The 72,089-nt window shown below is 29.3% G+C and overlaps 5 protein-coding genes across 10 annotated transcripts in view; 1 reads left to right on the top strand and 4 right to left on the bottom strand.

Moving 5' to 3' along the window:
* Positions 1 to 17,243: 17,243 nt before the first annotated feature.
* Positions 17,244 to 20,654, bottom strand: LOC119678011 (ATP-dependent RNA helicase DDX54-like; the record flags this gene model as incomplete). The annotated part of the gene is made up of 4 exons (XM_038089623.1): positions 17,244 to 18,010; positions 19,826 to 19,981; positions 20,041 to 20,319; positions 20,385 to 20,654. Coding segments are annotated over 4 exons (1,425 nt in total), but the record flags the coding sequence as incomplete, so codon positions are not given.
* A 747-nt stretch (positions 20,655 to 21,401) lies between these two features.
* Positions 21,402 to 30,237, bottom strand: LOC119678000 (ATP-dependent RNA helicase DDX54). The gene is made up of 13 exons (XM_038089611.1): positions 30,125 to 30,237; positions 29,871 to 30,065; positions 29,464 to 29,812; positions 29,220 to 29,399; positions 28,999 to 29,162; positions 28,534 to 28,944; positions 28,190 to 28,468; positions 27,976 to 28,131; positions 25,541 to 26,254; positions 24,503 to 24,772; positions 24,159 to 24,437; positions 23,944 to 24,099; positions 21,402 to 22,136 (listed from the first exon to the last, which is right to left on the bottom strand). The coding sequence occupies exons 1-13, from the start codon at positions 30,125 to 30,127 to the stop codon at positions 21,417 to 21,419; spliced, it is 3,876 nt and encodes a 1,291-aa protein (XP_037945539.1). The 5' UTR covers positions 30,128 to 30,237; the 3' UTR covers positions 21,402 to 21,416.
* A 1,540-nt stretch (positions 30,238 to 31,777) lies between these two features.
* LOC119672113 (52 kDa repressor of the inhibitor of the protein kinase-like) lies at positions 31,778 to 32,770 on the top strand. Its single transcript, XM_038083080.1, has 3 exons — positions 31,778 to 32,071; positions 32,133 to 32,448; positions 32,520 to 32,770. Exons 1-3 carry the CDS (start codon positions 31,864 to 31,866, stop codon positions 32,647 to 32,649), a joined length of 654 nt encoding a protein of 217 aa, XP_037939008.1. The 5' UTR covers positions 31,778 to 31,863; the 3' UTR covers positions 32,650 to 32,770.
* A 2,071-nt stretch (positions 32,771 to 34,841) lies between these two features.
* LOC119669173 (probable serine/threonine-protein kinase tsuA) lies at positions 34,842 to 41,546 on the bottom strand. 3 transcript variants are annotated; one of them, XM_038078976.1, is made up of 11 exons: positions 41,420 to 41,546; positions 39,927 to 40,082; positions 39,705 to 39,860; positions 39,340 to 39,537; positions 39,066 to 39,278; positions 38,833 to 38,856; positions 37,323 to 37,479; positions 36,931 to 37,250; positions 36,769 to 36,863; positions 36,161 to 36,251; positions 34,842 to 35,934 (listed from the first exon to the last, which is right to left on the bottom strand). In XM_038078976.1, the coding sequence occupies exons 2-11, from the start codon at positions 40,035 to 40,037 to the stop codon at positions 35,461 to 35,463; spliced, it is 1,839 nt and encodes a 612-aa protein (XP_037934904.1). In that variant the 5' UTR covers positions 40,038 to 40,082; positions 41,420 to 41,546; the 3' UTR covers positions 34,842 to 35,460. The 3 variants fall into 3 exon arrangements, with proteins under 3 accessions (XP_037934904.1, XP_037934905.1, XP_037934907.1); XM_038078977.1 differs by lacking the exon at positions 41,420 to 41,546 and having other exon boundaries at positions 39,927 to 40,194; XM_038078979.1 differs by lacking the exon at positions 38,833 to 38,856 and having other exon boundaries at positions 34,843 to 35,934; positions 41,420 to 41,545.
* A 7,557-nt stretch (positions 41,547 to 49,103) lies between these two features.
* The window catches only part of LOC119672468, a 111,823-nt gene continuing 88,837 nt past the window's right edge, over positions 49,104 to 72,089 (bottom strand). For 2 of the 4 annotated variants that reach the window (XM_038083529.1, XM_038083531.1), the window contains exons 3-10: positions 53,994 to 54,614; positions 53,630 to 53,834; positions 53,523 to 53,567; positions 52,670 to 53,273; positions 52,441 to 52,603; positions 52,272 to 52,378; positions 50,478 to 50,734; positions 49,106 to 50,417 (exon numbers count right to left, since the gene is read on the bottom strand). In XM_038083529.1, coding sequence (XP_037939457.1) covers positions 49,516 to 50,417; positions 50,478 to 50,734; positions 52,272 to 52,378; positions 52,441 to 52,603; positions 52,670 to 53,273; positions 53,523 to 53,567; positions 53,630 to 53,834; positions 53,994 to 54,614 — 2,904 coding nt within the window. In that variant the 3' untranslated portion in view covers positions 49,106 to 49,515. Of the gene's footprint in view, positions 50,418 to 50,477; positions 50,735 to 52,271; positions 52,379 to 52,440; positions 52,604 to 52,669; positions 53,274 to 53,522; positions 53,568 to 53,629; positions 53,835 to 53,993; positions 54,615 to 59,899; positions 60,268 to 72,089 lie in introns of those variants that run through there. The other 2 variants (XM_038083530.1, XM_038083528.1) reach the window with 2 other exon arrangements.

The raw sequence follows: 72,089 nt of genomic DNA, 5'->3' as shown, positions 1-72,089 counted from the left end.
ATATATGAGTGAGTGCATCCTAAGAGTGATGTTCTCTGAAAGGCAAGCACCCTCTTTCACTGAATGAAAACAATAATAATTGATTTTTTTTATATATGTGATGAAAATTGTTGGAAACATGTTTTAAATGAATATGCATTTTTTTTATTTTAAATTTTAGGGTTGGAAATGTGTGCTGAACCGAATGGACGCGCTTTTGACTCGTGATATTCGCAGGATTGTATTGATTCAATGATGAACTGCAATAGAATATTTGGGTTTAGCAGATGAAATGAAATATTTTTGGTAACATAACTTATTCATGATATTTATTTTAATAACTTTCAACTTTTCTGAGTTTAAACAAATTTATTTGATGAGTAATTTTATATAGCCATATCATATATTTCATACTTACTTTTGATAAATTATTTTGCTGAAATAAATGTACCAATGCTATTCCAAAAATTCATAATAATTTTTATAATAAGATAGGAATCATACACAAAAAGTATAATAACAAAATAATTATTTATTATTCATTCCAGTATGTTCCCAGGGGAACATTGGGCCATAACGAACTTTTTCCAAATGTCACGATTTTTTGCCAGGATTCTAAATTCTCCAAAGGTTTTTTCGCTTGCTTGGATTTCTTTCTCTAATGTTCACTTCCACGTTTGCTTGGGCCTACCAGGTCTTCTGCTCCTTGAGGATTCCATGTTAATGCTTGTTTGCAGATTTCATTTGGTGCCTTCCTCAAAGTGTGCCCGATCCATCGCCATTTACGCAATGGGTCGGATAATAACAAAATGTATTTGGATAATAACAAAATAATACTCGAATTAAATAAAATTTTTGTCCTTGTCTTCTCTTGGCTATTCGAATTCGTCTAACTTTTAAGTAGTTTTTTTCATCATAAGGACGCGTCACTCTTGGCTAGAAAAAATTAACATTAAATATATTTATGTTCCATAATTCATTTATTCATTAAATTTAATTTTTTCTAATCATAAAGTCTTTCTTTCGAGTGTATTATACAAAATAATTCCACAAAAATGACTTCTGCACTCTTCACAGATGTGGGCATGCGATTGACTTGAAAAAATATTTCATCGTCTCGTGCAGTAGCTCAGCATGCATTTCACTTCTCAATAAAACGGAACGAGGGTAATTTGAAAATGAACACATTTCGTTCCTTTCGGTTCTAATGCTTAAACAAATAAGTGGCCGCACATAATTAGAATTTATCCTGTCAAAGTGCTGTTTACTTAGAACTGTAGATTTTAGGAAATGATTGATTAGCGCAGTTTCTGTACACCAAAAACAAAAACTCGATTGATGTATGTTTCAAGATAAGCGGTCTGCCAAACCCACACTAAAATGAATAGGAATCCAAATCAACATAAATGACGTTTACAATTTTAATCTGTCCGTCCGTCTAGTGAAACCAAAATTTTGGGTGCGTCACTGACAATATAACACTTAGTGTCGCTTTTCTTCCTGTCGACGTAGACGAAGTGCTTGTTGCAACCCTCTTTAATAGCATTGCGTGTCATCCTTTGTCTATGACGCCCTAAATTCCATATGGAATTTCGTTTATTTTTGGTGTTACTACTTGGCTTTGGAGTGCGTTGCTCTCCTGTTGTGCATAGCATTTTGCATGGAATAAATGACGACTATGGAATACAATGCATACTTCCTTCTGTCTGCAATTCAGGTCATGTTTAAGTTGAGCACGCATTTGTGTTACCAGGAAATCTTCTCACCCTAATATTATTCTTTCGCACTCTGTGTGTTTTCTATGCGTATCCATACCGAAATTAATTTAAATAAAACATTTTTGAAATTTAATTGGTTCATGAGCACTGTTGCTGTCGTTATGTTTTGGTTATGTGGTCTATTTATGGTCATTTAGTGAAAAAGTAACAGGGAATTTGGAGTTTTATTGAGGTCAATAGGGCTGTAAAAGAATTCCACAATTTATTTTTTATTTAATTTAACTTTTCTTTAACTTAAAGCTAATAATAAAGCCATTTTAGTAACCAGTAATTAGAGCTATAATTTAATGCATTATGATAATTAAATCATAATGCATTAAACCAAATTACCATATTACCATTAATTTGGTAATGCGAAACATATGTCAATGGACCCGAATAAGGAAGCTTGGCAACCTTATATATATAACTAGGGTGTAGAGAATAATATGTGAAATTGTAAAAAATTTGTAATTATATTTATCCAAAATTAAGTTAAACAATGTAGTTTTATGTTATATGAATACCAATTTTCGAAATCGAATTGGCAAATAAAGAAAAAGAAGGGAATAAAAAATAAAATTAATAATCTTTTTATATAGAAAATGATAATTATGATAAAAATATTATATAAAATAGAGAGTGCTTTCTCTATGGTATATGCAAGAATTTATCGAATTTACCGATGTTTTATTAAATAATATAATATCACTTATTCCCATTTTCAATTATCTATTATTACAATTCTAATCCTTCGAAAATTGATGTTAATACATTACCTGCTTAGCCAAACAAGCGCTCAAAGTTCATAATGCTTTCTAGAAGATTGATAGTAGTTACAAATTAAACTGTGAAATAAGGTACGCTGTAGTACCACATTTTTAAGAAAACGTTGACTGATCTCACGTAAAAATGCTGCTATTTCTGACTGGGAAACTAGATTTTAATATCAATGAACCAGACAATGCTTAATACGGGACAGGAATTTGAGGAGAAAAGACCGTAGAGAAAATATACTTCTGACGATTGTACAAAGTGATTTCTTTCACTTCTTTCTCTAAACTAGGACTGTCAAAGCACGGATTAAGAACTGCATGCGGTATTGATCTGAGCAGCTTTACTCTAAACCATCGTTACGACAGTATCTGTTAAATAGCATTTTGGTTCATTCTTTTTTAATAATTTATTGATTATGTTATCCCTAAATTAAAGATACGACTTTACAAATTATTGACTATTTTATTGATATGATCCTTAAACTATATAAATTGTTGACAATTTTAAATACATTTGAGTTGGTTTGTATTCAATTTCTTTTACCATGTTGAATATTATTCTAAAACTTCTACTATTAGGTATGTTGATGGTAATTAGACACACTACATAGATTCAATCACTTTATTAAAGGCAAATTTTATATGTCCCGTAGGTAGAGTTAACCTACGAAGCAGTCAGCATCACCTTAATTCCTTCGTTCAATAGATATTCGCAACGATGAGCACTCATTACAGTATCTCTAGTAAGGAGATACATTACAGAATGAAAAAGAAATTTTGATTTTGCGCAACATAAAAAGTTGAAAGTAAGAATAATATATGCAGTATTTATTAAGTTAATCTTTTTTTCTGACAAATATAAAACATAATGCTCTGAACTTCTTTAACTTTATTGAATTTTGATTATAACAATAATGTGTATGGAGATAAACCCGTCTTAAATCAGAAAAAATCTAGGAATCTTAATGAGATACCCTATAAAGACATCAATTTCATTAGCAGGTGATTAAATATTCTATCCAATGATTCTAGCCACAGCTTTGAGAAAAGCAAGAATAGTTATTTATTGTCTACTAAATAACTTTACCTACCGAGGACTTACTTACCCAACCGATCTTTTTCTACTAACATTGTGTCCAAAGGAGGAATGTATATCTTAAGACTGTGGTACTGCAATTAATCACTTTATATGATCAAAGTGAGTGACATTACCTATCAGATTAGAAACTGTTAATATTCAGTTTTACTATATATCTACATATAAAGATCTACATCATAAACCCTTATTAAAGTTTATTTTGCAAATTTATATTTCAAATGGATTTCAGTGCTGTAGTCATTTAGATTAAGATTAATATATCCACTTCACTAAACCATTAAAAATATATCAGAATTTAAAATAGGAATATATAAGATATATAAGTTTTTAGATGACTTCATTTTCGATTAATTACTACAATCGGTATATTGTGCTTTACTATGGACTACATTTTCAATTACTTACTGCAGCCGCATAATGTGCTTTACTATGGATTTCAATTTCGATTAATTATTAAAATGAATATATTGTACTTTACTCTGAACTAGATTTTTAGTTACTTACTACAACCGCTATATTGTTATACACCTTGCATAGTGTTCACAAAAATGTTTTTTTCAAAAATCAGTTAAGATAAATAGGACATTCTCAAGTCCGTAGCCAGAAATTGACTTCGGAATGAGTTTTTAGATATTATTCAGAAAACAAACAATTATTTTCATCTTATTAAACAGTCAAACTGTATAACTAAAGAGTATGCATATGTATAAATGTAGCTTTCAATTCATTAAGAATTGAGACCATAGACCATATATGTCTATGATCTCTTCAAGCTAATAAAGAATATAATTTATTATATGATCAATTTGATATAAGTCACTATAGTATTAAAAAGATGACAGATGTCAGAGTATTAATTATAAAGCTTTTTCAACGTCCATTCATCTATGTTATTGCATTACTACTTTCATCCATATCAAGCATATCAACAATATCATCCCTCTTGCCTAACAATAATGTAGTGATCGAGTGGCATATTCAAAATTATGTGGACAATAATTCCACTGCAATTAACAAACTGTTTTGAAAACGATTTCCCAATTCGGACAAATAATCAACAACTATAAAGAGAGTTTCTATATGAAGCGTAACAAAAATTAAATTAAAATTTTTTCACTCGAAAAAAAAAATACAAAATTTAAAGAAAAAATTAAAAAGAATGGAGTCAACAGATGTTGTTGTTGCTTTTGCAGTTTCATTAATTTTGTACTTTAATTTTCATTAAAAAAAAACTCTGTAAGAATTTCTGGCTCCTTTGGCATGGAGTTGCCGGCTTCTTCCCACATATCACAACAGAATTCAAAATAATAAAAACGAAAACAGTGGCACAAGTGTACGCGTCGCTTAGACTTTTGATCTCGTTTCTTCCACTCCAGAGTACTTAAAAGTGCTCCAATGTGGGAAGTGGAAAAATATGCTAAATGTCGTACATCAAAATTGTTTGTTCATCAGAAAACTTTGTGCTGCTTTGAAATACTTCATATGTGTACCGTACCCAGTATGCTAAGTAAATGGAAAATGGGAAATGGGGAAGGAATGAAAATTTTTTGAAAAGATTTGCGGTTTTATGCATAAATTTCTTCAATTTTATACGATGGAGTGGGAGTTTTATTGAACTACATGGGGTGCATGTGCAGCACAGTTTCTGTGAGATTGCATATTTGTTGCATTTTTGGATTTTAAAATATATTTTGCATGGCCTTGTTTATGTCTCCCCCTACTCTCGATATTCCATATTCCAAGAAAAAATAAATAATTTCATATATAAAAGCGTTTTTTGTTCCGAAATATTTTGTGTGAAGTTTTCAATTTGGTGCGGGATATATATTTCCTTTTAGCGCGTCTCCATAATGAGGGCCGCATTCGTACTGAAGCGAAAAATAAAACATTCTTCATGCTTCATTAAATTAGTTTCTTCTTTTATTCTTTATTCCAAAATTCCCTTTCTTGCCTTTTTACACATTATATATTATATTAATGACCAAAGGGTCTAGCGTGGCATTCGCTTTCGGTGGCATGCAATTTTGTTACTCACAATGCCCTGCCACTTTTCTGGGTGGAGCCAACTTAATTTAAGACGTGCTGCATAATTTAAATATTTCGTTAGTATGTAATTTATTTTATTTATTATTATTTACACGTTTTTTTTGTTTTTTGTGTTTTAAATTAAAACAACATTTAACACCAGCACATGTTCGAATTCAATGTGCAACTGGGGAATCTTTAATTTCGAAAATTTATTTGCTGGGCGAAACGAAAAATGGGTTAAGAATTTGCTATCTGTTTCTTAAGAAAATAATATTCTTATAAATATTTTGATATACTAAATCGAGAGCAATTTGATTAAGTAGTGATGTGCCAATTATAATAAAACTACCAAATAGATTATGGAAAAGTATCTATGTTGAGATGATGAGAGGAAGGATTTACTTAAATATTCAATGAATTTAGGAAAAAGCTAACACATTAAATTAAATTTAAAATAAAATGAGAATTTTTTAAACAATATATTAGATTTAATAGGAATTTAACTTAAATCTCAAATGCCGATTCAATTTATTATTTAACTATTGGCCATGTTACGTAGACTGTCAGGGCTCGTCAAAATCAAAATTGTTGTTGTTGAGTGAGAGAGTTAACAATATGTCGATTCAAATTTGGTCATGAGAGCCGAGGATATCTCTGTCCCGCAATTCAGGCAAAGTAGTGTTGTTCATTATTAAATGTCAACATCGGTGTCTTTTAGTAGTGAATTATTACAATTTCTGTGGTACTCTGAATAACATGCGTTTCCTTCATCGCCCAAAAGAGTAAATTTTGACGAGTCCATGACACTCTACATAATATGGTTTATAGAATTAATGCCATTATTGCCATCAGTGGTATATACTGAGAGGGATATACTCGTGCTATAGTTGCTGGGTTGATTGCATTGGCAGATTAGCAGTTATCATTCTACTTCTATTATTCGATATTTTAATAGGAAGATATCTCGATACGTAAAAGTAGATCTATACTATTGAGTTTATGTAAATTTACAAATCTTTTATCAATACTGATAACAACAAGTGTTAAAATGAAAATGTCGTTTTTTTTGCTAATAGGTAGTTTCCTGTACCGCAGTAGTCTGAAAGAACCGTAATTATCCTGGCAGTTCTCCTAATAACTTTTCAGTACCTGTTTTTAGTACAAAGGCAAGGTCAATCAGAATATTACACATGTTGTAAGGTAGTTTCATCCATATTTAGCTGTCTAAAGAAACTGAATATTATTTAAATTATAGTAAGCCGAAGATAAAATAGAACGACAAAATTAGCAACAAATGGTTCATATATAAAAAATGTCGACACGGATAAATAAACTGAAAACGTGGTGTTATCGACGTTTGCTAAATATCAGTTGGAAGGAGCATGTCGAAAATTCGGCAGTACTTTTACGCGTTAACAATGAAACAGAAAACTGGAATACTTGATATACATGTCATAAGGTAAAAATACGGCCCACTTAAGTTGATCTTTAAAGGCATAATTGAAAGAAGATACAAAGGATACCGCGGTTTAAAAATATATAACACTTGTTCAATTGAAGTATAACTCAGTTGTCGACAAAAGAAAAATGTTGACCATGATAGTTAACGTTCGAACCGAGTAAGTATAAGAAGACGAAACTAAAAATAAGAGCCTATCAATCTCTAAGGGGATATAAATCAGGGCTTTTACTGAGATATTCATAAAAGCACATGGTTGGATTAAATTGTCGGTATTTTCATTCCTTTACCTTAGAAACCGTGTTGAGAGTGATGCTAGTGACTCAATTTCCTACTTACATGCATTCGGTAACTAATTTTAATATAATACAGATACTGTTCAGAACTCTGATTGTCGCTTAAGCTTCAAAGATTATCCCTGATATGATTGACAATTTAACGACATATTCCCAGTTTACAAAGAGTTCAACATCATTAAATATCCGATTAGAATAATTTATGTCTGCGAATGTGAGAATATAACTTAACTTACCCTGCCCCATCTTATATATCTTATCGATTATGCAAGGCCCCAATAACACCTCTTAGCGTTATCTGGATTTTCATAGCATTTTTGCCTTAAAAAGCAATGTCTTAACTACACATGATATTTAGAATATTCAAGTCTTTTGAAAATTACAAAAGTAGCGTCACTAAAAATATTAAAATCTGCTAACTAACCGTCAGCTTGTCATGTTATTTTCACTTATAAGGTTAGGAAAATGAGTTTATTAATAGTGATGCCATATGTTTGTCTTCCCATGCATGTCTTGACATCTTAACCATTCTTACAAAATTGCAATGGCTAGCGTAATAGCTTCGGACCAGTCTTATATACTAGGCTGTAATACTTACCCGAGTTAGAATAGTTTACTTAAGATGATTATTTAAATTTATGTTAATAAATAAATCACGTATTCAGAGTTTTTCCAATTATGTTTCAGATGTAATCAAAATTCTATTTATAAAGTACTTCCGTTTCCTGCATGGAATTAATCAAATTATATTAATCATTATATTTAATTAATACGATAATTAATGAAGACATATTTTAATGCAATTTGATTGTTTTTTAAATATAATCCGATTCAGTTATTAGTAATTAAAATTACAATAACAAATTTTCTCATTTGAATTTAAATTAACAAAATTAATTCTTTCCCAATTTTATATGGGCGATCAGCGAAATAAGCGGAGAGAAGTATAAATTTCACACGAACACAACGGGCGGGCGAGATATCTTAAATATCTCAGATATTAATTATTAAGCATACTCCACGCATACGTGTACTGTAGATGCATCTCATATATATAGTTATATTTATATTTATACTTATATTTACATGTAACTGACACACTTCATCAATGATTTTAACAAAAGATATGCAATGAACAAATTTGTTTATGTAAAAAATCCAATTAATCATGAAAAAAATGTTATTAATATTAACAAAAATATTTCCAAAATCTAAACAAATAAAATTTTCTTCAATAAAAGATATTAAAAAGTAAAACTGTAAGGCGAACGTCATCGGAAATGTTCCATAAACGCGGGTTTTTCGACGCGTTCAAGAGGCACTCGTTTCACAACTTTTGGTTTCTGTGGCACATTTCCTCAAGAAATTCTCACACATTATCTTTCATAATTTTGAGGCTGCGTCGACCAAATGTGCAATGAACAAATTACAAATTCGTTCACACATTCCGTAAACACAAGTGCAGCCGAACTTTAAGTACCGGATGTGCCCGTAGTAAGAATCTATTTTGGCTGCTATTTTCGCTCTACTAAAACTAACTGCATGTGGTACATAGTTTCGTTTTCATTGCAGTTAATTATGTTTACTTATTGCCTAAATGAGTTTTTTAAATGAAAATTTTAATCAAATGAAAATATAAACATTTTTTAATACCTTACATACTTTATAATTAAGATATAAATGCTATATATTCAACTAATAATATGAATACGTTTATACACCCAGAAAATATTCAATTCTATTCGTTTAATACAGATATACCTATAGCTTAATTACTTTAATAATAATGATATGTATACTAAATTACCTATATGTACTGTTTGTAGCGTTTCTTGCGCAATTTGAACCAAGTAATTCTTCTGATCTGACACAAATCTTCATCTAACGATGAAGATACTTGCAAATAGTTGCATTTGATTGCCACTTCATCCATTGCAACGAAAAAACCAGTATGTCTGAAAAGCACGTCTATTTTACAGTTGTCTAATATTGTTCTATGTCAAGGTATCGAAAAGAGTTAGAAACTGACAAGCCTATACAAAGCTTTGAGAGGAATCCGGTATACTTGAATCCGAATATAGCTTAAAAGCTTACCAGAGATTACATTGCAGTTTGGCTGTTCTGGACGATTATGATGTTCACATCAGAGATCATGTCGTTCAGAATCCATTTTGCTACAGAGGGAACTGCGACTATTTCCCGCTGAAAGATATTGCAATGGTCTATTCGAAACGGGTTAACAAGACTCAATTGTTTAGAAAACATATCATATTGGCTTTATAGTGTATTTCGGACCCTTATTAGCAGGGACTAATCTATTTTGATAATAGTTGTCGCTACTAGGTATAAGAGACCCTGCACATGATTTAGGTTTGAAAAAATTTAAACAATTGAAATAGGAACTGTCAAATACTGATACAATATAATTGCTTGCCCCATGTTAGTTCTAGACCCGCAACAGAGAACATTCATTTTGGTCACCGCTAATTTAATTTGCTGTTATATCTAAACGTAAAGCATAAAAATGTTAAAAATAAATTTTCGTTCAATAGGAATTGAAAGTTTTAGTGATTTGCAGTGCAATGATTTTAGTGATATGCCATAGTTTTTGTTTTTCTGTAGAATCAAGTAACTAGACTTTTCAGAAGATGACTACCAAAAGACAGTTTAGAAAAAAATTGGTTTAACGTTTATAATACGTTTAGAGGGAAAAACATGGTTAAGAATACTATCTGGAAACAACTGCACTTTTACAGAGAAAAGTATCACTTTAACAAGAATTTTTACTATATCTTTAAGCTAACTTAACCCTTTAGCTGAGTTTAGAGAGCTAAATATTTGATATTCGTACTTAGACTACGCGAGGTATTATTAAAAAGAAATAGATAGAGATTTTATACATTCTAGTCAAGTACTTAATTACTGTTTTTGTAGAGTAAATTCCAAGATTGAATTTCCAATACCTGGGAAAACTATAACGCTATATCTGGAGAACTGGATATTAGACTCAATATAATACATCAGAAGCTATATTTATACCATAATGTAATTGAAATTGATAATTGTAATTGTTAACTTATTTATTTATACATTATTTATACGTTACAATTATATGTCGAAATCCATAGAAGTATTGGGAGTTACGTGATTACCTATAGAATAGTTCCTGGATTTGAGAATAAGTGTATGAATTTCACTTCGACGGAAAATTCAAAATGTTCAACTGCGGTCGCAGACTCATATATGCTACACCGCGATGACATATAATATCAAAAACCGAGTTTAATCTTATAGTACACTAGATGGTTCTCTGATTGAATAAGAAAATAGTGCAGTTACTTTTGTCTTCAAACCAATGTTTTTCAGACAGAGGCTGATGTGTTTGCTGAACAGCACTCACTTGTAGGTTTTAAAGTTTTGAAATATACTTTTAATATTTGTGTACAGATAGTCAGAGATCAAAGCATCCTTTTGAAATTCGTTTTGAAATATGTGGGAGTTTATTTTGAGATGTTCCAACTATTAGCGAGCTGTGTCATAATATATAGGAATTTCCAGATTTACCTTTTTTGAACATTTGAGTAATATAATATCAAAGAATTTAGAATACAAAGACGCACCACGCTTGTATAAATTAAATATCCACTCACTTGTAGGTTTTAAAGATTTGAAATATGTCTTCTTTTATATATATTTACACAGATAGTCAAGTAGAGATCAAAGCATTTTCCTTTTGAAATTCGCTTTGAAACTTGTGGGAGATTACTTTGAATTGTTCCAACTGTTAGCGAGCTGTGCCATACTATATAGGAATTTCCAGATTTACCTTTTTCGATTCTTTTTTCACCAATAAACGTTTTCAGTTTTTGAAAAAAACTTATAGAGATAGTTGTATTATACTACATTTCTAAATCTAAACATTTATTGAGAGGAGCAATATTTGTTTAATATAATATTAAAGAATTTAGAATACAAAAAAGCACCACGCTCATATAATGGAAATACCCACTTTATTCTTTAATGTAATCTAGTCTAGATCTAGTACAAATGTCTGTTTGATATTTGAGATTTAATTTACTTGAATTTTTTTTTTGTCACAATAATCCACGAGGATGCAGTGACGCGGTGACTAGTTCCCAACCCTTTTTGAAAAATAAATAATTGAGTTTTTAGGATAGGATATTCAAAAAAAAAAAATTTAATAAAAGTTCTTTATAATCCTAAAATCTTTTTTGTGATAAAAACAAATATTTATGATTTTATATTAAATTTATATTTTGATTTAATATTTTAAATATATAAATATGACCAAAAGTTAATGAATCATTTGTATGATCGAATCAGATAAGAATGTACTGCTTGAGAAATTTCACTGTAACCAATCGATTCGAAGTTTATATTACATATTTTAATTTTTCTATACTACATTGAATCATTCATTAACTATTTGTAATATATTCCAGGCCTTTTCTTCCTAAGCACGAGGTATGAGCACACTGTAGATTTGTTAATGTAAATAAATACAATAAGTTGAGGAAGCCAACTGAAGCTGTGTTTGTTGTTGCTCCGGCAACTAGTGCCAGTAAACATGAAACTGATAGATACAAAATGTTTATTTACACTGAACAGATAAAAATGCGATTTCAGATTTTTTTATTGTTATAAAAGTATGCACTCTGTGCATTCTGTGCATTCTGTGCAGTAAAGTATTTATAAATTTTCATATTTTCACATGCATGCGATGTAAATGAGCTTAGTCACTCCACGCTCGTAAAATGCATGCAATATAAAATATTAGAGATTGATTCTCAAACAAAAGTGATAATAAATTCCAACCCAATTTCCTATCAACACACTTAACCTTGTTTGTGGCGCTTTATCGGATCTAATGCCATGTTTAATCTGCAAGTAGTCGCATCTCACGCCAAATCCGCATCTGCTGTATTTTCGTTCGCAACTTTCGCTCTCGTTTGCATTGTTTATAGAACCTTGCAGTATCTCGTAGCGGGTCAACAATGCGCTTTCATTATGCGATATTTTTATGGCATAATTTTTGACCCCCTTTTGCCTGTGGTGCGACTTATTAAACTGTCTTAGTGATACCATCGCATGTGTGGTGCATAGTATAGATAGATACGCGGTGTTGAGTGGATTTGCAGTACTTTGATTTGAGCATAATTGCACGTCAATTTGAAGGCAGTGAATCATTTACTTTTTAAATGGAATCATTTATCTTTTTTAATTATTATTAACAGACTCATTATAAAACTATTTTGAACTACATTCCATATCCGAGAGATAATGCAACTCCATTCATATAATTTTTAAGTCTTCATATTTACGCATTCTTGTTGTTGTTTTTTCAATGAAATGCTCATACTTGAGAAAATAAATAAGTCGAAAACATCTTGAATATGAGGCTATGTACCAATCGAGAATTAGTATAAATTATGTAGATATCATTGTATAATTAATATTAGCACATCTGCTTATATCATTGCTTCTATATTACATTTCTTTATAAAAATGTTAATAGAAAGACTTGAATTCAAATAAAATTGTTAAAAAATTAAAAAAAATTTGGGCATTAGTTCTAGATACAAAACTTAAGTAAGTCCAAAAGGGTTTCAATGATCAAGAGCAAAAAAAATGAATATTAGTTTCTGATATCTCAACGAGAATTGTAATCGAATTATATATATACATAGTATCTATATATATATATATATATATATCTATATTAAATGTTGTATATATTTAATCAGTCTCATTTTATAATTCTCATATGCTGCTCTATAGATATACAGGCATTTACAGAATGAGCTGTATTAGTGATTCAATTTTTTAAATTATAAAAATAATATGGGTGAATAAATGAGAGATCTTCAGTGCAGCGCAGGTAACTTTTGGCCACTATTTTAATTTATTTATATTTTGTTTTCAATATTAACATCAAAATAATTCTACTTTTTTACTTTTAAAATATTGATGGACTTATATTAATAACAACGCATCCGATATGGAGGCATCTAATCATATACATCCATTTTAGTAAGAACATCAAACACACCATAATATCATGCATTTTTCAACTTATTTTTCCGTTGCTAATTGATTTTCTTGTGATTATTTTTTTATTGTGGCATTATAATTCTCATCTACTTTAAGTGAGACATTATATATAAGTCTGTAAAAGCTACATGAAATTTGTTGTACAATTGATTAATAGTTTCATACAAAATTATAAAATTATTTTTTTTAATTCTTTCAAAGTTTTTTCACATACTGTTTAGTGGAAGTTTGAATACGATATTTTGATTATTATAATATACAAAAAATTAGATGCGTTTGTAATATACCAAATATTATATATATAAATAAAAAATATTTTTTTGTGAGAAAAAAAAGAAATTGAAACGATTATACTCTTACGGCATCTTGGCATTTTACTAAAACAAAGCATATTATTTTGGAAATTTTTGGATTAGGATTAGTCTTTGCAATATATCTACATAATATCTTAATAAACTTTGCATTTTATGGGATTAGTTCTTCGTCAATTTATTTCCATCCGCGTTGTTTCGCCATCATTATGAACGACACATCTTAAATGGTATTGTTGGATAGCCTTTGTTGTAAATGAATGACTTCGTAACGTACACCCTGTCAGTCCTTGAACTTTATAAATTCTTTCAAGAATTTTAGTACATTCTAATATAACAATGTTAAAAATATTTGTAATTATACAAAATTGAATAAAAAGTTATAGATCAGAAGTCCATATATGTTAGGTTATAGTCCATATTTATTATGCATCGCCCTGTATATTTAGACTGTTTATAAATTATAATACAATTTGAGGTTTGTTGTTACTTTATTTATATGGATGTAATTTATATAACAATACCCCTAACCCCTAACGTAATTGGTGACGCCTTTGTCTGGCAAGAGTTGGACATTCACAAAAAATTTGCTCTGAGCTTTTAGTACCTATTAAATAAAAACGACAAGTAACACCGCAGACAGCCACAACTTCTTTAACTGATGTGGTATCAGGTATCAATTTAGCGAAAGTATCTTACTTGATATTCCCTTCGCTGGGGTAAGAAATAATAAGAAATGGTTTACATACTTTATTAAACCGGTATATAAATTTTTTCTTCGTGATAACCTCAATTAAGGCTATTGTTCAGTGTCAAACAAACAAACTCTTGGCTAAGTAATCATCCATTTCACTATTTTCATTTACCGGAACCGGTTCTAACACTACAGTATTAACTCTATTCAGAAGGTTCTCTAACTATTCAGAAGGTTTAGGCAAACATTTACCATTGTTGAAGTAATCGTTACAGTATGGAGGACTTTCATAGCCGCTTGACTATCTATCATAACATTAAGACATTCTCTCGCACATATTTCAATGATATGTATTTCTGCTGGAAAAAGTGTTGGGTGTAAACCCATTGAAATTGATTTTTTAAATCTAAGGCCTTTTGTTCCTCCAATTTCCTAACGTTTTCTAGCTATGACTCCTCCAAATAATTGAATAATAGAACTTGTTTTCTATATATATATCTCTCTCTCTCTCTCTCTCTTTATTATCTCTCAGTACAATAAGTCTATGAACAAAACTTTTTAAGATTTTGGGATAGCCTTTTATACTTCCGCTTTCAACTTCGTAAATGCCTTGTAGTCATACTTAATACACCTAAAAAAGCTTCTTTCTCGATAAAGATAAAAAGCGGTGAGATATTTAAAAGTATCCCCAAAACGTTGGTTGTGGAGAATTTTATTGCCTTTGTGAAGCTGACACAAGCAAGCTAACACTTGATTAATTTATTCTCTACTTTCCTTTGATTGATCTTGGACCACCATTTCAGCGAGGCATCTATATCGTAATTACTGCTTTTACTACCAATATGATTGCCTAATAATTCGTTTTAGGATCTAGATTCAAAATCTTGCCAATGAATCTTGTACAAGCAAAGAATGCAATATAACAAAAGCATATTTCACAAGATGAGGTTGTAAGCGTTTTATCAAAGATTACTCAATGTGGTCTAATTTAACATACCATGCAAGATTAATGCCGTTTCTTCTAGTGAACGGTATCAGTGTAGTTTTGCATCGATTAATTAAGAGAGCTTCGCCTATACACCATTTGTCAATCAATGGCAAGGCTTGTTGAAAGTGATCCGAAATGGTAAGGCCATGTCAACCAACTCCGGGTACCTCCAGATCATCCGCGTTCCACTAAGTTGCAAAACAAAGATCGTTTAGCTTATGAAGAGGTTTGTCTATAACTTCTGTCCATTGAAATAGAGAAAACATATCGCCTAGTGAGCAATCTCTTGTGGCTATGATAGATTTTAGTGTCTCTCCGAGCACTTTTGCGGCATTCCTTCATATATGCAACTTAATCCCATATATAGACATTAATTTTCTATATGTCTGAAATAAAATTAAAACGCAATAATTAATTGATTAATAATTGAGTTATTACAACGACTATTTCAGGTAATTTATATTGGAAATTCAGCTCATTTCAATAACAAATTTTCCTTATTGATCACTGATAGACAGACTGTCGTGCGGATATCAAAATAAATATATTCCATAGCACAATCGCAGAGCTCATCAGCTCACGAGGCACGTAAGCATCTGTGTGCAAATATAGCACATATTGCACAAACACACCTGCTTATTTATTTATTAACAAATTCATTTACGTATTTGAAAATACTTTGGAATTCAAAAAATGCTGTTTATATTACAAAAACTACAAAAACAACAAAAAATCAAAAAATTAATTCGAATTCTATTAGAATTTTTCGAACGTTTACTTTTCGTGGCTAAAAGTGTTTTCGCCAAGGAAGACTAAACGTAGCATTCCAGTTTTAGTGGAACGCAAACATTTTTATGGCTCGCGAGCCACATTATAAGCAGCATTCATTCATATAAGTTTGCATAAAAGAAATATATATAAATATATTTTTAAACATGTTACTGACGCCTTTTTACAATTTATAAACAATTAAATTCAATCAGCAACAAAAAAGCATGTTCGGAAGTGATTTCCAACTTTGGGGCAGGGCATGAAAGCGAAATTCACACTTTTTAGTTTACATTACAAAAAATCAATCTGTAGAAATTCTTCAAAATATGCTACGATCAGTATTTTCAACTAAGTATGAAAGCTACATTTTAACATTATTATAATTAAATGGAGCAATTGTATAACAACACCTTGATATTCACTCTGATGCCCCGGATCCTAGAGTGATTAATTGATAAGAATAATAATCATCTAACATTGACGATTCAGCAAAATCTATATTCCAGAAACGTTCGTCTCAACAAACCACCAAACGCCAATCGATTTTCTCAACTGGGTTACTACAATATCAAGTGCTGCTTATAATTCCCGTCGCCCATCTGTTCTCTTGTCACTCTACACATTCGAATTTTAGTCCAATTGACATTTGGATTCACCATCTTAAAGTGGCTAGGTTTCTGCGGTTGGACCCGGGTTAATTTAAATTTCCCCCTACCCGTGCAACAAACACCACCCATCCACATCCCAAACCATGCATTTGTCTTGTAATCCTTATGTGTTATCTGCTCTTCAGATCCCGGGAGGCTACAATAACGTCATTCCCGTTGAAGATCCGACAAATAGGTGCCAATATAGTGGCGAGTTATGACAACTCTCTAATAAATACTCAAATTAATGCTATTGTAAAGCTCAATAGTATCTTTTGGTTAAAAAATTCTTTCGTTTCTATGAAAGTCAGACGAATAATTAAAAATTACATATTAATAACTTAAATTAATTTCAATTACAAATAACAATTACTTTATTTATTTACAACTAAAAGAAAAATTAAATAAAAATCCTATTTCTTTTTTCCACGTTTGGACATTGAAGCACGTTGACTTTTACGCATACTCCGCTTACGATTTTCAGCTTTACGTACGGCATTATCAGCATTACGTTTCTTAATGAATTCCAAACGCATCCGTTGCTTGACAATTTGGTCTGGATGTCGTATCTCTTTATCACCACCACTACCCATGCGTTTCTTTGCTTCAAATTTAGCATTATGTCTTGCATGCCTACTAACCGGATATCGTTTTTCGTGGGATAAAGGTTTGAAGGTATCATCATCACTGCCAGCTTCACGTTGTAATTGTTCTTCAATTTTGGATTTTTCTTTCCATTCATTATAGCGACCAGTTTTAAATGATGCTGGTATCCATGCACCTGATTCCGTACGTATTTTATTCGTACGTGGATCCTGTACTGCAACCATTTTCTTCTTTATACGATCCCAACGTTTCATACCTGGCTTGAACTGCGTTTCATTCGTATTACGATCTATAACTGAGAATTCAGCATTCATTGCTTGTCTTTCAAATGAATTTATGGCTAGTCCATCTTCTGTGTGCTTATCAGCAGATTGATAGGGTATAAAGTTTTCCATGTCTTTATTGTTACTTTTCTTCTTTTTCTTTTTTGATTTGTCTTTATAAAGTTCATCCATATTTTTACGCTTTTTGGGTGCTACAATTTTATTAAAGGCACTGCTAATAGCTTCTTCATCCGCTTCATCATCCTAAAAATTAGATATGAATGATAATGAAACATACTATTTTTACAGTTTATTTTTAATTATAAATTAAAATGATTCAGAGTATTAAAAGAAATGATTAATAACCAGTGTACCAGTATACCAGTCATCTGTTACAAATCCAAGTCATTCATTTTAAAATGATTAAATGACGTAACGAGTTATTTTAGTAGAAATTAAATTTTTGCTACTGAAGATTACTTTCCATAAATATACTAGTTATCCATAAATAAATAAGAAATAACATTTTTATATAATCTTTCTAATATCTAATCTTTCTAAATCTACATAAAGACTATGAGTTGAGAACATTAGAAAAAAAAATGGTGAGACGAATTTTATACATAAAGGAGAGAAAGAATGGGTCAAATAATCTACAGAAATACAATCTAAATTAAAATCGAAATGCAGTGCAGGAAATGAGATAATTCAGTATCTGAAGTCTTGGAGATACAGCACTAAGAGAGTTGACCCAAGAAAGGGTTAGGCTAGAAAAGTGAAGAAAAATTGACTACTTCCCAAAACGTTTTCTACGTTTTATTTGCATAATTAAATTAAGAAAAACTAACAACGAAATTTTTACTAAATATAGATCATTCTAATATAAATTAAATAGTGCATTTTAGTAAATAAGGACAGTTCTATTTATTTTTATACTTCGTTATTTGTTTTTATGTTGTGTCCTTCCTAATGAATTGGACTATAATTTCATTACATTATGTAGTTACATATGTGTCATTATAAAAAGTTTTCGCATGAACCTTTTCGGATCTTCCGATTACATAGACAAAACTATATTACGAAACAAATTATTTATTCTATGCAACTGTAATTTTCTAGGGTAGAAATCTCAACGAGTATCTCTACAAGCATTAAGAATCATTTTAAGGTGTTAAAGCCATAAATAAATCTATATATTAACCTGTCTTATCGAGTTAAAAAATCTGAGGATCCAAAAAACTATTCGAACTATATATTAAATTTCGCTTTTTCTCTTAATTATATACTGAAGTCTTAGATTAATGAGTTAAACAACCTCATAACTTATTCCTGAAATAAAAAACGAAAACTCTTCGTTACATCTATACAAATATATAACAGACAAATTACTAATTTCTGAAGTAACAATTTTTTTCATGACTGTACTTCCACTGAAATGCAATTCTAAATAACATAAAATTAAGTACTACTGAATACTAAAATAGAATTTAGTATTTCAAGATACTAACATAGAATATTTAGATACCAGGATTTAAATCTAAAAATACTAGATACTATGATCTATTTAATTAATGAAGTGTGCTCTATTACTGACATCAGAATATAATTAATAACTTATTGGCAGATAAACCTAGATTATAATTTGTTCTATAACTGCAAATTTAGACTACATGAAATCAAGTATATGGTTGTATCTGGCCAGATACATCATGTTGTTCTTGATATAAATATTCAGTTTACATAAAAACTTACTACTACGAGTAGGCTTTCTAATATGCTTTCAATTATCTTATTTTATTTCTTACGTTGTTCATATTTGTTTGTTAAGTTATATCCAGGTACAATGAAAACAAGTGGTTCCAAGAGCTATGGGTCTATCCCCCTAACTATTTGTCTTTAAAGACAAATAAGCACCGTTGTTCCTTCCCAATAGAAACAGAAAAAGCTGGTCTTACTGGGTTACAACAATAATAACGAAGGTACATTATAGATCCATTTTTACATGGATATATAATTTGAAAGTCAAAATAAATTTTCCATATAAATGGATTACTAATCTACTTTCAATATTCGGGTTACCTTTTCTAGTTGCTCTAGAAGTTTGTTTTGTTCTTCTTTTTCTTCCTTCTCTACAGTAGTACGGAATTTCTCAATCGTATCTTCATGCTTAGAACGCTTTTCTTTCATAACCGTATATTGAACAGACTTTTGTGTTCCCTTTAATTCAAAAATAGTCTAAAAACAAATTTTTTTTAATAATTCCTTCCTTACACATATAAATAAAAAAATCTTACAGTGGTTGGTTTAAAATTGCGCATTTTCACTAGTATATCATGTTTTTCTTCCTGCAGCTTTCGCTCATTAGCAGCAATTTGTTCTTTAGATTTAGTTTTCTTTTCACCATTCACTAAACCAGATTGTTCCAAGACAGTTGATGACTTTAAGAAATCCTCTAAAGGTTTCATATTGAAAAATTTTAATTTCTTAACACGCGCATTAGCATCGGTGGAAGCAACTGGACGCGAAGTTATATATTTTTTATAAGCATTTTCGCTAGTGCGTAGTACCCCGCTCTAAGTAAAAATTATATTACAATCAGATCCATTATTTGAAATACATTTAAAAAAATATTACTTACAATATGATGACTATTCTTAATTTCATTTACTGTCAAATATTCCTCTTCTACTATATCTTGTGGTATTGTACCGATAGAATTGTTATCGTTTATGTTAAATGGTCTATTTAAGAATAAGTGTAAGTCTAGTAAATGCGCTGTGTCCTCTGTGGAAAATATTGAATATGCAGTACCAGTTCGTCCAGCACGCGCACAGCGTCCAACGCGATGCACAAATAATTTTGGTTTACCAGGAAAATGTAAATTTACAACATAATCCAAGCTGGGTATAATTCAATCTGTAGAAATTCTTCAAAATATGCTACGATCAGTATTTTCAACTAAGTATGAAAGCTACATTTTAACATTATTATAATTAAATGGAGCAATTGTATAACAACACCTTGATATTCACTCTGATGCCCCGGATCCTAGAGTGATTAATTGATAAGAATAATAATCATCTAACATTGACGATTCAGCAAAATCTATATTCCAGAAACGTTCGTCTCAACAAACCACCAAACGCCAATCGATTTTCTCAACTGGGTTACTACAATATCAAGTGCCGCTTATAATTCCCGTCGCCCATCTGTTCTCTTGTCACTCTACACATTCGAATTTTAGTCCAATTGACATTTGGATTCACCATCTTAAAGTGGCTAGGTTTCTGCGGTTGGACCCGGGTTAATTTAAATTTCCCCCTACCCGTGCAACAAACACCACCCATCCACATCCCAAACCATGCATTTGTCTTGTAATCCTTATGTGTTATCTGCTCTTCAGATCCCGGGAGGCTACAATAACGTCATTCCCGTTGAAGATCCGACAAATAGGTGCCAATATAGTGGCGAGTTATGACAACTCTCTAATAAATACTCAAATTAATGCTATTGTAAAGCTCAATAGTATCTTTTGGTTAAAAAATTCTTTCGTTTCTATGAAAGTCAGACGAATAATTAAAAATTACATATTAATAACTTAAATTAATTTCAATTACAAATAACAATTACTTTATTTATTTACAACTAAAAGAAAAATTAAATAAAAATCCTATTTCTTTTTTCCACGTTTGGACATTGAAGCACGTTGACTTTTACGCATACTCCGCTTACGATTTTCAGCTTTACGTACGGCATTATCAGCATTACGTTTCTTAATGAATTCCAAACGCATCCGTTGCTTGACAATTTGGTCTGGATGTCGTATCTCTTTATCACCACCACTACCCATGCGTTTCTTTGCTTCAAATTTAGCATTATGTCTTGCATGCCTACTAACCGGATATCGTTTTTCGTGGGATAAAGGTTTGAAGGTATCATCATCACTGCCAGCTTCACGTTGTAATTGTTCTTCAATTTTGGATTTTTCTTTCCATTCATTATAGCGACCAGTTTTAAATGATGCTGGTATCCATGCACCTGATTCCGTACGTATTTTATTCGTACGTGGATCCTGTACTGCAACCATTTTCTTCTTTATACGATCCCAACGTTTCATACCTGGCTTGAACTGCATTTCATTCGTATTACGATCTATAACTGAGAATTCAGCGTTCATTGCTTGCCTTTCAAATGAATTTATGGCTAGTCCATCTTCTGTGTGCTTATCAGCAGATTGATAGGGTATAAAGTTTTCCATGTCTTTATTGTTACTTTTCTTCTTTTTCTTTTTTGATTTGTCTTTATAAAGTTCATCCATATTTTTACGCTTTTTGGGTGCTACAATTTTATTAAAGGCACTGCTAATAGCTTCTTCATCCGCTTCATCATCCTAAAAATTAGATATGAATGATAATGAAACATACTATTTTTACAGTTTATTTTTAATTATAAATTAAGTTGGTTCAGGGTATTAAAAGAAATGATTAATAACCATTTTACCAGTATACCAGTCATCTGTTACAAATGCAAGTCATTCATTTTAAAATGATTAAATGACGTTACGAGTTATTTTAGTAGAAATTAAATTTTTGCTACTGAAGATTACTTTCCATAAATATACTAGTTATCCATAAATAAATAAGAAATAACATTTTTATATAATCTTTCTAATATCTAATCTTTCTAATTCTACATAAAGACTATGAGTTGAGAACATTAGAAAAAAAAATGGTGAGACGAATTTTATACATAAAGGAGAGAAAGAATGGGTCAGATAATCTACAGAAATACAATTAAAATCGAAATGCAGTGCAGGAAATGAGATAATTCAGTATCTGAAGTCTTGGAGATACAGCACTAAGAGAGTTGACCCAAGAAAGGGTTAGGCTAGAAAAGTGAAGAAAAATTGACTACTTCCCAAAACGTTTTCTACGTTTTATTTGCATTATTAAATTAAGAAAAACTAACAACGAAATTTTTACTAAATATAGATCATTCTATATTAGAAATTAAATATTAAATAGTACATTTTAATAAATAAAGACAGTTCCATTTATTTTTATACTTCGTTATTTGTATTTATGTTGTATCCTTCCTAATGAATTGGACTATAATTTCATTACATTATGTAGTTACATATGTGTCATTATAAAAAGCTTTCGTATGAACCTTTCCGGCTCTTCCGATTACATAGATAAAACTATATTACGAAACAAATTATTTATTCTATGCTACTGTAGTTTTCTAAGGGAGAAATCTCAACGAGTATCTCTACAAACATTAAGAAACATTTTAAGCATAAATAAATCTATATATTAACCTGTCTAATCGAGTTAAAAAATCTGAGGATCCAAAAAACTATTCGAACTATATTTAAATTTCGCTTTTTCTCTTAATTATATACTGAAGTCTTAGATTAATGAGTTAAACAACCTCATAACTTATTCCTGAAATAAAAAACGAAAACTCTTCGTTACATCTATACAAATATATAACAGACAAATTACTAATTTCTGAAGTAACAATTTTTTTCATGACTGTACTTCCACTGAAATGCAATTCTAAATAACATAAAATTAAGTACTACTGAATACTAAAATAGAATTTAGTATTTCAAGATACTAACATAGAATATTTAGATACCAGGATTTAAATCTAAAAATACTAGATACTATGATCTATTTAATTAATGAAGTGTGCTCTATTACTGACATCAGAATATAATTAATAACTTATTGGCAGATAAACCTAGATTATAATTTGTTCTATAACTGCAAATTTAGACTACATGAAATCAAGTATATGGTTGTATCTGGCCAGATACATCATGTTGTTCTTGATATAAATATTCAGTTTACATAAAAACTTACTACTACGAGTAGGCTTTCTAATATGCTTTCAATTATCTTATTTTATTTCTTACGTTGTTCATATTTGTTTGTTAAGTTATATCCAGGTACAATGAAAACAAGTGGTTCCAAGAGCTATGGGTCTATCCCCCTAACTATTTGTCTTTAAAGACAAATAAGCACCGTTGTTCCTTCCCAATAGAAACAGAAAAAGCTGGTCTTACTGGGTTACAACAATAATAACGAAGGTACATTATAGATCCATTTTTACATGGATATATAATTTGAAAGTCAAAATAAATTTTCCATATAAATGGATTACTAATCTACTTTCAATATTCGGGTTACCTTTTCTAGTTGCTCTAGAAGTTTGTTTTGTTCTTCTTTTTCTTCCTTCTCTACAGTAGTACGGAATTTCTCAATCGTATCTTCATGCTTAGAACGCTTTTCTTTCATAACCGTATATTGAACAGACTTTTGTGTTCCCTTTAATTCAAAAATAGTCTAAAAACAAATTTTTTTTAATAATTCCTTCCTTACACATATAAATAAAAAAATCTTACAGTGGTTGGTTTAAAATTGCGCATTTTCACTAGTATATCATGTTTTTCTTCCTGCAGCTTTCGCTCATTAGCAGCAATTTGTTCTTTAGATTTAGTTTTCTTTTCACCATTCACTAAACCAGATTGTTCCAAGACAGTTGATGACTTTAAGAAATCCTCTAAAGGTTTCATATTGAAAAATTTTAATTTCTTAACACGCGCATTAGCATCGGTGGAAGCAACTGGACGCGAAGTTATATATTTTTTATAAGCATTTTCGCTAGTGCGTAGTACCCCGCTCTAAGTAAAAATTATATTACAATCAGATCCATTATTTGAAATACATTTAAAAAAATATTACTTACAATATGATGACTATTCTTAATTTCATTTACTGTCAAATATTCCTCTTCTACTATATCTTGTGGTATTGTACCGATAGAATTGTTATCGTTTATGTTAAATGGTCTATTTAAGAATAAGTGTAAGTCTAGTAAATGCGCTGTGTCCTCTGTGGAAAATATTGAATATGCAGTACCAGTTCGTCCAGCACGCGCACAGCGTCCAACGCGATGCACAAATAATTTTGGTTTACCAGGAAAATGTAAATTTACAACATAATCCAAGCTGGGTATAATTCAATCTGTAGAAATTCTTCAAAATATGCTACGATCAGTATTTTCAACTAAGTATGAAAGCTACATTTTAACATTATTATAATTAAATGGAGCAATTGTATAACAACACCTTGATATTCACTCTGATGCCCCGGATCCTAGAGTGATTAATTGATAAGAATAATAATCATCTAACATTGACGATTCAGCAAAATCTATATTCCAGAAACGTTCGTCTCAACAAACCACCAAACGCCAATCGATTTTCTCAACTGGGTTACTACAATATCAAGTGCCGCTTATAATTCCCGTCGCCCATCTGTTCTCTTGTCACTCTACACATTCGAATTTTAGTCCAATTGACATTTGGATTCACCATCTTAAAGTGGCTAGGTTTCTGCGGTTGGACCCGGGTTAATTTAAATTTCCCCCTACCCGTGCAACAAACACCACCCATCCACATCCCAAACCATGCATTTGTCTTGTAATCCTTATGTGTTATCTGCTCTTCAGATCCCGGGAGGCTACAATAACGTCATTCCCGTTGAAGATCCGACAAATAGGTGCCAATATAGTGGCGAGTTATGACAACTCTCTAATAAATACTCAAATTAATGCTATTGTAAAGCTCAATAGTATCTTTTGGTTAAAAAATTCTTTCGTTTCTATGAAAGTCAGACGAATAATTAAAAATTACATATTAATAACTTAAATTAATTTCAATTACAAATAACAATTACTTTATTTATTTACAACTAAAAGAAAAATTAAATAAAAATCCTATTTCTTTTTTCCACGTTTGGACATTGAAGCACGTTGACTTTTACGCATACTCCGCTTACGATTTTCAGCTTTACGTACGGCATTATCAGCATTACGTTTCTTAATGAATTCCAAACGCATCCGTTGCTTGACAATTTGGTCTGGATGTCGTATCTCTTTATCACCACCACTACCCATGCGTTTCTTTGCTTCAAATTTAGCATTATGTCTTGCATGCCTACTAACCGGATATCGTTTTTCGTGGGATAAAGGTTTGAAGGTATCATCATCACTGCCAGCTTCACGTTGTAATTGTTCTTCAATTTTGGATTTTTCTTTCCATTCATTATAGCGACCAGTTTTAAATGATGCTGGTATCCATGCACCTGATTCCGTACGTATTTTATTCGTACGTGGATCCTGTACTGCAACCATTTTCTTCTTTATACGATCCCAACGTTTCATACCTGGCTTGAACTGCGTTTCATTCGTATTACGATCAATAACTGAGAATTCAGCGTTCATTGCTTGCCTTTCAAATGAATTTATGGCTAGTCCATCTTCTGTGTGCTTATCAGCAGATTGATAAGGTATAAAGTTTTCCATGTCTTTATTGTTACTTTTCTTCTTTTTCTTTTTTGATTTATCTTTATAAAGTTCATCCATATTTTTACGCTTTTTGGGTGCTACAATTTTATTAAAGGCACTGCTAATAGCTTCTTCATCCGCTTCATCATCCTAAAAATTAGATATGAATGATAATGAAACACACTATTTTTACAGTTTATTTTTAATTACAAATTAAAAAGATTCAAAGTATTAAAAGAAATGATTAATAACCAGTGTACCAGTATACCAGTCATCTATTACAAATCCAAGTCATTCATTTTAAAATGATTAAATGACGTAAAGAGTTATTTTAGTAGAAATTAAATTTTTGCTGCTGAAGATTACTTTCCATAAATATACTAGCTATCCTTAAATAAATAAGAAATAACAAAGTGGTGAGGGGTCTCCTTTATACATAAAGGAGAGAAAGAATGGGTCAGATAATCTACAGAAATACAATCTAAATTAAAATCTAAATGCAGTGCAGGAAATGAGATAATTCAGTATCTGTAGTCTTAGAGATACAGCACTAGGAGACTCGACCCAAGAAAGGATTAGGCTATAAAAGAGAGGAGAAATTGATTACTTCCTAAAACGTTTTCTACGTTTTATTTGCATTATTAAATTAAGAAAAACTAACAACGAAATTTTTACTAAATATAGATCATTCTAATATAAATTAAATAGTGCATTTTATTAAATAAGGACAGTTCCATTTATTTTTATACTTCGTTATTTGTATTTGTGTTGTATCCTTCCTAATGAATTGGACTATAATTTCATTACAGTATTACATATGTGTCATTATAAATAGCTTTCGTATGAACCTTTCCGGATCTTCTGATTACATAGACAAAACTATATTACGAAATAAATTATTTACTCTATGCAACTGTAATGTAATTTATGGTGTTAAAGCCATTAATAAAGCTATATATTCACCTGTCTATTCGAGTTAAAAAATCTGAGGATCCAAAAGACTATTCGAACTATATAATAAATTTCGCTTTTGCTCTTAACTATATACCAAAGTCTTAGATTAATAAGTTAAAAAACCTCATAACTTATTCCTGAAATGAAAAACAAAAACTCTTCGTTACATCTATACAAATATATAACAGACAACTAACTAATTTCTCCAATTTAAAAGCACTTATACACTACAACACTCTGAAGTAACAATTTTTTTCATAACTATACTTCCACTGAATAACATAAAATTAAGTATTACTGAATACTAAAATAGAATTTAGTATTTCAAGATAGTAACATAGAATAACATATTTAGATACCAGGATTTTACTCTAAAAATACTAGATACCATGATCTATTAAATTAATGAAGTGTGCTCTATTACTGACATCAGAATATAAATAACTTATTGGCAGATAAATCTAGATTATAATTTGTTCTATAACTGCAAATTTAGACTACATGGAATCAAGTATATGCTTGTATCTGACCAGATATATCATGTTGTTCTTGATATAAATATTCAGTTTTCTTAAAAACTTACTACTAGGCTTTCTAATATGCTTTCTAATATGCTTCCATTTATCTTATTTTATTTCTTACGTTGTTCATATTTGTTTGAAAATTTATATCTGGGTACAATGAAAACAAGAGGTTCCAAGAACTACAGGTCTATGCCCCGTAACTATTTGTCTTTAAAGAGAAATAAGCACCGTCGTTCCTTCCCAATAGAAACAGAAAAAGCTGGTCTTACTGGGTTACAACAATAATAACGTAGGTACATTATAGATCCATTTTTACATGGATATATAATTTGAAAGTCAAAATAAATTTTTCATATAAATGGATTACTAATCTACTTTCAATATTCAGGTTACCTTTTCTAGTTGTTCTAGAAGTTTGTTTTGTTCTTCTTTTTCTTCCTTCTCTACAGTAGTACGGAATTTCTCAATCGTATTTTCATGCTTAGAACGCTTTTCTTTCATAACCGTATATTGAACAGACTTTTGTGTACCCTTTAATTCAAAAATAGTCTAAAAAAATTTTTTTTTAATAATTTCTTCTTCGCACTTATTAAAAAAAAAAACTTACAGTGGTTGGTTTAAAATTTCGCATTTTCACTAGTATATCATGTTTTTCTTCTTGCAGCTTTCGCTCATTAGCAGCAATTTGTTCCTTAGATTTAGTTTTCTTTTCACCATTTACTAAACCAGATTGTTCCAAGACAGTTGATGACTTTAAGAAATCCTCTAAAGGTTTCATATTGACAAATTTTAATTTTTTAACACGCGCATTAGCATCGGTGGAAGCAACTGGACGTGAAGTTATATATTTTTTATAAGCATTTTCGCTAGTGCGTAGTACGCCGCTCTAAGTAAAAATTATATTACAATCAAATCCATTATTTGAAATACATTTAAAAAAATATTACTTACAATATGATGACTATTCTTAATTTCATTTACTGTCAAATATTCCTCTTCTACTATATCTTGTGGTATTGTACCGATAGAATTGTTATCGTTTATGTTAAATGGTCTATTTAAGAATAAGTGTAAGTCTAGTAAATGCGCTGTGTCCTCTGTGGAAAATATTGAATATGCAGTACCAGTTCGTCCAGCACGCGCACAGCGTCCAACGCGATGCACAAATAATTTTGGTTTACCAGGAAAATGTAAATTTACAACATAATCCAAGCTGGGTATATCAATACCACGTGCTGCCACATCAGTAACTATCAGTACAGACACTTTTTTGCTAACAAATTTGGCTGTGTTAATTTTGCGTGCAGATGGGTCCAAACTGGAGTAGACTGATGTATTTGATACTCCAGATTGTGTTAGAATCTGCAATGTTTATAATTATTTAATCTTCTTAAAGTGCTTAGTTGTTTTACTTACATATGATATAAGTTCCACGTGATGCTGTGTACCAGCAAATACCACTGTTTGAGCATTTTTTGGTATGATGAATTTAAGTAGCACAACTAAAGCTGCATAGCGTTCATCAGGGCGACAGTATAAAAATTTTAACGATAAGCCATCTGGCAGCTTGGATTCGACATCTAATATAAATAAAAAAAAATTAGAAATTGATCAAACTGATTTTCTGATATATTTACCTAAACGTATAAGTATTGGATCACTTAAACCTGCTCTAGCAAAATCAACTAACAGTTTCGGTAACGTAGCTGAAAACATGACCATTTGTCTAGACGCTGGCAGACGATGTAGCGTTTCATTTAACTGTTGTCCAAAACCCATTTCGAATAAACGATCGGCTTCATCGAAGACCACATATTCTGAAATATATAAAATTTTAATTAATAATTTGTATTGGATTATATTTTGATATTGTGAAATTACCTATAGAGCTTAGTTTCAAATCCATTTCAACACATAAATGTAAAAAGCGTCCAGGTGTAGCAACTATAACATCAGGACACGTATGTATAGCGGAGAATTGTGAATCCATTGAATCACCACCTAAAACCAATATAGTTTTCAATTCCATAAAACGACCTAGTTCCTTTATAAATTTAAAGGTTTGCACTGCCAATTCACGAGTGGGCGATAATATCAAGGCACGTGCGCCTTTAGTAGGTTCTCTTTGCTTTAATTTCTCGAACAGAGGGATTAAAAAACAAGCAGTTTTACCAGAGCCAGTTTTTGCCATAGCCACTACATCACGTCCTTCTAATATTAGTGGAATTGTCTACAAATGCAGAAGTTTTAATTTCTTTCGCATTTAATGAATTAAATAAATTATATACTTTGCGCTGTATGGGTGTCGGTACTTTGTAACCGCGCTTTGTAATACCCTTTAATATATCAAATGAAAGTCCCATTGATTGAAAGCCTCCACTTTTTTTGGCTTTTGTCTTTGACGTACCACCCGCTTCCACATCCTTGTTATTTGATGAGTCCAGGGACGGAAAACCGGGAAGTTCGTCTGTTTTGCTTTTTACCTTTAAGTAATGAATTTTTAATTTAACAATAAATATATACATTACATTAATTATCTAACCATTATTGTTCTCTATATAACAACTGATATAAAGTCTATATAATTTTAAAAAACAATAGAAACTAAATAAATTAAAACACACGTGCAACCAATATTCTCTTTAAATAATGAATGAGAACGTATTTTTTGCAATGCAGAATAATAACAGAGAATAAAAAAGTGTTGGACAGTGTTAATTTTTTACTCTCAAATAATTGCAGATGTAGTGTTGCAGGATTGCTTTAGGGCCATGTTATGCAGAGTGTCTCGGGCACGGCAAATTACGCTCTTTCGGGCTATGCCGAAAATGCATGTTATGCAGAGTGTCACATCAGTATTGCCAATTTTGTATTTTTACTACTTCTTGGTTGTGCCTAAATTTAAAAGGAAATTTAGATAGGCTCACTTTCAATTTACCACCAAAAATAACTAGCAAGAAAAACCTCCTAGAGGATGTAATACTATTAATTTATTATTATATTATCTTATAACAATTGTGTACAGTACTTACGCCTTTCATTGAAATCGGAAATTGTAATAATTATATTATTAGCGATTTATAAAAAAAATGCTGTGTTGCTTACTGCCATCTTTTCTCCAAAACGTACTAGAATTGTAGTAGTTTGCTCCTAAAAGGCGCAAATTTTGAAATTTATTACTAAACAACACTGTTTTGCCTTAGTGCCGGGGCACAAATACGCCGGCTCTCATGCCGGAGTTTGAACGACCATATTGTTTTTTCTCTCATTCTCAAATTTAAAATTTGCATTAAAAACAACAACAATTGTACTCATGCCGTGCCCGAGACACTCTGCATAACATGGCCCTTAGTATGAATATAAAATAAGTGCTATTTATTACGAATCACAGAAGTCTACGGATATTTCTCAAGACTCGCAACAAATTAAATCAACACAAAGGCGAAATCACACAATACTTTTTATTTTTACAAATTAAAAGAAAATTTGTTTACATTTGATTACTTAGTGACTGTATTAAGGCCCTGTGCAAGTTCGAGTAAATTGAAATTTCCTAGGAATTTTTTGCACTGCACTTATGTAAATATTTATTTATTGCACTTATTTATTATTTTTGGTTAAAAGTTTTCAAATTTATTTATTAAACATCTTATAAAATGATATATGATATAGTTTTCACAATGGTAATACCTATTACCTAATTTTTATCTAATTTACCATACTTGCAATTCTGATAAATACCAACATTCGCTGCCATACCGACATAATTTACTATTTTTCTCAATTTACCATCAATTTACTCGAACTTGCAAACGCCTAAGAGATCAGCTGTTTTACGCGATGTAAATTTAAATATATCATATATGTAGTTGATTATCTTATTTGAGATTTTCTCAGTACCGTTAAATAATTTTTCAATATAATAATACATAATATGGCCATTCGAAAATTTATTATAAAACTTAATTTTTAATTATTTTTGTTAATATATAAACATATTTAATTGTTATGTTTTATTTGTAACAATTTGTATATTGTGTAAATAAAATAATAATATTCATAATTTATTATTTCAATTATATATATCAGAATCCAAATAGAAATCATCACAATGAAATTTAATAAAATGTTACTAAAATAGTATCAATGTTTTGCAACCCTGACAGCTGTTCACCAATAGTGACGTGACTGCAATCATACAAGCAAAATCATGACGTACACAAAGAGCGAATAAATGACGTGACTGGGACTGCACTCATAACATAGAGCTTAGATTTGAAAATGAAGTGCTGTGCTGTGAAAGATTGTTTAAATAAACAAAAAGCGAATAGCGAATGTAGTTTTTTTCGTTTTCCTAAAAATGAGAATCTTTCGATGAAATGGCTACAGTTTTGTAAAAATGAAAAAACTTTTAGAGACAAAACATGGACTATCTGCAGTGATCATTTCAAAGATGAAGATTTTGAAATCAATTTAAAGTATAAATTAGGTAGGAAATATGACTTTCCAAAAATTATAATTTTTTGAAATAAATATACTGTAATTAATAGGTTTTAGTACGAAAAGGTTGTTGAAGGACGGAGTCATTCCGTCTATTATTAAAAGTGTTGCTCCAACGGCTTGCAAACGGATAGAGAAGCTGCAAAAAAGAAGTGATAAGAAATTGGTTGCATCCCTCATCTCAAATGCAGATAATCCTGAAAGTCAAAATGTAAATAATTTAAAAATAAAAGATAATAAAAATGAAGAAGCACTTGAAAGTAACTTGGAGCATATTCAACCTGTAGCATTAGCCAATGAGAACATTAATTCAGATCAGAGTACTCATGTTTTCCAGACACAAATGGATATTCTTCAAAAAGAAGTGTAAGATGAGTTTAGTTATATTGAAATTGAATAATATTAACAAATAATCTTATATATTTTGTATTCACTAGGAAACAATTAAAAAAAGTAAACCACTATTTATATAAGTGCCTACGTCAACAGCAAAGTGAACTGAAAGTTTTTAAGCGGGGAATGTTAAAATTGAAGCAGAAGATAAAAGTTATGGAAAACAAAAAATAATGGAAACCGACTTAAAATATAGTCAACCTGTGATATCAGCTATAGAAAACAAACAGATAAACTTCAAAAGGAAGTTTAAGCGCAAGATATACCTTGATATAAGTATATAGATATATATATATGTATATATTTAACAATAATATATATGGTTATATACATATATATTTGATTGTAATAACAGTTTTATAAATTTGTATTCACTAGAAAAGGAAAGAAAGAAATAATATTTTATATTAGTGCTTACATCGACAGCAAGAACGGCCAGGTCTACGTTCCAGAGTCACTGGTCATATTGAGTCGTCGATTTAGACGACCAAGTGCCGTTCAACACTCCCAAAAGGAACAACACAAACAGATCTCGGCGAGAAATATTGAAGTCGGAGGGTAAAAGAAAAAATATTTGAAAGCAGTTATTAATATAACTGAATACCAGGTTAGATTATTGCGGAAAAGATATAAAAGGCGCATTTCGAGTGTTAGTGAATATGCTAACTCTGTTCCACTCTTCTATGAAATCTTGGCAGTTACATTTGTTAAAGACTGAATAGCAACCCATATTGCGATATAGGCGTAAACGTCACCTGTGGGATGGTAGCCACAAAACAGAACAAAATAATATAAAACTTTAATAATGTAATATAATTAATAATAATGCATTTTTTATAAATTTAATCATGTTATATGCTTATTTTATATTGAAGATTTAATAAGTGTAGTTAATGTATTTTTAATATTTTTTCTTAAAATTATATGATTATTTTATATTTCAAGAATAAGTATAGTTAATGACGTCATGCGTAGTGATGTGACACACGGAGTACAAAATGTGTCTATTATTACTGCTCTAGATCAGTTTTGCCAACATTTTTCGTACTACGCACCATCTAAATGCCTCTAGCATCTATAAGCAAACTTTTCTCCCTATTTGATAGAAACAAGTAACTTTTTTTTTTTAAATTACGGTTAGAAACAAACACCATATATATTGGCTCTATTGGATTTATAAATGTAATAATTTTTAATTGAAATTAATAATTTTGTAAAACAAAAAATTTTGGATAAAATTTGGATAAATTCTGAATTCCTCTGAGCAATCAAAATGGTCCTTTGACGCGTGGGATGACCAAGTTACAATTATTGTTTTTAATGCTTAATACATTAGTAACCAAAACAGTTATAATTTATCATTGCTTTTATTCATTAGTTGTCCTATCTAAATAGGATAAGATTATGCACCAATAGAATATAGTAACAGATTTAAGGATTAAGAAGTTTTCTTTTGTCATGCATCAGTTTCAGTTAATCCTTTATCCTCCAGTAACACATTTTAGGCTTAAGGGCTTTTATTTGTTATATACACTACTTTCTTATAATCATCTATTAAAACAAGCTAATTAACATAATACTCATTAGCCATGTATCACATTACTATTGAAAATGCGACTCACCTCTCACACTTTTTTCTGCTCCATGAACTAAGGAATTATTTTTCGTATTTATGTCGAATTAGTCGGAAACAATATAACATACTATGCCGATGTCTGTAACTATCCCGACGTTTGTAATTACCCCTATTTTAGTCAACTGCGAAGCAATGCTTATCAACAAGCACTAATAAATTACATAAACAACTTTCATTCAAATTCAATAAAAGCATTAGTAGCAAATGCAAATTTTTTTTAGATAATGCATAATTGAATATGCGAACATTATTTAGTTTGTCGTTGATGTTGTAATTGTGCTCTTTTGTTAAGTGTCCGTGTCCGCTGGTACCTTGTAGAATCAGATTTTGCTTTAGATCTGCTTTATTATTAGCAATAAACATCAAATTATGGATCCACTGTTATGCTGTGATATTTAACAGTATCTCACTAAACAGTTTAAATTATATTTTTGACCATTAAAAATTAATTTACTATAAAGATTTTTTAAGGTTTGAAATTTGATATGCGAAATTAATTAACAATACATTTTGTTTTAATTATATTAGATTCTTTAATAGTACACTTAAAATATATTATCTTAAAACGTATAACATTCATATAAATCTATAGAATTACATATAAAATTTTAAAAATAATTTTATTCTTAAATACAAAATTTCATTGTATAAAAATATTAAAGTTTAACAGTTGTTATTAATTGTTATAAAAATATAAAAACTCTATTTAATAACAATAATTTAAGGTATATGAAGAGTATATCTTTACTTATAATACAATTACAAAAGTATACATACTCAATATGTAATAAATCCAACAAATTACATTGTTAGCAATTAACGTAAATGCTTGCTTATATATCAATGCTTTAAATACAATGTTAAGTTCTAGGCTATAATAAATTACATTATAAGAGTATGCCTAAAATATAATAGTGGTTCCAGAACATTTATTTTATGGAGTTTTGCCGTTTAACAATCCCATTGATGTTTCACCACTTATAAAGAAAAGCGCACCATGTAAGATTTCCCTAAGAGCGGCTTGGAACGATACGGGCAGCAACAATAATAAATACAATTAGTATTGTATATGTAATTTTTAATCATTCACTGTTTAAAGTGATTAAGAACAAATTCATTTTGATTAAATCGTTAAAATTTTAAATTAATATAATTTATATTCAATTTTTACTTATAAAATTAAAATTATGTACAGAATTTATGAAACACGAAACTTCTTAAGCATAAACTAAAAGTCTGCGATTCGTTTGAAAACTTATGGGAAGAACTGTATTAGATTGATATATATATATATTTATATATACAAGTAAGAACACTTTTCGAGTACTATTATAATGATTAGGTATCGGCTACATAGCGGATAGATCGGCAGTATTCTCAACCAGTTGCACTTGTTCTAAACGGTCTAGACGTGACCGCATTTCTTCATTCTCCTTTAGCACAAGATCCATTTTGCGTTTCAGTTCAACATTTTGCTTTCGTAGCTCTGTCAATTGTCGGCATATTTCTGCTTGTGATAATATTGGAACAATAGCCGATGGTCTATGACCTTCAATAGTATTTCTACTCGCCGTCAGTACTTGATTTCTCGCAGTGGTGGGTAGACGTATTGGTATTGGCTTAGGGTGTTCCACACGCTTCGTATGCAATACACGGACAGGCTGCGGTGTTGGTACTGGTTCAGCAACTTCTGTTATTTCAACATCGCTATCACTTGGATTTAGTTTTATTATATTAGTGGCAGGCTCTTCGTCTTCTTCGATATGACTTTCTGTACTAATAATTCCATTTGCACATGTTTCATCAAGCTTCAGTTTTTTAACCTGTAATTAATTAATATTTTTCGTTTTAAAAGTGATCAGAACTATATTAAAATATGAGCTAAGATATTTTTAATAAATATTATACTTATAAATAATACAAAATTAAACAACTAATAATTTATTTGATAGTGCACGTTTATATTTATTTAATTATGCTTTTTCTTGAACATAATAAATAATAATAAATATTAAAATATATTGTTTTTTTTACTAATTTATTACAAACCTGTCGACTTTGTAATTGTTTAACATTGAAAAAAAGTTTCTGATCAATATTATTTTTCCGTATGTCCTCCAATATATGTTTCGAACGTACACTAAAAATATTTAATTTTAAGTAAATAATTATTAAATTACTATTTCAAAATATATATACAAATTTTGACACATATACATATATATACAGTGCTCTCTAGTAAACAAATACTGGCTAATATGAACTCTGCATAATACGTTCCATTTTTTCTTTACATTTACTAGTCTTAAATATTAACAATTCTCTTAAAAGCAAACAAATTGTGCGTAATTACGTCACGTTTTGTTTCGAGTGAGTACTGTATATTATATATAAATTTTATGCCACTTATTATTTGTGTATATGTTACGAATTTAAATGACAAGCACTTTACATAATTTAAGAACGTTTAAATGGATTTTCATTAGAAAAATGAACTGAAGTTTGCTCGATTTACTGAGTTAATTTATGATAAACACAAAAAATTAAATTAACAGTAATGCAGTAGGATAACATTAAAAAAAAAAAAATTTAAATAAATAATCATTAAACTAAAGCGAAACATATTTTATTTACTACATGCATATCATTCGGCTTACTTTGTCAGAGCTATTGAAATCGGTTGACAAGACGGTGCATTTGGATTATTGCCATATAACTTTTTAAAATCATTTAAAGACAGTATGCGTACTCCCTATAATAACGAATATAAAAATTATTACTAAATATATAAAGGGTATTGAAATATGTGTAAAACAAACTTTTTTCGTTATTATTGAGCTGTCCTTGAGTTTCGGATTAATCGTTATGGTCTGGCGGTTGGTATTTTGCCCTGCTTCACTTTTCACTACGGCTATAGTTTTAGTATTATTATTATTATTTTTAATGTTTATATTATTATTATTTTGTGGTGTTTTTGTTTGATTTAATAACATTTTACCGCCTTCTGATAACATTAATTTTCTTCCATTCTGTAATGCATTGTTTAATAAATTCTTTAAATTATCATCTTCGTCATTGAGCATTGAAATGCCATGACATTTCAGTAAATTAACTGTTGAATTGTCCAGTGTACCAGTTTCTAGTAAAAAAATAAATATATAGTAAAATGATTAATAAAATCTCAATTAAAATTAATTAATAAAATATATACCTTTAATATTATCGAAGTCAGGCATTGAAGTCTCCGCAAAAATACCAGCATTAGCATTTATCAGTTCATCTTCTGGATCCACTTCCATTTTAGCGCTAGGTTTCTCTTCGTCATTTTGTATTCCTGTTATCGAGTTGACAGCATTTGATGTTTCCCTCTATATATATGATTTATTAATATTTATTTTTTACTTATATATTAACGAAAGAGTTAACAGCAATTTTGAATTTTATTGAGTTAATTTTTAGACAAAGACGAGATGGTTTTGTTTTAAAAGGAATAGCTAAAATGAATCAAATCATCTTATCGGTCTGAAGAGATACAGGAATTCGCGTTTTTTAGCTTGGGGACTAAAGTAGTTCTCTAAAATTAGTAAATTAAAAACTGTGCTAATTTAAATGAAAGTTTTAAAAACATATTCGATATTACAGAGTCTATTAAAATAATTTTATATAAAACACAATGCATATCTGTTGGTTAATACCCTGTGAACTAAAAGTGTGAAAAAACTTTACCAAAAAATTGTCTGGTAAAGTTATGATTTGAAAGTCTATGAATTAAAGTCCAATTTATTTGAGATAGTTGCTTCTAGAACTTAACCACATAATTTAATCACGAATTATAAAACTGCTGTAGTAAAGCATTTCAATGTAATAAGATGTATAAAACTTTTCCTGCAAAGGACTGCATGTGTACTATAATTTTTATAATAATTTCATCTTAACTAATTTACAAATAAAAACTGAGCCCAACGACCCATCTATCCCCATCCCTACTCCCTACTACCCATGTATTCGTCTTATAAATCTTTGCAACAACACCCGTTTTATGGTTTGACTTTTAGAAGATATATTAATATATGTAGAATATCTTATATATATTACTCATTTGCTTTGTCACTGCCCTGTTTTAGCAACCGCAAGACTACATAAATTAGGAATCTTATTGGCTGATAGTGATAATACTCATTATGTATTATATATAGAGATTTAGTCAGATCTTTTGAATGGCGAAAAGGTGTTAAAAGAAAAAGTTGATCGAACGGTTAAACAATCTCATTTTCAAAAATATCACATAAAATAATATTACAGTATTTATAAGTATTTAACTGTAGCAAAATTTAATATTATACATTGCTTCTAAGAATGGCCAGGTCTACGTTCTGGAGCCACTCGAAGAGTTCATTGACCAAATACTGTACACCACGTACAAAAGGGACTACACATGAAGATTCCCGCGGGGTACAACAAAAACAACAGCAACGATACTTATAAACTTTGACCCACAAGACAGACTTCAGGTTTTAATCACATAAAATTCTAATCATTAAGTTTCCACTAACTAACAATTTATAACATCATTATATATAAACATTATATTAATTCTATTTTAATTTTCAAATGGTTTGTTTCATTTTAGCTCTTTTCTACAATATGTAAAATATATCCAAACATAGTATATCTTCCTATAGGAAAATTATGAAAGATATGTAAAATAAATTGCTACGTACTCTCGTTATGTCGATTTCCTTTGGCTGTTTAACCAAGTTGTTGAGTGATTTTATAATTTTTTTTGTTTTTTGATGTAAGCACATAATGATGAATAAAAATCACAAAATTAAACTTTTACAATTGTAAACAACGACAACTTTATAAATGCTTATATTATAAAACTAATTTTAAACTTAAGGTGTAGCAAAAAACTATGTTTTATCTTTAAACTTATAAGTAAAGTTATATTTACCTCATGAGCCTCACTTAATTTTTTTGTCAGTTGTATTTGACGGGCTGCTTCCAATTCCTCTATTAAATCAAGTTGCTCAGTTAGTACAGCTAGTGAGACTGGAGTTCTACCAAATTTAGACATCGGTGTCACATCAGCATCGTATTTTAGTAATAAAGTCACAATGGACTTAAATCTCTTTTCGACAGCCCAGTGAAGTGGAGTCATACGCAGCTAAGAAAATACAATATTAAATTATAATAAACTATATATAAAAATAAATAATATTATTTACCATATCTTTGCAATTAACACAACATGATTTGGATAGTAATAATTCAACAATACGTTCATGACCACAATAGCACGCATAGTGCAAAGGTGTGCGTTCCACCTTTGTTTTAGCATCTTTATTGATGCCACCTTTCAACAGTATATCACATATAACATATTGATTATTCATAGCAGCAAAATGTAGCGCCGTCATACCCAACTATTAAAAATAAAATAATACCATTAATATCAAATATCACAAACACTAACAATAATAATAATAATAGCAGCAACAAAATGCATGCAGTAATCGCATTCGTACAACCTGTTGCTGATACTGACAGGTGCTTGCACATGTACTTGGCATATTTGTTGCAAAATTCTTACCCAGTCGGATGTAAAAGGTGCTCCACGAGCCAACATATTACGCACACCTTTAACGTCACTATCTCGTGCATATTGCAGTAATTGCTTTCCTAAATCAACAATTGTTGTCGGTATACCAATGGTATTCAGACTTTTGTTCATTTCCACTTCGGTGCGCTGGTTAATTACAATAATTTAATTGTGTTAAATAGAGTAAGATTTTCATAAAAATATTTTACTTACGATTTTGTAATTAACTAGATTTTCTATTGGATTACAGTTGTCCTCCGCTGGATAAACTTTGCCATCTGCACGCAGTGTGGCCACCACCTTGTTACCGACACCACCGACCATGTTTGTTTGATCGTTTGGTGTCTACGTCACAAAATTGTTTAAATTCTGATTTTCCACAAAAAGAAAAAAATATAAATATTTATTTTTAATATATAATATAAATATTGCCGCGAATATGAAGCACACACTATTCTCTCTTTCTTCTTTACATTTTAACATTTATTATAACATCCGTTTTGTGCAAGCGTTCGTAGTTGTATCAAAACAAAAAGTGAAAATAAGGAACAACAAAAAATGCTTCACAGACGCTAGTTTTTTTTTGACAGATCGTATTTTTTTCGGTTGATAAACAAAAGGGAAATTGTAAGACTCCTTTAATAGCAACAGAAGTATACATAGAACTAATTATGTTAAATTTAAGTAAATATATATTGGTGAAATTTTAACCAGTAGTATATTGTTGTTATAAGAAACAATATAATTTTATTTTTAAAAATTCATAATTTTATAATTATGAACTATAATTATATAGACTTAATTCATAGTCGTAAGTTAAGTCCCAATACTGATTTAAGTCTCAATACTAAACTAATTGACTCAATTAATGCTTAATTGGTTTTGACTGTTACGACTGTGAAATCATCCTTTAGCGTGCTAAGACAAGTAGTTTATAGTCAGTACTTAATAAAAAAGGTAGAAGCTTTAATATTTTCAGAAAAAAAGTGACTATTATATATAATAATACGCATCACAAAATGTAATACATTTATTATATTTGTTTAAAACGGCACGATTACGATATCTACGGTGCAGCTTTTTAATAATAGATTTTGATTGCATTCACTATTCACTATTCTATAATACCTACAACTAGTGGTATTTAAAATTAGACTATCATTAGACTGAACATAGCAAGATACGCTCTACACTGTATAAACCACATATTTATTGGCAATAATAATTGTAAACACGAAAATGATATATACTAAGTTTTTAAAATTGATTATAATATTATAATGTTATATATATTATTATGTTATATATAAATTCAACATAAGTAATAAACAAATAGTTATTTAATAATTATTTGCGTCCCACAAAAATTTTGCATTTTACAACACTGACAAATGTCAAATATTTGGCCACTTGCAACAAATCATGGAGATTATTAATTTTACTAAACAATTTTTTGTTGAAAAAATAAACCTATTCACTTTTAACACAAATTTCATTTTTCTTTAATAATTTATTAACAAATTTAGTTATTAATAATATTCTAACAACAAACAAACACTTTTACGCTCTTATATTTCTCTCTCATAAATTTTTTGCATGCCTTTGGCTTCCAGTTCCGCCGCACAAAACGGAAGTCATAAATTATTAAATTTTTAATAAGGATAAAATTTAAAACGAACATTTTTTTATAATATATTAAAGCTTACTTTCTTATCTTTCCAATGATATAAATTTCAATAAGAGTTTTAAGTAAAATACAACTTAATTTTTAATAAAAGCACACACGTTAACAATAAACTGCCATAAACCAGAAAACAGAACGCAAAACTGAATTTCAATTCAATTTCTTTTACACTCCTGCTACTACTCACCGCTTACGCTTTTTGTTGTTGTGTTTATGTATGTGTGTAGAGTTATTTGTTTGCATTTGGTCTGATCAATTCGACAATATGGCGAGAATGAGTGTAAAACAGGAAATTAAATTCAAATGAGAGATAAGCTCACGTATTTATGTTGTTTTTCTTTTATGTTTGTATTAAGTATTTCAATATATTTTTGCAATGTTTTGGAGTTAATTGAACAAAATATATACAACAAAAAAATTTTAAATAAGTTAATTTTGTTAAAAATAAAATATCATAAAAATTTATATATGTAAAAAGACAACATTTCCGTTTCGTGCAGGTTTGGTTGCATGTTTCCGTTTGTTTTTTTTATGTTTTCTTTTGAATAAAGAATTAATGTAAAAATAAATTTTTCTTATTTTTATTTTATAATATTTTATTACAATTATTATAAGGAAGTGATAGTATTCAATTATAATAATTATTAAAATAAACCAAATATTATCTCACAAAAACACGTGGTAATATCAAATCGCAATAAACTATGTATTTGAAAAATATATAAAAAATTAATACTATATTATAACAAAATTGAAATATATTAATTGTTCAATATTTAATTTAATTTTATTAAATAAAGTATATATATACTGAAATAAGAAGTATTATTAAAACAGCTCTTAAAAGCTGAAGCTAATTTAGCCGCGTAGATGAAGAAAATAGCAGGGACAAGAAGTTACAGAGACAGAGATGTCAATGTTTCTTATCTGAATTCTTATTTTTTCTTAATAAATACTAAAATTATTTGCAATAAGAAAATTGCAAATTAAAAAAATTGCACTAAAAATTAAACCTTGCACTGGGGGGTTCTAAAAATAAAAATATTACTGCTTTATATTTCAAATAATATCAATACTATCCAAACATTATTGATATATATATATCAATATATCAATATTATATTTTTTATTTTCTAATTACAAAAAAAAAAAATTTAACATTTTTATATTATAATTATTACTTGAAGTATTATAATTATACGTGATTTTTTATTTGGTAAAATTTAAATTATTTTTAAATTATTTTTCCTGCATTTTTCTTCATCAACAATTAATAAATTTTAGTGAATTTTTAATGTGATCAAAAATAGAGATTAATCCTGTATACACTATCGCCCTTATCTCATTAAGGAGATGGGACTTAGTGGCAATAGCTCTTCAAAGTTGACAAAAGTTAATGCGGATATAAACGAAACAATTATGTCCTTAATTTTTAAGGCTAATGACTAAAGAAATACTGCTTCAAAAAATTCTATTATGATAACGATGGGTGCAAATTTTGTTTTGTGTGAGTTTTGTGAGGCAAATAAAACTAAATCCAACACGTTTATCGAGATAAGCTAAGCAATGAGTTGAGTACGTTAATCTTAATGTACATAATTTAAAGCAACCTTTGGTGTAAACCTAAACGTAATAACCGTAATAATGTACCACAAATAAACTAAAAAACACGGCACTAATTTTTTATTAAATAGTTATCATGAATGAATTTTAAAACTAGAATTTAATAAAAATTTTTGTCAATAAATCTCTTTTATTATTTTTATTCACTCATTTTATTCCAACTACATTTATATTGTAATGAAAACCAGTTGCTGTTAAACGTTTTGAGTTTACAATAAGTGTCCAACTGTTAATGAAAAAGTTACTAGTTAAAATGACAGTAACTGCGGAATTGTTTGAATATGATCCTAGGGAATATTTAAATAATATTCATTTTAAATTTTTTAGTTATTAGCTATCATATTTAAATTTGGTATCTGAGTCGACTGAAATCATCGTGTGTTAGGAGTAATATTATTTTATTTGATTTTGTAAATTCATATTTACTATTGAAAACTTCAAAATTTTAGGTGATAAAAGAAGGATTCACGTACTTTGGCAAAAAAAAATTTTCGTTATTGAAAATCAAATTTAATAAAGTTCTTGCTTATGATCTTCTGTAATAATTGGTGAAAAATAATTCTATAATAATTGATAACCAAGAAATTATGAGTAGCACTTTTTTTCACCAATTTTTTAACATTAAGACAGTTTTGAAGAGATTGAAACAAATGGTAGCCAGTTGGTATAAGATCCGTGCTATACGGTGATTGTATTAAAAGTTCCCAATCGAGTTCCGTCAATTTTTTTCAAGTCATCAAAATGTTTGTCATCGGGTTTTATTATGATGGAATACAACCCTTCTGATTTGGGTAATCTGTTTTTTTTATGATGCCGAATTATATGGTTGATGTTTAGTACTTTAGTTTTCTCTTGATAGATTGCGTGTCAGTATTGCTCACACCAGTCGCAAAATTTCATCGGAGTTTTTAGTGACGAAAAATGGAGGATAATGTTTATATTACTCAATATATTATGCAAATATCAATAGGACACATTAATTAATTAATAGTACACATTATTACATCAAATAAAAACAACGTAGATTTCTTACTTTTGATTCTATTCGATAACATATCTTTGCAAATATCAGCATATTAGAAACAGTTATTGTTTAAAATATATTTTTGATTTTTAAATATATTAAAGCTTGTAATTTAGTCAAAACTTAATTATTAATATCTGTGCTGAAAGCTCTGGCACAACGAATATTTTCTTCCTATTTCTAGTATAAGATTTTAAATTTTGACATATATTATAATAAACAAATAGACGTTGCTCTGTCTTTGCCAGTGTAGTAAAAACTGTAAACAGTTGGATACGTTCAAGACAAATAAGTTGCTTTGTCAGGAGATAGTTGGTGGTGGAAGATATATAGATGAGATGTAACATAGGTATTCTTTGTATTAGAATGGTTCCATATTTTAAAGAATACTATTCATATATAGCTGGTTTAAACGAGATGTAAAGAACACATGCCCATGCTTATTAAAATTTTTATTATAATAACATATATATATTATATTAATTATGATATGTAGTCTTGTGTGACCTCTGCCTAATTTATTAGCTCTAAAATTGTTAGAAATGCACCGTTTACTCTAACTCATTTCAGTAATAAATTTACTACACATTAAAAGATATTAACATAAGAAAAATATACAATAACTATTAGCTGTCATTAAAAATATATTGTATAATCCATATGGAAAAGTAAAAGCCATTTTATTAAATATTTTATTTTAAGATAAATATATTTTATTTTCATAGTATAATTAGTTTTTTATTTGGCATATATTATTTGTGTTAATATGTAAATGTTAATGTTTTTCAATTTATTTATTGTGTTAGAGTGTTTGCCTTGTTCCTTTATAAGAATTGCTCACAATCAGTCGTATATATTTTCTCATATATCCGTATGTGTAAATGTATGCATATATGTGTATATATATATGTATATACTGCACAGTGCTACTACTAAACAATCCATTTATGGTTTTTATATTTTATATTCCCATTAAATTCAGTATACGTTATCAAATCTTTTAAGTTGCTCTACTATATTTATATATCTCTAGTTCTATATATAAATTCCAAAGACAATTTTGTGCGTTCTTCCACACTTTTTCAATGTATTCAAAAATTTTCTTTCTATAGTTTGAAAAATTATTATTTTAATATTAATAACTATTTAATAGTTTATATGTGTTTTCAATTTTTAAATATTTTTATTTTATTTTTTATATATATTATATATTATTCATGTTTAACTTTGCGTTTGTGTGTGTGTGTGTGTGTTAGTGTAAGTGTTTTTTTTTTCTGTAATTCTTTTATAAATTTTCTATTACGAGTAGAATTTACAAAAGTTTAATTTAACGTAATTATTATTTTAAGTTAACGTAATTATTTTCTTAAGTTCACGTAATTAATTTCTTAAGTTAACGTAATTGTTTTGTTAAGTTAACGTAACGTAATGTATGAAAACGTAACACCTAACGTTATTTAAAAACGAAATTTCACATAAACTATTGTTTACATTGTAATAATTTAATCGTATTTTCTAATTTAACTATTTAATAGTAAATTGCTTAAAATATTTCATTTGTTTAATTTTAAAAATTCAATTAATAGAATTTAATTAATGAATACAATTTAATTAATTTTAATTAATTAATACATATATAATGATATACTTATTTGGTAAGTCATTTTATTTTATAATTAAAATTAAATTAAGTGTTTACATTCATTTTAAAAATAATTAAATTCGCTCAATTATTTTATTTTAAGTCAAATGGTTAAATATAGTTAATTTAAGTTTTTTTTTCAATTTATTAACTAATAAATTAAATTTAGCTTATCTCAATTTGATTTAACGTATAACTTTAACTTTTAATTGAATTGACAAAACAATCAATTGTGTTAGTAATTCATGAAATGGAATTGCTTCATTATATTATGTTGGGCACGCTACATTCAGTATTTATGGAACATCGAACTATAATTGTAGCTGCAGGTATGCTCAAACATATAAAGTATTTGCTTACTATAAATTTTTAATATATGTAAGTATGAATGTATGTTAATGGCGATGTTTTGTGTATTACAAGTTTATAATTTATTAGTCTGCTAAAGGACTGAATCTTAGCAAACTTGTCTATTTTTTATCAATAAATTATTTAAAATAAATACTTTTATTTGGAGATTATTTACAAAACATCGTCACATATAATAGTGTTTAATGAAATAATGTCGATTGACAGGATCTATGCAGTGTACTTAATATAACATTAAGAGTCGACTTCTTCATTAGTTGGGATAGTTCGGGTATCATTTTTTTTTTGAAGATATTGCTTGGTGTTTATACATTACTGTAGGTCCGTTTTACACAAATTCAAAACTTCTTATATAATAAATTTCTAGTATATTTACTATATATTTAACATCATTTACCCTATAGTTTAACCCTATAGTTTCCAATAATGTCTTAAGGTAGCCTACAATTAAACAGCTATTAGTAACTTGATATTCTGCGAAATCTTCAAATTTTAAATATAGTATTTGATGCCGGATTGTTGATGTTTACTCACAAACTTTTTTCTTGAATATATATTGCTTATTTACTTTAGAAATAATTTTAGGAATTTTTATAAATAAGAAACAAAATTTGAGAACTTGAGGGTTAAGTTATATTGTACGTTTACAGTATTGCAGTTAACTTAAGTCAGGTGCAGCTATAAAAACATTCTGATATGAATTCTATAAAAAGATGAGTTAAACTGTTTTGATAACTGTGTGTAGAAAAATAATAATACATTGAAAACTTGCATTGTCCTACTAATTTGAATTTATATAAATTACAAAGTAGGTCCCAAATGGTACAGAAGAGTTTCAAAAAAAGATAAAGGAAATAGAGACAGCTAACAGCACCAATATACGAAGAAAGCACACAAATAGTTTTACAAAATAGTTGGCAAGAAATGTCTTAATAAATATTAAAATATTAAAAATTCTATGAAGACCATAACGATTTTTTGTATTATGACTTATAATATATATGTGGCGAAAAATATATCTCAGAAATAATATAAAAAAGGAGTGTAATCAACATTTACACAAAATGTTAAAATAATTGTATGTTTTGTATAATTGCACTCTGTTTGTGTAGAACCGTACTGACAATATTTTTAATGGAGATCAATCGCATTTATATGACTCCATTGATCAACTGTGATGCATATATACTTTGCATATATATGAAATCCTTCTCTTATTACTCTTCCTACTCTCTTATTAAATCTTGCATCAATCTTAGCATTTGTCTTGGACCTAAAACAATAGTACTCACATATCTGTACGTAGGAAAAACTAACTGCAAAATGTTATTGAGTGTGACATAATATGCCATTTTTTCATACAAAATTCACACATTTAATAAGTATCGGTAAGTGTTAACATAGTATTCTATTAAAAACATTGAAGTCACGATGTAACCAATGTGAGGATTTGGCGGGCTGAAGTATATCACCTTAAACGAACCAAACCGTTAAATTGATACATATGTCTATTCAGTGTTAATGCATCATTATATAACTGAATAGTAAAGTTTAGTCGCGTCAGGATTTTATCTGAAATTTCCATACCCGTGAAGCATTTTGCCACGGACTTGATTAAAGTCTTGTCAAAGTATCTTATTCATACTTTACTGTACTAAATTTTTAGAACAATTTATTCTTGATCCATATCTTTCAAGAGCTCCTAGGGAGTCATTATTCTCTTAACTATTCTCTACACTTTTAAGTACACCATAAATCCCGTCTTCTAGTTTATATATATGTATGTGTTCTTATGCTATATATGTATTATTATTCACTTCATTATTGTTAAATGTTTATCTAAAATTATGCAAATATTATTCTCTGATTTTTTTTTATTTTTAAAAACTATTTTTCCTCTATAGAGTGTAACTATTTAGTTGCAACTTGAAAGTGTATATAAAGTATGTTTAATATCCGTTTGGCAAAATATAAACATAGTATTTTCTATTTTTTTTTTGTTTTAATTTGGCAATATATATAAAGTTTTACATAAAACTGTATAAATTTAATAAAATGTTTCAATTCATTTCAGATTAATTTAATATATGTTAATATATAACATTTTGTCAATACTGTGGGTAGTTTGCCGTGTTGCGCTTTATATAAATAAACCAAATATATATGTATATTATATATATAATTTCACAATATAATATAATATATATATACACATATATATTTTATAATAAATTATATATATAAAATACATACATATTTTATAATATATTAAATATATATTTTAAAATATATTAAATATATACTTTATATATATTATATATGTGTTTTATTAAGTGTAGTTAATTTGTTAAACTGTGCAATTTATGCTATTTATTTATTTATATTTTATACATATATTTTGCAACCAACTCTGTTTTATTTTATCGCTTATATATGAAGAATTTTAGGGGATTCTTTTATGCATTTCGAATTTATAAAATATAACCAACAAAAAATAAAAAACATTAGGTTATTTTGGATAATCATTTAAATATTTAATAAATAAAATATTTAATATAATGTTATTTTTTATACAAAATAGATTCATAGTTCGAATTGTTATTATATATTGTGTTGAATTTTATATATGTTAATAGTAGTTTAATTTTTTTATGTCTATATTAAGTTTGCGTTTTTATCTGTGTGCATACTTTATATTTTATAAATAAAGAAAATCATTTTTATTTTATAAATTAAATATATACAAAAATTAAGAATATGTGCAAATAAATTAAGAAGTATTAAAAGAAAAATAAACAAATATTAAAATATACCACATACAGGTTTAGCAAGATGTGTATAAGATGGGTATATAGATATATATATATATTTAGACTATTTGTACACAATAAGTAATATTGTATATAAAACATAAATATTTGTTTAGTATATATTTAATAGAAGTACATATACGAATATTAAAAACAAACAATATTCAATTATTTTTTCGAAATATTTAATAAAGAAAAAAAATGTACAAAATAAAATGTCAACACTTAAAAGGTTTTTTTTTTGTTTTTTGCTTCTCAACTAAAATATAAAATTAATAATTTCGTTTTTATTCGTTTACAGTTTATAACTTCGTTTAAATATTGTATACACATAATAAGATATGACTTTTTTTTGACTAATGACACTTAAATATCCTTTCAGATCGAGACTTTTAATAAGTAAGTAAAATATACTTATATAAAAAACACTTAATTGACACCTTAAACAGTGGGGAAGCAGTAGTAAAGTGACTTCAGCACATAGAGCAGTACTACTATTTACTTTATATAAATGTATATATATATATATAAAAGGAAAGAGATTCATACACCTATAATGCCTAATAAACAACAACTTTTTTAAAAATTTTATAATATTAAATTACTTTTAATACCCCATAACTACAGAACAATTAAGTATTTCTTAAGATTTAAACAGTTGAGCCACTAGACAAGTCTGTATTATGTTCAGCTGCTAGTACAAGATTTAGCTCACTTGTATCTGTTGTTGCTGTATGCAATTCAGCAGATTGTGACAGCGTTACGGCTGGCTTATGAGTGGGAGAATGATTTGGTGTGCTATTGCTACTTTTTGGCTTACGAAACCAATTACCCAAACGTCTGCGTCCTAATGAACCGGTCTGATATTCATTGCTTGCATTACTATCACGTTGCTGTGTTGACTTTTTAGGTAAAGTATCACTGCTGAATTTTGGTGCGGATTTTGCTGGCGATTCGGGTACTGAGCTTTCGCCACTTGTCGCTGATGTAGTGCCAATTGTATTCACATCGTAAATATATTCACGTACACGTATGCTAGGTAAACCACTCTCGCTTTCTGGCATTTCATAATCTGATTGATCAGAATAGTCACGCTCTTCGTAATTATATTCAAAGCCTGTCATTTCAGAGACATACAGAGCTTTACCACCAAATTGCCGTTCCAGTGCCAGCGTATTAAGGAAACGATGTTTACGATTAGCTGAACGAAAACTAAAATCGTACCATTTATCGAGTGACTCACAGTAGATGCGCAATGAGTTTTTAATGGTGTGACCAAACATTTTGCCATCACGTACATTCACTACACGACAGCGATCAAGAAATATGCGTCCCTTGTAGATGAATTGACTACGTTTTATTAGATCGCGTTTACAATAAACCAATTGGTTGTCGAATAGAAAGAGCGTACAACTGCTGTTCCAGAGATTCTGTTTTTGGCGTGTAGCATCGATTTGTAAAAAGAAACGTGTGCTATGCAAATGTAGTGGAGGACCTTTAAAATTTTGAAAACTGGCTTGATGTCGCGCAATGGTTTCACTATGTCGTTTGCCTAAAGGAGATAATTATTTAATGAATAAGTTTTTAATATTTTAAAAGATAAAGTATTTACCTTCATTAACAGCTTCTGTTATGCTTTTCATAGCTTCCAATGCCATATCTATAGTTTCTTTTGTATCGTGTATATCCAATTGACTAGCATCTAATTGCTCTAATTTACCTAGATCATATGTCCTTGCTTCAGTTGTATGTTTTGTTGCTGTTTTCAAAATTTCCGCTAAATGCAAGGGGTAACGACATATGCGTTGAACAGGTGCCAGTAGATGTGCGGAAAGCGGTAATTCAGCAAGGTTTTCCGATTCTCGACAGCTGTAAGAAAATTTGGAATATAAATAATATGTATAAAAAAAAAAACATATTAATAGCAGTAAAAAAATTTATATTCAATTAAATTCTATAACAGTAAGTAATTTTCTTGTTTTCACAAAGGAACAAAATATAATCTAATAATTTAAACTTGAATAAGTACATTAACTAGTGGCTAGCAAAGATTGTAACAAGGAAGAGATATGCTAGAAAATTGCTTGGCAGTTTTCGAACAGTGTATTATCGGTAGATGATATTATCAGGGAGGGCATCTGTTCGTTTCAGTCTCACCCATCCAACTACGACACTTGTTATGACCGTTTGTCATAGTATTTTTCCCTTTCCGCTTAAAATATTTTTAAAACGTGGTTTCTAAAGCATTAATGGTTATTTCTTTTAATGAAAAGTGTTGCTCTTTTTTGAAGTACAGGAACAAGAAGCAATCATTGTTAAGAAAACATGTTATCTTGTTGAAAAATTATTGTCAATACAAACACCAAACCAAGTGTTGTCAGGTAGTCAACGGCACTTGGTCGGCATGGTGAAAGAGTGGTTTCGGAATGTAGACTCGTCCATTTCGACGTCCGACTCGACATTAAAGAATTATTTGTTTCCTCATTTCTTGGAATAGTTTATCATAGCAGCATTTCACAGTTATAAATGATGGTATTTTTTATTTAAATATGGTAGTAAGTTTATCTATATCAATATGGAGAACATATCAACACTCTCAAAAGGGAGTACACAAGTAATATCAACATCCACATCAAAACTCTTGCTTTTCGAATCTACATAAGAAGTACTTAAAAATTTTCGCGGATTAAATCCATTGCTTCATGAGCCAAAACTTCCCAGTCACTATGAACTACAAAAATTGTACTCAAATGATAAAAAGTTTTGGGGGCACATATTGCGAACCTTACAGTTAATGTTAATGTTAATGTAAATGTCTGAAATGTCCAGCTCAGGGACAGCTGTTTAGAATTGTTTATACTCATAATACAAAAAATCCCTTTTTGGTTCCCATATATAATATTAACATATATAGACATATATAACCTTTTCATATTTCTTATAAGATATAATATACAGTCAAACTTTCCATAACTCGAACTGCTTCTAACTCAAATTATATAGAGTGCAACAGAGTTTAGAGAGCAAATTACATACAACTACAAAAAAATTCTTTAACTCGAAGACTTCATAAGTCGCACCTTTCCTTTTCAAAATAGTAATCCGAGTTATGGCAGTTTGATTGATATATATTTGTAAGATAGATAAGATATAATATATATATAAGATAATATATATATATAAGATAATATAAATATATAAGATAATATATATATGTATAAGATGTAATATATATTTAAGATATATATTTATAAGATATATTGACTAAGGTCCTCGATTGCAATTCCGAAAAAAATATAATATATAATATATAAATATATATAGGTTACATACAGATATACATTTTTTATATATTATAAATAATTATAATAAATTCCTAATTCATATCACGTAAACATTATCATACTTGTCTAATATAATCCTCGCATCTTTAACACGATCATAGGTTTCCAATTCAATAAGAGCACGGGGATATGCATTACAATAGGTTGAGTAACAAAGAAACCCTTTGTGCTGTAGATAAAAATATACCATTTAATTATATTTTATGAAACCTTTAAAATTTTTACAATTACCATTTTTAGAAACACTTTGGCGACTTGATTCTGTTCGATTCCCTTACGTAGAGCCTCCAGAAATCTTCTTTGGAATTTGTAAATTGCAGTTATATTCGAAAATATCAGTCGAATGCTGTTAGGCGAAAAAATATCAATACGTTTGCTCATAGCCGGTAAGTAACTGAAATCGATTAAAAGAGAAAAATTTTAATTTTATACACTTTTATTGGAGTAAAATAATACTTACCCCTCGCATATAGAAGCCAAAAGTTTCACATAGTTTGCTTCTGTGTCCAAAAGTTCTTTAACAGCACTGCGTCGCAAGATATCACCGCCATCCATAATGACATTTAAACTACGTGACGGCGCTAGTGCATTGCATTCTCCTCCATTCACATTCACATTTGCAGTTGCCGTGTATGGAGGAGATTCGATGACGATTGTGGTTATGTTATTCATATCAACGTTGTTTGCGCTATCAGCAATGATTTCTGCGCTATGTGATTTGGTTGCAGGCACTGAAGTGGGCATTGGCATTCTTGTTGTTAGTCTTGTAGCAGATGTTGGTAAAATGGCGCTTTGCTGGATTTGCGCCAAATGTTGCATAAAGAAAGCATCTGTGTCAGGGTATTGTATGATGCGTACAAACTCCTTTGGAAACCAACCCAACTCAATATCTAAAATCTCATCAACAAGTCTACCATCGTCCTTTTTGAATCTGCCAAACCACCAGGGACCAACTTCCTTGCGTAATACTTCAATGAGTGTACCACGCTCGAGACCAAGTTCTTGTGGTCCAGTGGCAGTGAAACTGTACAGTACTTCAGCATAAATGGGATAATTGTGGGGACCTGTAAAATGAAAAAAAAAAAAAACAACAAACAATCATTAGACACCAGCTAAGAAGACAAGTTCAAATGCAAAAAGTGAATGGCTACATTGAAGATTGCAAGCAATTAAGTTTAATTATTTTGAACTCTGCAACACATTTAACTCATAAATGGATTTGGCAGCGCATTTGCCACTTTACAATGCCATTAAGTGCACATTGTGCAGCAGAGCATAAAATGAATTTATAATTGGCAAACGGAACCACTTACCATCATCATGTGAGGCTACACTATCACTGTCGCTCTCATCTAAGTCTGAAAAGAAAAAAACTATTCTGAAAAAAATCCATTAAAAAAAATCGCAATTTTTAACTCACCTGCTCTGTTAATACCAAAGGTTTCCAAGCCATTTGGTTGGCTTATGGAACGTGTGGGCAAGGACGCAGGAGCTTCACGTTCATTATAGATTTCCATCTTTTTTAGTATTTTAGCTTTGGCATTTAACGCAGCAGAAGTTTGATCCGTCATACTGGTAGCTTTAGCGGAATTCGCTCTACGCAGTGCACGTAGCTTTGGTGAATCCTTTATAGGAATAAAAATAATAATTTGCTCTTAATAAAGTTTCATAAAATCATAAATTTAAGTATTGTAAATTTTCTGTTTAATAAAAATATTATAAAACCACTTCTAGGTGGTCATGATGAACAATCCAATTATCATTAACAGGTATATATAACTTACCTCTATTCCATTTATTTTATTATTTCTTGAACAGCCACCACCCGCAGCTGCTATTGCACGCGCGAACTGCTCATCGTTCTCCAACTCTATTTGTATGCCGGAATCGCCGCTGTTGCATTTGTCGCGTCTATTGTACTTTGTTTTACGTCGCTCCTTCGACGAACGCCAAATAAGCGGACCGAAACGATACTTGCCTGCTGTGCCATCAACAATGTCACTGTTTGGTAGCTCAGTGGTAAGCGTCGGTTGCCCATTCGGAAGAGCAGCCTCAGGAATTTGTGTGCTAGTTGTTGTTGCTGCCGTTGTTGTGCTGATTTTTGTTGGGCGCGCCTGTTGTGGGAGTTGCTGTGGTTGGCTTTTGTTGAAATTTGTTAAAGTTCTTTTAAATTTTTGGAGCACCCCAACACTTTGGCTTGTGGGCATACGTTGAATTGCATCGTTGCCGGTGCCGTTTATTTGCAATGCCAAATCATCACATGCCGATGAAGATGTAGAAGTTGTCGCAGAATAGGAAGCTGTTGGTACGGTTAGGTGGTTTGAACTTTTTGGCGCATAATTTATGGGTTGCTCTAATGCAGCATCAGTTAAGCAGGGACTAGAAACTGCTCGTATTTGATGTGACTGAAATATAAAATGGAAAAAAATAAATGAAAGTTAATGTTTTCGCAATGGAACAAGTTTTGATGAAATTTAAACATTAAAAATATTTTTATTTTAAACTTTATAAATTTTAAATTCAAACAGTACGTCGTTACTTTAAAGAGAAAGAAAAAAGTAAACTAATGTAGAGTCATCTATCTAAGTAACAAGTTTTAGTTTAACCTTAATTGTTTTTTGTTTTTCTTTATAAAAGTGATTCTATGCAGCATCTATGATCAGTGAAGAAAAGGGAAAATATTATGATACCTAAAATTATTTTATTATGCGGCACAACTCGGACTATGCAAGGAAGAAAACGATGATGAATGGATCATAGTGATGATGATCCAAGAATCTATTGTATGTGTTCCGAAAGCTTCCAAGACAGAGTTTAAGTTTATTATTCAATTCTACAACATCCTTTGATTTAAACTTCTAGAATTTTTTTGAGTTTTTGTTATAGAAACCCGTACTTTTATGAATTCTTGTCATAGAATCCTAGAACTTTTATGAATTCTTGTTATGAAAACTCACAACTTTAATGAGTTCTTTTATAGAATCCCATAACTCTTATGAGTTCTTGTCATAGAATCTCACAACTTATGAGTTCTTGTCAGAGAGTCTCAGAACTTTTATGAATTCTTGTCATAGAACCCTAGAACTTTTAAGTTCTTGTCATAGAACCCTAGAACTTTTAAGTTCTTGTCATATATTCGCAGAACTTTTAAATTATTGCCGTAGAATTCCATCCTAATCCAGTATAAAGCAGCATAGTTACACCTGAGATGGCAAAAATACATATTGTCTTCTATGCAAAGGAGATATTCTGTTATATTTAACAGTCTTGTCTTATAAACATGGTAAAGTAAGCCTCAGTTGTGTCTGTTATTTAGCTCTGTTGCACTTAGACAGGTAAATGAAAGAAGTTGTTAATAAGAGTTATACGAGTAGTTGTAGATCAGGTTATTTCACAATAATGCTTGGCCAACAAAACTGTATGGTTAAATCATTGCTTGTGAATTCATCCATTCCTTTATTTATAGTAATTCTAGCAGTACAGCAAAACTCTAAAAGATTGTGGTTCGTACAAAGCTGCCGTGAACTGTATCTCTTCTTTAGGAAACCTGGCTACTGGACTATTTGTGTAAATATAAAAAAAAATGACTTTAAAGTCGATAGGGAAGTTAAAACGAGTAGAAGAGAATACATTAAAAGCTACTGGACTATGTTATGTGCGTAGATAAGAAAAAAAGTGTTTTGTCTTTAAAGTCGATAGTTAAAATAAACACAAGAGAATAATATATGCATGGTTACTGGACTATTTGTGTACTTATAAATAAAGATGCTATTAAAATCAATAGGGAAGTTAAAAAGAACACAGCTTTGAATGGCGTGCGACACTACAATAAAGAGAGTGGGCCAAACATCAGTTTTGAATCTCAATGTTAAAATCAAGTCATCTATTTTTTAGTATTGTGTTCTAATAATTATATTAAAAAACTCAACAATCTTTTAGTTAAACCTTTTTTGTTAAATAAGCACATTATTTTGCCTGAATATCAAGCAAAAATAAAAAAAACAAAATATACATAATCAGTTTTGTGAAGACAGATATTAATTAAAAAGCGATATTAGCCATTCATATTCAATATGAATAATGTTATCGAAACTATCAATAAACACCGAAAGTAATTAAATCAAGGGTCATATTTTAAAATTAGTACGTTTTTGATAATGATTACACCGTACAGTTTAAAAAGTCTAGGCATTTAAAAAGTAAATAACGTAGGTAAGTTCTGTAGAATATAAAATATTATATTTAAAATAATATAATTTTAAAGGAAATTAAATCAAATAAATAATGTATAAGTAAACATATATTAAATAAAAATATTGAAAATAGGGTTTTTAATTTCAATATAATTAGAAATATTCCATATACTAGAAATATAATTCTAATTCTATAGCTAGAAGTCCAAAATTCTTTAAATTTGTCTTCCTCTTAAATTTATCATCTATCTTAATTTATCTTCTTTTTCTTTCTTCTATAACTTTCTCTTCCATATTGTATTCTAATATCAATAACTTTTCTCAGGTTATAAATTATTAATTTGAAGTATAAGAAAAATTGATGTCATTAAAAGAAGTTATAGCTGATCTTATATTATTTCTAAAGATTTCTTAAAAAAGAGTCTTTCAAAGTCAGTTATTGCCAATATTATTGTGGAATGAATGAACTTAAGTTTATCAAAGTAAAAGTAAAACCATTTCGATATCTTTATTTCTTTTTTATTAGTATAACATATAAACGAAAAATATCATTTTTAAAAAAGCTACGAAATTAATTTTTTTAAATTTTGTAATAAATATAAATGAAAAAGTTTAAATCAAATTAAGAATATTTAAAAATTTATTGATAAAAATTATAAACAAGTTATTAACTCATCAAGATAAAGGAAATATACGTCAAAATCTTCATTAAATAAAAAAAATTGCAACTGATACCTTTTTCCATATAATATATATAGTATATTTATACATATATAATTTTAAATTCCTTAAATTCCCACGCGCTCAGATAATGCAAAATACTCGTATAATAAAAAATAAAAGTAAGTCCCCGAACTTATCAGAACTAGAGACTTACCCATATTTGCATTGAAACCACAAATTATTTGGTCAAGTAGTTGGGCAATTGAAGTCAGTAAAGTTATATTTATTAAATTTTAAAAGTGAAATATATGAGTTTGTAGGAAATAAAAATAAATAAAATTATCGAAAATCAATTAACAAATTTTTCGCCACTTACGAATTAGTCAAGTTGTTCATTAATAAATGCAACCGACGCGAAATTAATTCATGATATGAACATATCTTTAAGTACTACGTAAATTTGCAAGTAAATAGCAATGATTAATCGGTTTTGTATATACAAAAGAAAATTTATGTATATTTGAATAAGCTATAAAAATAATAAAAAAAAAATCTGAACAAAATAATGCCACAGTGCAATTTGTTTTACATTATTTTTTTATATATATCAATAAGGTAATAACATGTAATATAAAATTATATATGTTATTAATAATACCATATTAATAATTACTAGTATAAATATAAATTTGTATTTTATAAGTATAATAAAATACATACAATCGAATGGAATAAAATAATAAGAGGGAAAACAACACTCAATGATGTAGAACACTATGACATACCCTAACAGGGGACACTCAACCATTCTATTTTAGGCTAGAAGAAGTTTCGTTGTAAAGTTCTTCATGGCCTATTACATCAGAAAATCACAAGTTAGTCTTTTCTTTTTGGGCTAGATTAAAGTAAGACGGAGGTGGTAGCTCGGTTTAAGATATCTTGATAGCTTAATAGTTAGTAAGCCGTCCTACTAAAGAAAGGCGTCATGGCTTCGAAAATAAGTGTCGACAAGACTATATCGTTTAAGAGCAATTTGTGGTTTAAGTAATAATAATCTATTATTTTTTAAATGAGTGAGGCATAAAGCATCAATACATCACTGGGACTACCTGCCTTAATTTGAAGTAGGTGCGATTTATTAAAAAAACTTTTATATGTCTCTTTACTATTATTATTTCATATTATTGATTCAAGGAAATTCGTACAGGACTAACAAACATTATAGAATTTTGCTTAAAATCTAAATTGACAATAACATATTTGTTGTGTGTCTCTACAATATTCTACTAAGAAATAAACCCGTTTTTCTCTTAGTACATTTTGTAAATTTATTTTAATATGACATAAATACTCCTCTTCTTTAGAAAAGATCTCAAATTTATTTGTAAGTATAAGAAATCAAAAGGAATAAATTTAGTTTAAGTTCATGTTAATGAATGACCACTCTCAGTTTTACGCTCTCTTTGATCAATAGCATCAATGCATGTTATGCAGACAGTTAAGTTTCAAATTTTTCAATTTTATACTTTTACTACTATTTTGATACTTTTTGCTTATGCCTAAATTCTAAAATTACTTTTTTTTTACGGATATTCAAGTCACTATAATCAAACTGTAATCTAATTTTCTCTCTCGATTCCATATATGCTAACAGCACTTCTATTATATTTGGGGAACCGTTTTTAATATTTATTTATTATTGTTATTCATTGTATTTTCTAGTTCTTACGTTTTGTTTGAGCTAAATTGAGCACTTACTGCTTACATGAAACAAATGAAAAAGTTTACTTTGTAAAGTCATTTCACTGAAATATTAATTAAAAAAAATATATCTATAATACAATTTCATCAATTAAGAACTAAAAATTTACTTTCAAAATTGAGCAAGAAAAAATAAATAATCCTTTAATTCTTCAACTGTCGTTGTCACTGCTTAAACTAAAAAACCCATTTTACTTGCATTTGTGTATTATTGGCGATTGTTTTTTTAAATTGTATTTCATTGAAACATAAAAAATTTATAAGTGATTTAACTCGTATAGAACTTAAGCGAATAGATTAAAACATTATTAATGTTTTATTTCCTTACTTAAGTGCGTGTAGTTGAGAATAGCAAAGATATCGACGAATAAAAGTGCCGTCAGGTTTGAAAATTTCTTTAACAAACCTCTGTATAAACATATTGAATGTGAATAAGAAGAATAAACTATGGGTTAATACATTTGGCTTATGATATTAATTCAATGCAGTTAATATGTATTGTCTTATACTCGTGCAATTTATCTTGAATGTTATTATGTCAATTGACATGTCTAAACTGCATATTTAATAAAGAAGAAAAGCTTATAAGAAAAGCGTTAATACTTTTAGTTAAAAACTAAAAATTTAAGACTCAAAAGTATTACAAATAATTCTCTTATTTATTGATTATTATTAATACTATATAATACTATATTAATACTATATAATTATTTTTAGTATGGCAATAGAATTGCAGAGCTACTATAAGCTAGTATAATATTTTGTGAAACGACCGATTCTAATTATTTTCATTACACAAATTTATTATAGTTTATTTTTTATTAAACTTTTAAAGAAGTGACTTAAGTATTCTAAGGCCTTCGAAATTCTTCCAAAATAAAGTGTTTCTCTTATAATTTGTACATGCATTCAAATGTTTTTAAAAACAGAATCACTTACTCACTTATATGTAGACTACCATATAAACTATTTTTTTATTTAAATTTATTTAATTGAAAGTTTCGCTAGAACTAGATTTACAATATATGAGTATATCTGCAAGAATTTTTTAAAACTTATATAAACTTATGTACCTGTACGCCTATGTAACGATATCGCTTCAGCCAACTATCGCGATAACTTGCGTCGAGTTGTGGTGCAGTATCGAAATCCCAAAATTTTATTAATCCATAAGTGTCCACCAAAGTGGGTATGATTAGTTTCTTCATAATATTTATTACTCTTTCTTAAATATAACCACAAAAGTTATATATATTTTTTTTTAAATAACTTATTTCACAACACGGTTTTATCTTCAAATAAACAATTAGACAATTAGTAAGCCTGCCCTTGACTTGTCGACTCTTTCATCTGACACCAATAAACCGACTTTCGAGAACGTTTAGTAGCCGCATACGGCAGGTGTAAACTGGCGCGTCGATAAACCTTAACTGATTGCAGAAAAAACTCAAGAATGCCGTTTGGTTTGAGCAAATATGGTTTACCACGCGCAACAATTACGGCGACTATTCCAGCGGTTCGAACGTATAGCCAGCCAGCGTTTGTGGGTTGTCGTTTCGACTTCATTATCAGCAGTCAATTGTCAATAAAATTGATTAGAAGAGAATTATCTACAAAGAGCGCTGGAGCGCCAAAGTGCTAATTCAAATTATGCTGGGGTGGTTCGAAGGAGGGTTGCCGCGAAGGTTGCCGCGAATTTCCATGCTGGCAAGAGAACTCAGTCTGTGATAAGATAAAGCATTGTAAACAAACAAAAATATTGCAAAATACAATAAAACAACAAAATAAAAATAGTTTGTATATGTTTGGCTTGGTTGATATGATTTTGTAGTCATTAAAATTTTAGTTCTGATAGTCATTGCTGCGGCAGATGAGACAAGACGAGAGATGAGAGGAGACGTCGACAAATGCCATGACATTGTCTGGATTGTCGCGCATTCGATTATCTTGCGATAAAGTCGATTTGAATGAAGATTAGGTTGTCGTCGATGGAGCTAATAGCACTTCCTGTTGCATTGTTCCAAATTGATTAGTTCTAAATTGAATTCCATTGAGCCGAGTGTTTTTCTAACCTTGAGGCTTGATTACGTATAAACAAGTAATGCATAATCTAACACAATTTATATTTATAAATTTCAATTTAAAATTGTTTATTCTTTGGCTTATGAGAGAATGGTTCATGTGTACGATTGGAACCACTTTATTGATTCAAGTAAGTAAACAAGATTGTGCAGCTATTATTTTTAGTGTTATTATTTACTGGTCTGTGTAAATTCTTGCATTTTATTAAATGCCATCGGCATTGCCATGATTAACTTTTATAAAACCTAATAAACCAATTATTTGTTGAACTGCATTTTCTATAGTTCGAAATGAGTGTTGTGTGTGGTGGCGGAGGCAGTTAACACTCCATTGACTTCTGTAGCAATCAAGTTTAAATGAGTTAACTGAGATTAATTTTATTGAGTTTTACACAATTTCAAAGTACTGTGTGCTTACAATGTCTGTGAGAATTGTAATAGCAAAATATAAGAATTTGTATACAAATAAACTTACGGGGGCTAATTTGAAAGTTTCATTAAATGACGACTGCAGGTAAATTAATTACTTTCCTTTATTCATAATATCGTATACGATATATTGTATACGATATTTTGTATATGATTTATGTATATATAATCGATGTTGTTAATCGATATGGAATAACAAAAGATTAAAAAGTAAGCGGTAACTATGTGTTACTATATAGCATTCAGGCCTAACGTTGCATTCTCTACGACTTCTCAGTTCTGCAATTAGTCGGAAGCAGTAAATACATTAGGACAGGAGCTTCTGCGCTGAGGCTCGATATGATTCATCGATATTTAGCATTTAAAGATTAAAAAGTAAATAGAAACTATAAGTATTAATATGGTTCAACCCTAGCGGCACAGTCATTCTCTATGCGCATGATCACTGATAGTACATATACTAAGACTAGATATCCTGCGCTCAGACTTGATATCGTTCATTGATTTGTAGCATTTAAAGTAGCTCGTAATTATAAGGTATAATAATAAAACATTAACCGCTGTGATGTCAAGTTCTCTATGACTGATAAGCGAAGTTCCTGCACTCAGAATCGGTTGTGTTCATCGATTGAGGTATTTAAAAATTAATAAGTAAACAGCAACTATAGGGTACAATAACTCTTAACCCTAGCGACGCTACGTTCTGTATGGCAGCGCAGTGCTACACTTGGTCGGAAGCAATGTTAGTGTAAGAGCTACTGTACTTCGACTCGATGTTACCAGTATCTTAAGACTTACACGCAAATGGCAATTTCAAGGTATAATAAATTTTAATTTCAGCAACTGTACATTCTCTTTGAGTACCCAATTATACGCTCGGTCAAAAGCACAACATAGGTATATTGGGGCTGACCTGTTAACGATCAGGTCTGAAGAAAATACGTAGAAAGTTTTTGTCATAAAAGATAGTGTTTTTTAGTTGAAATTGGTTCCATTTTTCTTAATAATTTTTTACGTCGCGGAGATGAAAAAACCATTTTATATTTATGTTCCTTTGATTCCCAGTTAGGTAAGCCCACTTGAGCACAAATAGTAAGGACTGTTTGTGATATCATTGTTAAAACGTTGTACACACCAATTGAAACTATGAGTATAAGTATATGATTATAAACCTGACAATATAACTAATTTTGAAGATTGGTCAGGTGAGAAAAGTGGATACACAGTTAATTTAGATTTTAATAATTGAAATATAATCAAATTTATTTATCTAAAATGTGAGATTTATTTAATTTATTTATGCTGACATTCCTGAATGGTAAGACTCTAATATAGATATTGCTTGGAATAAATCTAAAGTATTTGTGTTCAACGATTTCAGATCCCGATCTATTGCTACTATCGAAACAGTAGACGAGATTGTTGCAGTACAGAGTGATTTTCTAATTGTTTAGAATAAAATCTATTATATCATAACATTTTAAAATATTTATTTGTTATTATTTAGAAATATTATTCCTTACTTATACCATAATATATAATACTATCCTTTCTCTTCTCTTTAATTAAATTTAATGTGTAAAACGCAATTTTAATAGATTTTTTTTTGCTTTCTATGGAGTATTCCCCATATAGATGTTAATGTAAAAGGTCTTTATATATTTTTTGGAAAATACTCAGAACTACTTAATTTGTTAATTAATTAATATCAAACTTTTTTCTTTTATTTAAATAACTGAATAACTGAAAGAAGCATTGATTAATGAAAAGAAATGAGGAAATTTTATTTTCGTTGGCTGACAAGTGAAAACATTTCAGACCCAGCGACGATACATTGATAACATGATTTATTTGCACGCTTATCTGAAGTGAACGTTCGTATCCTTGTTTGCTTTTGGATTGACAACTTATCCATTTCATCAATCATAGGATTAATTGAAAAACAACCATGTTCAGTGTTGGATATGGTAAACTTATTTTTGGGAAATGTATATGAATGTATTTTGTTTCATCTTTAATATCTTTTTAGTATAAACAAAACAAAAATCGAAATAATTAGTTATAAAATTTTTGCAATTATAGCAGTTATTAATATGTTTTCATATTAATAAAAGTTTTGTATTTGTTTTGAAATAAAAAAAATATCAGTTAAAGATTAAAGTTAAACTAATATGGATCCCAGGGCACAGTGGATTTGAGAGAAACGAAAAAGTAGATGAACTAGCGAGAGAAGGTGCGGACTCATATTATATTGGGCCACAAAGCATTCTGCGGTCCTTCATGGAGCTTTTTCAAAATTAAGATTAATGAGTGGCTGGAAAGAGCAGCTCAGACTGATTGGGATAATACAATTGCCTGCAGACAAGCAAAAGAATCCATGCCGTATCGATCAAAAGCCAGAACTAGGGAGTTACTTATGCTGAACAGAAGTGACATCCGTCTTGTCACAGGGTTTCTCACTGGACACTGCGGAGTTAAAAAGCATCTATCGAATCTAGGTATTACTAGAGACGATACCTGCAGACTTTGTTGCGAAGAGGAAACAGTAGAACACATTCTGTATCATTGTGATAGTCTTGTCAGACTCAGAGTTCGATACTTATCCACTGCCTATTCAATTATAACGGAATTAGGCAACATCTCTCCAAAGGACATATTGGCGTTCTTTACTGTTATTCGTCTATGGAACTGAAGTGGGTATGTCACAATAATCCTCAAAGGATGCAGTGACGTGGTGACAAGTTAAACTAAGTTACTTCCTTGTTACTTCATATCAACTGAGAGAATTGATATAGCCCTAAAACTGAAGGGCTATATCAAAATATTAAGTTAAAACATTAATAATGACTTGTTCTTACAATAATCGAAATATGCGTATATTAATTTAAGTATAAATAAAATATATCTAATTTTTCTTAACAACATATTCGATAACCAATACAGTGTTGAATAGTTTCACAATCAATTCTATAAATCGTTTCCTTAGTCAAAGAAGTGAAGGTACAGTAATGTTTATTAATTTCTACCTTTCCAATATCCCCCACTACAAATCAGTGATCAGCAATTACAAAACTAAAAGTTATACCACCAATTAACACTTAATAGCAACTTCAACTGCCACTTTTGATAAAATATCTTGATTATTAGTGCAACATTACAGTTTCGATGGTATTTTGTTTACTTTATGTTAAAATGAGAAATGTTCCAATCACTAAAAAAACTGACCGCTGACGCCGATCGACGATGCAATCAAATCAAATCGTGCGAATGGCGTCTCAAAGACATTTTCTCCTTAATTTGGAGTTACAACACCGAAAAATCAACACTGCTGCCGTCTGTCCGTCGTCTGAAGTGTTTACACAGTGGCACATGCTATTAGTAAATATTTATTATATTTTCTTTTTTTTTCTTTCTTAAACTATTTTCTTTTTAAATTTTTGTACCAATCTCTGAATTCGTCTTGGAAGACTCCAATTTTGTAAATTTATAGTTTTTGAGATTGAAAGATTTTCAATGTTCACAGATCTGTTGACATGACTTCGTCTCTACTGTAAAGTTGTAGGAGATAAATTTCATGTTGAAATTAAGTAGTGTAATTAAATCAAACTGAAGTAGATTTATTTTATGATTTGTTAAGTTTTTTTGAAAAAATAAAATGTTATGTCAGAGCAATTAAAATACATTTCTTGTTACTTCACAAAAAAAAGGAAAGAAAAACATTCCAAAAAGCAATGTCATATAAATCCTACAACAATTAAGTTGATATGAACAAACGATTAATAGCAAATAAAAAAATGTTAACATTTTAATCACAATAATACTGCAATAGTATAGTATTTGATATAGTATAGTATTCTTTTGAAGTGACTTTAATGGAATTTACAAAAATTTTCTTAGTAATGAGTGGAGGTAAATATTCTTAATCACTCATATTGGATTCTTCATCCATAGAAGTTTGATTAATATTATATGTAATTTTAATATAATAAATTAAGTAAAGTCATCACAGTGCAACTATTATTTCAATTAAACCAGGTAGCGCATTGATAGCATAATTTAGAAGGTGCAGAATCAATATAAACTTTTATTAACGCATAGTAGGTCTCCTAGGACACTTAGTGCAGTTACCACATACCTCCAAAAAATAAATCCTCTGGATGTTAATTAATTAAATTTAAGCGGAGTAGTTTATGAAATATTTTATTTAAATTAATATTTATTTAATTTAATATTATATTATAATAATGTGAGCAAATCAAATTGCTTTTCTTTTCAAATCGCTTAGTCTATATCGTTCGATTGCATAGAAACTACACTGAAAGTTAAATAGATCGATTTTATTTTTAGTGCTTGAATCAGTATATACTGAATTAGGTTATAACCTCTGCAAAATTAGGATTTTTGACATTGTAAGGTAGTAGCGACTCCACCAACATATGGATAAAAGAGCCAGAGAGTTTGAATAATACAAATGTTGATTATATTTTTATCAAGCTTTCTAGAAGTGATAACCTACAACAGCGGTGAAGTTCCACGTATGAAAAATTTTCTGGCATGCTTCCTTCAATCATATAGCATATACCATAGCAGAAATAACTAAAAAACACATATAGGAATTTTGTTGATATGATTTTTTGGATTAAATTATAATAACAAAGCGTAATTGCAGCTGATAACATGGAATCAAAGTGGTATTAAATACGAGATCGATAACATCGAACTCGTACTATTTACTTTGTAGTAAGCAATAAAATTATTTTTAATAATCTTTAGGCACTTGAATTTGTAATTAATGTTAATTGATTACAAATGTAATATGTAAACTATTAATAAATACGAATAAAACTATTAACTTAATAATAATGAACTAATTTGTTCTGTGTAGGTAAGTTGTAAGGAAAACTTATTAATAAATCTAAAGATTTCTTATATAAAAACTTATGCCAGATCCTTCAGCAAATAAGTCAATTATAAATAAATTCATGTACATCGATGAGGTTCTGAAAAGTGCAGTAGCATATATAGACTTATTGATTAGGAGAGTTGGAGGTGTGCCCCTGGGAGCGAGTACACAAGGCAACGTGTCTGATTGCATTTAACATAGAAAATGCCAGCGCAATCCTTGTTGTCGCACATCCTCCTCGTGGCACCCCTGGATAGTTACTTGGCACCCGCTGGGTAATGAACTAATAGTGAGTACAGCGAGTCTCATTGCCAGGACTTTAAATTTGGGTTGTGCACAGGGCTTGGCACCCGTCACATAAAATCAGCCCCCTATGAAGGACGCAAAAGTGCCTCGGAACTGGAAACCGTAAGTAAGTGAGTAAGTAAGATTAGGAGAGTTATTGAAAATTAATTTAAAATTTACATTTGAATGTTTAAGAAAAAAAAATGCCTGGTCCGAAATATTTTTCGGTGTTTTATATCCCAAAATTTGCCCTTGTATATAGTACAACAAAAAAATCCAGTCGATATACAGTATAACAAAGTTACAGGTAGACATGTACTAGGGGGAAGGCTGAGCTTTCCCCGAGCCGCGCTATAAAACAGTGCCCTTTTAGAACAAATATTAATCTATATATTTCTGACTTGCTTCTGAACTGAGCTTATTAGCAACCGATAAAAAGTATGTGGTTCACAGAGTATCTTATATTTCATTGTGTTATAAACGCCTCCGTAAATTTTTAAACTGTACGCATAGACGGTATAAGGATAAGACAATGTGGCATCATTAAATTTCAGTTATTAATGCTTTAAATTTCTTTGACATTTTAAAATAGGTACTTAAATTCTTTATTGTGTTCGTCTACAGATTGAGCTTCATATTTGTATGGTTGGTGCCAGTTGTGATAGTGCATGATTAAAGAAAATGTATAGTTCAACAGTTGAATATTTAAACTATAATTATATAATAAAGCAATAGAGTATTTTAATTAAATACATTACAAACATGATTGCATGCATAATCATATCATCATTCAAATGTAAATGCAATTCAAGTCATAGACCTTTTTCATTCCATAATTGCCCTGCCCATAATAGAGAAATGCCATTGCTTACCAATTACACATATACGCACAATATTATATATAATCTCTTTATATTTAAATATATGTTTTGTATCATCTCTTTACTTATATAACCGAAGCATAAATATCAATTTCATTATAATTAATTCGATATCCACTCCAACTCCGACCAATACCACAAGCACAAGCATTTCTATAATTTGTTGCTATTTGTGTTTTTGTGTTTTATACTTATCATACGAGTATGATATGTATGGTATGTACATTTCAATATAGAAAATTGAAACTACAAATATAGATATAGGTATGTACTTGCATATGTAAATCACAAAAGATATTGGCTTTTTAGTCAGACACTATTAGTAATTGAGCTTTGTATAAGTGACTATCTATGCCATGTACGATAAATAAAATATACGATTTATGCACTTAAGTGATCCTAAAGGTGTTAAGTTCCTTTTTACGCTGCCTGCCTGCACAAAATAAGCATAAACTCAACCACAAATTGTATCCGTACAAAATCGACTCTAATTTCTTTTTGACTATGAAAAACTACACTCGACTACCGCAGATACTCGTACTTCAGTTACGTTTGCACGTATGTAATGAATGAATGAATGAATGAACTTTGTAGCAGCCATCCTTAGGTACGCAAAGTTACTGGATACTCTTTATTCGTACTCGTACCTTTAGCACCCGTGAGTACATTTACTTGCTGATACTGGTAATTTCTACTTTATATACTTTAATTTATTTTTTCTTTTTCTTTTTCTCTTTTTGGTTTTGGTTTTAATATGGTTTTTCGTATCTTTTTATTGCCACGCTTGACTACGTCATTATTCACCACAAGGCTTCGTTTTGGTATTTGGTGCAAGCCTGCCATACATTGCCTTGCCTTGCCTTGTCTTGACTTGCTGGCGTAAATGCCTCAATGACTTTATACATTTGCACCCATTAAATTATCTGCCAAGTAGGTATTCACTGCTCTGGCTCTGACTCTGACTATAGTTATGTTGTTGGGTATAAGTTATACGAGTGCGCCGATATCTGTGAATGAACCTGTAATATGAGTTTTGTTGCTGTAATATCGTAAACTTTATTTTGTATATTTTTGTGTATTTTTTAATTTTATTGCTGTGGTTTCTCGGTCAGCCAATATAAAGTTAACTCGCTAAATTGGGCAGCTGTTACCCATGCCGTCGATGGATTCTTTTTTCGGCTTCATTTAAATTTTTAAAGTTTTTGGTAATTACAATTTTTGCATTACAGATGCTTGCTTTGCTCTCATATTCATTATAAGCACATTTTTTTATCTGTTCTTGCAGATACATATTTCGCTTTCGGGTATTTAATAAGAACTTGTTGAGATTGGCGGCCTTTTACGTTTTATGACTTATCACAATTTCAGCTGGAACAATGCAAAATTCGTAATTATATCGTAAACGTTGAAGCGTTCAACAAGGCTATTGATAAATAAAACTAGTAATAACAAAAGACTTTAAGAATGGTTAAGAAATTAGTTTGTAATAAAATGATGACCTGAATATGAATATTCTCGTTTAAAGATGAACTGAAAACCTACTTAAATGAGAATATTTTAATGGAAACAGTTTATGAAAAAGTTTCATTAACCCAATATTTTCATATAAAAATTAAAATCGCAATAATAATTTTTACAATATTCCTAAGTTGATTTTAATAGCAATCAATAATACAATTAAAAAATTCATATTTTAAAACAAATTAATTTCATTTTGTTTCATTGAAGACTTAAATCATTCATTTATATTAAATTTTGGTTTTAATTGTAATATGCGCAAAAAATAAGACATTAGTATCTTTCAGAATTAGTATCTTTTCTAATTGCAAACAAAAAAAAAACTTGAAGAAATATTGTAGGTTCGATTAATCTGTCTGCCTATAAGATCTGCATATACCCATTCGTTGAGTATGCAGTATGTCAAACCGCAGCTAAAAGAAGTCGAAGAATTGTTAGGTTAGATTAATTTGGCTAGGTATAAGACACGCTAGGTATATATTGTTCGCTATTGGTACGAGTTAGAGGTTCTATATATACTTTTTAGTAGGTATTTCAGCAAATTTAAGAAGTGTTTCAAGGTTTATTCATGACACAGAATCATCGAGTACTTTATATAGCATACATTGAGACTAGACCTAACTGGGATTTGTACAAAAACTCGAATATACTAGTTAATTGTAGTACATACTCATAATGGACAACTAGAAAATATTCTAATGATGATATGATATGATATGATATGATAATGATATTCATATAAAGATTGTCAAGATATTTGCAATATAGCACTATAATTCTAGTACATCTGCGATATCAGAGCATCTAAAGAAGTATTAAAGATAACTAGAAAATACCTGTACTGGTGTTGTTTAGATGTTTTCCATAAAGTAAGAATAATATTTGAAACCCTAAAAAGATTATTTTTAAAGGTCGATCTAGAGTAATATAACTGTTTTTAATGTGATTACTTGAATGTTACTTATATTTTAAGAATTGGGTGATTAAAACCATTTTAAAATAGTTCATTAGTTTATTATTTATAAACTAAATGACTTTGGGTGAATTTCTTACCCAATGAAAATATGTTTAGTAAAAATTTGGATTAGCCAAACTTTAGATACCCTTTACATACAATTTTGAATCTACATTGAGGTCTCATTTAAATGGTAAAATATATAATATGTTATATAAAAATACTACTAAAAGTTGCTACAAATTGCTTGTTCACGATTATATTTCGTTACCTATTAAAGATTGAGTAGTTTTTGGTGTGGATAGTAGTACAAAATAGTACAGAATAATGCTTAGTACAGAATAAGATGAATTTGAAGTATCAGTTGGCAAGACAATTATATTAAAATATAAACTGATTTATACAACGAATTTTTTCTTTGAAAGCGGAAGCTAATATATGGAGAAAAAAAAGGTTGTTATGAGAAAAACATATATCCTAAACGTGGGGTTATATTCGCGTTACGTCTGAAATGTAAATCAATTAACCACATTTTTATTATAAATTAACTTTAAGTTTCAAATAATATACTTAAGAGTGTAAAAAAGTTTTTCTCTCAAACAGAAGTGTATAAATCAGCATTTTATATAGCAGCTCTACATATGAATCTTAAACTATACAAATAAAGATTCCTACAAACTGTTATGTTATAAGAATATTATGTGTCATTATGTGTCAATTTTGTTTGAATATTTGTATTAGAAAAAAAAGAACACTTATATGAAAATGTTTAGTCTATGTGCTAGCTAAAGAATATAGCGGTCCAATTTTGTCAAATGCGACAAATGATAAAGGTCTATTACCGGAAAGCAAAGTTCGAATACCTTAAAAAATATGAAACTGGTTTGATATGAAATAGATAGAGGGAGAGGGTTATATAAACTCAATTCGAATTATTAAATATGTATATTATACTTTTAGATTAATTAGAAATATATTTTTTTAATAGGGTTTTCAAAGCGTAACAAAAATTTTGACAAATCCATTACACATTATTTATAATATAATATCAAGGTATAATGGTAATAGGTATACTCTTGTGTCCATATTGGTAATAATTTTAAGTCAATTGGGTTAGTTTATTAAGACAAAGTTTTATTCCTAGAATACATGAAATATCATTAAATCAGAGATATATAAAAGTCTACATTGTTTAAACAAACAATATGTAGAAGGAAGTTTTTATTGGTCATATATATATTCACATATGACCACATACGATGACAGTGTGAAAACAATATCATTAATCATTCGGAAGGACAATAAATTTAATAACGTGAACTTCTCACAAAATAATCATCAATATTAAACATTTTAAAGTAAATACAATATTTTACATGTATTTTCAGAGATTCTTAAATATTTATTCAAAACTTAAAGAAATATAGGTAAACAATATAAATTAGTATGAATGCCCATATTTATATATGGTAATCAGTTAAGAAGGCTGTCATACTCATATATCCTTTCGCTTCAACTTTTCTGTTCAAAATGTTTTATACATGAATCAAGTCGGAAATCAAAGAGATAACGAAATGCAGATGCATTTCCGTTTTCAGCACTGAATGTTTACATAAGAAAAAACTTTGAAGTGCACAAAACACATAAATTTAAACTAGAAGCAAAAAAGTAGGAATAAAATTATGCTGAGGCAATTCAGTGGGAATATCGATGAATTGTATATATTGAAAACGTAGAAGATATATCGGCTCACTAAGCAAAGGTACATACACAATGTTTTTAATGTTAAGGTAAAAAGGTTGTTCACTGTAAAACCAAAAATAAATAAATTTTAAAATAAACACGACATTGGGAAAGGAAAAAGGAAAAGAAACAGAAACAGACTAGAGATATTATCAACTGTTAATGTTAAAAATGGAAAAGATATTTAAGTATAAAAATATAAACATAGTATATATTTACAAAAAAAAAAATAAAAATAAAATACTTTAATGAGTTTTTAATTGAACTTTGAGAATGTACGAGTACAGTATTTAAAATAGAAAACATTTTTAAAGTGATTTTATGTTATGCCAAAGAGCTACTTTAAACTGTAAATCAAATGTTTCGGGTCTTAAATGAAATTATTTGTTAGTCGACGGAAAACAGCAGCTGTGGAGGATGAAGAACTTCTGTGTCATAATATGAGAAAATTTCAAATTTTCTTTAATT

This window comes from Teleopsis dalmanni, chromosome 1 (assembly GCF_002237135.1).
Source record: "Teleopsis dalmanni isolate 2A chromosome 1, ASM223713v2, whole genome shotgun sequence".
Taxonomy (NCBI): Eukaryota; Metazoa; Arthropoda; class Insecta; order Diptera; family Diopsidae; genus Teleopsis; species Teleopsis dalmanni.
The sequence above is the reverse complement of the archived record's forward strand: the minus strand, read 5'-3'. Positions and strand labels throughout refer to the sequence as shown.

Bases quoted from the DNA above. Each gene is read 5' to 3' on its own strand.
- LOC119672113 (XM_038083080.1), top strand. From the start codon at position 31,864: ATGAAGTGCTGTGCTGTGAAAGATTGTTTAAATAAACAAAAAGCGAAT. The intron at 32,072-32,132 runs GTAGGAAATATG...TGTAATTAATAG, and splicing joins CAATTTAAAGTATAAATTAG to GTTTTAGTACGAAAAGGTTG. The intron at 32,449-32,519 runs GTAAGATGAGTT...TGTATTCACTAG, and splicing joins GATATTCTTCAAAAAGAAGT to GAAACAATTAAAAAAAGTAA.
- LOC119678000 (XM_038089611.1), bottom strand. The intron at 29,400-29,463 runs GTAATTTCACAA...TATATATTTCAG, and splicing joins TTTGAAACTAAGCTCTATAG to AATATGTGGTCTTCGATGAA. The intron at 29,163-29,219 runs GTAAATATATCA...TATTTATATTAG, and splicing joins TCCAATACTTATACGTTTAG to ATGTCGAATCCAAGCTGCCA.
- LOC119669173 (XM_038078976.1), bottom strand. From the start codon at position 40,037: ATGGTCGGTGGTGTCGGTAACAAGGTGGTGGCCACACTGCGTGCAGAT. The intron at 39,538-39,704 runs GTAAGAATTTTG...TATTTTTAATAG, and splicing joins CACCTTTTACATCCGACTGG to TTGGGTATGACGGCGCTACA. The intron at 37,480-38,832 runs GTACGTAGCAAT...TCATATATATAG, and splicing joins AGGAAATCGACATAACGAGA to AGGGAAACATCAAATGCTGT.